At 44.6% G+C, this 72089-nt stretch overlaps 1 protein-coding gene across 4 annotated transcripts; it reads left to right on the plus strand.

Annotated features, from left to right (window-relative positions):
• Positions 1-13070: 13070 nt before the first annotated feature.
• Positions 13071-49567, plus strand: arfrp1 (ADP-ribosylation factor related protein 1). Of its 4 annotated transcripts, none has more exons than XM_070894999.1 (8): positions 13071-13169; positions 23783-23876; positions 28883-28970; positions 32590-32672; positions 41547-41628; positions 42415-42485; positions 43746-43846; positions 48931-49567. In XM_070894999.1, exons 2-8 carry the CDS (start codon positions 23784-23786, stop codon positions 49010-49012), a joined length of 600 nt encoding a protein of 199 aa, XP_070751100.1. In that variant the 5' UTR covers positions 13071-13169; position 23783; the 3' UTR covers positions 49013-49567. The 4 variants fall into 4 exon arrangements, with proteins under 4 accessions (XP_070751100.1, XP_070751097.1, XP_070751098.1 ...); XM_070894996.1 differs by having other exon boundaries at positions 47257-49021; XM_070894997.1 differs by lacking the exon at positions 13071-13169 and adding an exon at positions 13202-13334 and having other exon boundaries at positions 47257-49021.
• The last annotated feature ends 22522 nt before the right edge of the window (positions 49568-72089 follow it).

Below are 72089 nucleotides of genomic sequence, written 5' to 3' on the forward strand. Positions count from 1 at the left end.
CCCCAGTCTGAATTTGGTCCTCACCGACTCCCTCTCATCATCATCATCATAGGCAGTCCTTCAGAATCGAGGAAGCCATGCTTCCACTCTTAAAATGAGTTCTCAGGCGGCTGTACAATTCAATACGGGAATTACAGTCTCTGTCACAGGTGGGACAGACAGTGGGTGGGGAGTCTGGTTTGCCGCACGCTCCTTCCATTGTCTGCGCTTGTTTTCTGCGACGAGGCTCGAAGTGCTCAGCGCCCTCCCGGATGCTCATCCTCCACTTAGGGTGGTTTTTGGACAGGGTTTCCCAGGTATCGGTGGGGATATTGCACTTTATCAAGGAGGCTTTGAGGGTGTCCTTGAAACAATTCCTCTGCCCACCTGGGGCTCACTTGCCGTTTAGGAGTTCCGAGTCGAGTGCATGCTTTGGAAGACTTGTGTACCTCTGTGCCGTGCGAGTGGGACACCAACCAACCCACTCTGACTCAAGGGTCAGTTCTCGTTCACTTCTATGCTTCACAGTGTGAACACATTGTTCAAGGTTTTCAGTTACTTTCATCAGCAGCAAAGAAAATAACACAACTAAATCCACAGTCCCAGTCTTATCCTGCACTATCTTGGATTTGAAAGAAAGACTTGCATTTAATTAGCGCCTTTCATGACTTTAGGACGTCCCAAAGCACTTTACAGCCAATTAAATACTTTTGAAGTGTAGTCACTGTTGTAATGTAGGATTTGGCAAAACGTGACACCGTAACTTTGCTGTGTCTCCTCTCCAGGGTTTATTCTGTTCTGTTATTTTAATTTATTTTTAAACTTTTGGTGTTTTTTTTCTATGTAAATGGTTTTCGCTCTGTCCATCTTGTCTTTTAACTCCATTATTTTTCCTAGTTCTGTCGCTCTGTGTCTTGTATTTCATGCAATGACTTTTTATATAAGAAACAACGTGCATTTATATAGTGTCTTTCATGTGCACAGGAAACGATTTAGACAATTAAATTACTTTTTTAAGAACATAAGAAATAGGAGCAGGAGTAGGCCATTCAGCTCTTCAAGCCTGCATCGCTGATCTTCTACCTCAACTCCATCGTCCCGCACTATCCCCATACCCTTTGGTTCCCTTTGCATCCAAAAGTCTATTGATCTCTGTCTTGAATTTCCTCAGCATCCACAGCACTCTGGTAGAGAATTCCAAAGATTCACAACAATTTGAAGACATTTCTCCTCATCTCAGTCCTAAATGGCCGAACCCTTAGTCTGAGACTGTGACTCCTGGTTCTCGACTCCCCAGCCAGAGAAAATATCCTCCCAGAATCTACCCTGTCAAGCCCCTTAAGAATTTTATGTATCAAGAGACCACCTCCCATTCTTCTAAAGTCTAGGGAATATAGGCTAGTCTACTCAATCTCTCATAGGACAATCCCCCCACCCCAGTAATCAGTCTAGTGATTTTTTTGTTGCACTCCATCTAAGGCAAGTATATCCTTCTTTAAATGTTTGCCATTACGTATGTACTGTTACATCTTTTAATCTAGTTTCCCAATCTATCTTTTGGAGTATAGTCACTTGTTTTGAAGGCAGCAATTTGCACACAGCAAGGCACTGCAAACAGCCAAGAGACAAATGACTAGTAATCTGAAACAAAAAGAAAACATTTGGTAATGTTCAACAGGTCAGCCAACATCTGTGGAGAGAACAGACAAATTGACGTTCTGGATGTGGACCCTTCATCAAAAGGGACCAATTAATCTGTTAACAACAGTGACTTCATTTCATAAATTACTTCATTGGCTGTAAAGCTCTCTGGAACGCTATCTAAATGCATGTTCTTTCTTTAGTCAGGGATTTGGCTAGGACACCAGAAGAACTCCTGCTCTTTAAATAATGCCATACAATCTTTTAAATTCATCTGAATATAAGTTAGACAGGGTCTCGCTTTAACATCTCATTTCAAAGACGGCAATTCTGACAATGCAACATACCCTCAAATTGCTGAAGTGTTAGCCTAGATTACGTGACGTTTGAGTCAAAAACGTTCTGACTCAGGTAAGAATGCTACTACTGACAAATACTAACACTTGGTCTTCTGCCAAAAATATAAGAACCAAATAAAGAGAGATGTCGAGGAATCAGCATAGCAGAGGCTATACAACTAAAGAATAAGTAGTGATGAGGACTTTGCAAGATGGACAGGCTTGGGTGTGTCTTCATTGTATACTGATTCGATGCCTAAGTTACAGCTGAGTAGTCTGTCCAGTTTTATTCTTGTGATTCTTTTTACTGTACCAGCTTTTTATTTCAGACTTTTGAAACTGAATTTAAATTCTCAGACTGCCGTGGTGGGATTTTGACTCACATTCTCTGAATTACGAGTCCACTACATTACTATACGCATGTAGTTTTTCCATTATTATTGAAAATTTATATAGGTCAATATAATTTATTTTTCTCAGATGAAGTTTTAAACCATACCTGTCACCTCAAGCGACATGGCACATTTCAAGGGAGAGCAGGAAGTTCTGTTGTTCTGGTGAATATTTCACCCTAGGCCAACACCACTGAAAACATTATCTGGCCATTCATTCATTTGCTGTTATGGGATCTTACTGTGTGAAAATTGTGCTTGCCTTCAAAACAACACAAACTGCACTTCAAAAGTAATCCTTTGACTGTGAAGCACTTCGGAATGTCCTGAGGGCTTGATAAGGTGCCCTTTAAATACAAGTTTTTATCTGTATGTGTGTGAATTGTAAATTAGTAAAATTCCAGTTTAAAATATGCAGATAAATTCAGTAGATTTACTTAATCATTTATTTTTCTTGACTCGTTATTACATAGAATTATATAGAATGTACAGCACAGAAACAGACCATTTGGCCCAACTGGTCCATGCCGATGTTTATGCTCCACACGAGCCTCCTTCCTTTTCTTTTCATCAAATTCTTTCAGCTTAACCTTCTATTCCTTTCTCCCTCATGTGTTTATCTAGCTTTCCCTTAAATGCATCTATGCTATTTGCTTCAACTACTCCCTTGTGGTAGCGAGTTCCACATTCTAACAACTCACTGGGTAAAGAAGTTTCTTCTGAATTCCCGATTGGATTCATTAGTGACTGTCTCATATTTATGGCCTTCAGTTTTGATCTCCCCAGCAAGTAGAAATATCTTATTTACAGCTACCCTATAATGAAGTTACATTCTTCAAATGCTTCTCTCATACCATCTCATACCACCATATGTCAGCACTCTCGCCTCTGAGTCAGAAGGTTGTGGGTTCATAGTCCCACTCCAAGGACTTGAGCACAAAAATCTAGCCTGACACTCCAGGGAAGCGCTGCACTGTTGCAGCTAGTGTCTTTCGGATGAGATATTAAACCAAGGCCCCTGTCTGCTCTCGGGTGGACGTAAAAAATCCCATGACACTATTTTGAAGAAGAGCAGGGGTGTTATCCCCGGTGCCCTGGCCAATATTTATCCCTCAATCAACATAACAAAAACAGACTATCTGGTCATTACATAACATAAGAACATAAGAAGTAGGAGCAGGAGTAGTTCATATGGCCCCTCGAACCTGCTCCGCCATTTAATACGACCTTAGCTGATCCGATCATGGACTCAGGTCCACTTTCCTGCCTGCTCCCCATAACCCCTTATTCCCTTATATAGGTCAATATATTTTATTTTTCTCAGATGAAGTTTTAAACCACATCTGTCACCTCAAGCGACATGGCACATTTCAAAGGAGAGCAGGAAGTTCTGTTGTCCTGGTGAATATTCAAAGTAGAGGCCCATCAGCAGCAGTCGGGGAGCGGGAGAGCGAGGAGGAAGAGCAGTGTCGAGCGGGCAGTTCAGAGGAGAGGCCCATCAGCAGCAGTAGGGAGCAGGATAGCGAGGAGGAGGAGCAGCGTCCAGCGGGCAGTTCAGAGGATAGACCAGCCAGTGCAGCTGCAGCAGGGAGGCAAATAAGAAGTAGAAAAAAATCGAAAGGTGGCCAGAATTGGTTGACAGACAGGAAGCAGAGAGTCGGGATAAACGGGTCCTTTTCGGAATGGGAAGCAGTGACTAGTGGAGTGCCGCAGGGCTCAGTGCTGGGACCCCAGCTCTTTACAATATACATCAATGATTTAGATGAAGGAATAGAGTGCAATATCTCCAAGTTTGCAGATGACACTAAACTGGGTGGCGGTGTGAGCTGTGAGGAGGACGCTAAGAGGCTGCAGGGTGACTTGGATAGGTTAGGTGAGTGGGCAAATACATGGCAGATGCAGTATAATGTGGATAAATGTGAGGTTATCCACTTTGGTGGCAAAAACACGAAGGCAGAATATTATCTGAATGGCGGCAGATTAGGAAAAGGGGAGATGCAACGAGACCTGGGTGTCATGGTTCATCAGACATTGAAAGTTGGCATGCAGGTACAGCAGGCAATGAAGAAGGCAAATGGCATGTTGGTCTTCATAGCTAGGGGATTTGAGTATAGGAGCAGGGAGGTCTTACTGCAGTTGTACAGGGCCTTGGTGAGGCCTCACCTGGAATATTGTGTTCAGTTTTGGTCTCCTAATCTGTGGAAGGACGTTCTTGCTATTTAGGGAGTGCAGCGAAGGTTCACCAGACTGATTCCAGGGCTGGCTGGACTGACATATGAGGAGAGACTGGATCAACTGGGCCTTTATACACTGGAGTTTAGAAGGATGAGAGGGGATCTCATAGAAACATATAAGATTCTGACGGGACTGGACAGGTTAGATGCGGGAAGAATGTTCCCGATGTTGGGGAAGCCCAGAACCAGGGGACACAGTCTTAGGATAAGCGGTAGGCCATTTAGGACTGAGATGCGGAGAAACTTATTCACTCAGAGAGTTGTTAACCTGTGGAATTCCCTGCCGCAGAGGGTTGTTGATACCAGTTCATTGGATATATTCAAGAGGGAGTTAGATATGGCCCTTACGGCTAAAGAGATCAAGGGGTATGGAGAGAAAGCAGAAAAGAGGTACTGAGGGAATGATCAACCATGATCTTATTGAATGGTGGTGCAGGCTCGAATAGCCGAATGGCCTACTCCTGCACCTATTTTCTATGTTTCTATTTCACAGCCAAGGGGATAAGTGATTGGCTGGTGATTGGTAAGTTTTTCTTTTTCTTTTCTTTATCAGTAAGTAACCTTTAGCATTGTTGTTGCCAATTTAAGTTTATCTAGGGGTTAAGTCATGGTAAGAGAGCTCGGACACGTGTTATGCTCCTCCTGTACTATGTTGGTGTCCCTGACGACTACGTGTGTGGGAAGTGTATCCGGCTGCAGCTCCTGACTGACCGCATTTCGGCACTGGAGCTGCGGGTGGATTCACTCTGGAGCATGCACGATGCTGAGAATGACATGAATAGCACGTCTCGTGAGTTGGTCTTACCGCAGGTAAAGGGTACACAGCCAGATCGGGAATGGGTGACCAAAGGAAGAGCAGTGCAAAGAAGGTAGTTCAGGGGTCCCCTGCGGTCATCCCCCCGCAAAACAGATACACCGCTTTGGGTACTGTTGGAGGGGATAACTCATTAGAAGAGGGCAGCAGCAGCCAAGTTCATGGCACCGTGAGTGGCTCTGCTACACAGGAGGGCAGGAAAAAGAGTGGGAGAGCGATAGTGATAGGGGATTCAATTGTAAGGGGAATAGATAGACGTTTCTGCGGCCACAAACGAGACTCCAGGATGGTATGCTGCAACCCTGGTGCAAGGGTCAAGGATGTCCCGGAGCGGGTGCAGGGCATTCTGAAAAGGGAGGGTGAACAGCCAGTTGTCGTGGTGCATGTAGGTACCAACGATATAGATAAAAAACGGGATGAGGTCCTACCAGATGAATTTAGGGAGCTAGGAGCTAAATTAAAAAGTAAGACCTCAAAAGTAGTAATCTCAGGATTGCTACCAGTGCCACATGCTAGTCAGAGTAGGAATCGCAGGATAGCTCAGATGAATACGTGGTTTGAGGAATGGTGCAAGGGGGAGGGATTCAAATTCCTGGGACATTGGAACCGGTTCTGGGGGAGATGGGACTAGTACAAACCGGATGGTCTGCACCTGGGCAGGACCGGAACCAATATCCTAGGGGGAGTGTTTGCTCGTGCTGTTGGGGAGGAGTTAAACTAATATGGCAGGGGGATGGGAACCTGTTAAGTATTGATTTGTGTATTGTCCTGGTACCTTAAATGTAATATAAGCACAATGGTACACCACAGAGGGCGCTGTGGTGGGAAACTTGGAAGTACCTGCAAGAGGCAATATAAAAGGCTGACCACCACACCTGAGAGGCACTCTGAGGCTGTTCAATAAAGGACGAAGGTCACAGCAGTTAGATTAACACCAGACCGTGTGGAGTCAGTGATTTGTGTGCTACATACACCACATTGGCGACAAGGAAGCGGAAGAACTCCACGCAACCATGGCAACTCTGGGCTCGCTAAAGGATTTTACCGTGGGAAATGATTGAGAGGCCTTTACGGAAAGGCTCGAGTACTACTTCACAGCAAACGACCTGACGGAGAACACGGACGCAATGAGAGATAAGCGTAAGACGATATTGCTCTCCAGTTGTGGAGATGAGGTTTACTGTCTCGTCAGGGATTTTCTGGCACCCGAGAGCGCCAGGGACAAGTCATACGAGGAGCTGACTGAACTCATTCATGACCAGTTGAAAACGAAGGAGAGCATCCTCATGACCAGATACAAATTTTACCATCACTGCAGACCTGAGGGCCAGGATGTCACCAAATATGCTGCGGACCTCAGGAGACTCGTGGCGCCGTGTGATTTTGGCGCATACTTTGATGAGGCGTTACGGGACGTTTTCGTTATGGGGATTAGCCACGACGGCCTCCTTCACAAGCTGTTAGCCACGGAACCCACAGTCACTCTGACAAAGGCCATCACCATCAGCCAGGCATATATGACCTCGACTTGCAGCACCAAGCAAATAATCCACACAATCTCGAATCCGGCAGGCACGGTCCACAGGAGAGCGCCCACCACGGACAAAACTGCAGAACGTGGCTCTGCCCGGGGCAGAGAGCACAGACCTCGGGGTCCTGGAACTCAGAGTTCACTGAGGGGGACCAATCAAGCAGCACCATGCTGGCGTTGTGGAGGAAGCCATGGGGCTCACCGGTGCAGGTTTACGGAGTACACGTGCAATACCTGCCACACGAAAGGCCACCTTCAGCGTAAAAGAAATCGGACTCACCATGTGGCTGAGGAGATGGGGGATGATCCACCATCCAGCGAGGAGCAGGCAGAAGATGATGAGGTGTTGGGACTGTACACGTGCATCGGCGATTCACCCTCAGTGATAAGGGAAGTAAAAATCAATGGAGTCCCTGTGAGTATGGAAGTGGACACGGGCTCGGGTCCGTCGTTGATGAGTCGGAGAATTTTTGATAAACTGTGGATTAACCCAGCTGCACGACCCAAGCTGGTCCCGGTCACGGCGAAGCTGCGAACCTACTCCAGGGAACTAATACCTGTTCTTGGCAGAGCGATGGTGCAGGTATCCCATGGGGACGAGACGCACGCTTTACCTTTGTGGGTCATTGCAGGCGATGGGCCGACACTCCTCTGCCAGAGATGGATGGGGACGGTCCGTGGGAGCTGGGAAGACCTCACCACTCCACAGGCTGCTGCTCCCTGGGGTGCTGCCGTGCCCCGGGTCCCCAGAGAGCAGCGCCGACCGAGCTGGAGCTGCAGCCTCAATCCACCCACAGGCAAGCCCCAGGCCCGGACCTCACACAGAGATCCTGCAGCCTCAATCCACCCACAGGCAAGCAGAGCAAGCCCCAGCCCCGGACCTCAAGCCCCAGAGATCGTGCATGCTCAGCCCCCACAGGCAAGCAGCCCTGCAGAGAGGGGCCTAGTGGGGGGGAGGGGTGAGCCGGCGGGGTGCGAGGGATCCAGGATGGCCGGCGGATCGGAGGGGCCCACGCAGAGGGAGAGTCGGGCAGCGGCAGCAGCTGGAGGTCGGCGGCCGCAGGGGAGGCGGCTACGGTGGCCGTCGGAGAAGCGACGACGACGGCTGCAGGAGAGGCGGCAAGTCAGGTGGCAGTGGAGGAGAGCAGAGGCTGCGGAGGGCATCTGGAGCGGCGGAAAGCAAGATGGCAGCGGCCTCGTGTCCAGAGCAGCAGAGCATCAAAGATGGTGGCCCTCAAGGAGAAGCCTCATGGAATCCTCCTGCATCAAAGATGGCGCCTTAAAAAGGAAATGCACCTGGAAGTCTTAAATGGGCCTTACCATATGGTAGTCCCCACAAAGGACTTCTGTAAGGCAGAGCGAGTCTAAAATGAGCTATGTTAATGTGAGATGGCGGATTTGTAATAAGAAGTAATATTTTAATGCCTAATGGCCACTGTATTTGTGTAAAATAATGAATATGAAGTACAATTAATGATAAGAGCTAACAAGGAAATCAGGGATCCGTTACCAGTCAATAACTAGTTAATGTACCAGATAACATGTACCATACTAATGCACTGTCGATGCCTACCTGCCTTCTGTTGGACAAACAAGGTCGAGATCCCCGGCAACGGCTTCGGGACTTGAGGGGGGAAGTGAGATGTTATGTATTGATGTGTGTATCGTCCTGGTACCTGAAATGTAATATAAGCACAATGGTACACCACAGAGGGCATTGTGGTGGGAAACCTGGAAGTACCTGCAAGAGGCAATATAAAAGGCTGACCACCACACCTGAGAGGCACTCTGAGGCTGTTCAATAAAGGACGAAGGTAACAGCAGTTAGATTAACACCAGACCTTGTGGAGTCAGTGATTTGTGTGCTACATACACCACAGAACCTATGCAGGGAGACAGGGAAGTAGAATGGAGGCAGAAGCAAAAGATAGAAAGAAGAAAAGTAAAAATGGAGGGCAGAGAAACCTAAGGCAAAAAACAAAAAGGGCCACATTACAGCAAAATTCTAAAGGAGAAAGTGTGTTAGAAAGACAAGCCTGAAGGCACTGTGCCTCAATTCAAGGAGTATTCAGAATAAGGTGGATGAACTAACTGCGCAGATAGCAGTTAACGGGTATGATGTAATTGGCATCACGGAGACATGGCTCCAGGGTGACCAAGGCTGGGAACTCAACATCCAGGGGTATTCAACATTTAGGAAGGATAGACAGAAAGGAAGAGGAGGCTGGGTGGCGTTGCTGGTTAAAGAGAAAATTAATGCAATAGTAAGAAAGGACATTAGCTTGGATGATGTGGAATCGGTATGGGTGGAGCTACAGAATACCAAGGGGCAGAAACCGCTAGTGGGAGTTGTGTACTGACCACCAAACAGTAGTAGTAGTAAGGTTGGGGACAGCATCAAACAAGAAATTAATGATGCATGCAATAAAGGTACAGCAGTTATCATGGGTGACTTTAATCTACATATTGATTGGACTAACCAAACTGGTAGCCATGCGGGGGAGGAAGATTTCCTAGAGTGTATTTGGGATGGTTTTCTAGACCAATATGTCGAGGAACCAACCAGGGAGCTGGCCATCCTAGACTGGGTGATGTGTAATGAGAGGAAACTAATTCGCAATCTTGTTGTGTGAGACTCCTTGGGGAAGAGTGACCATAACATTCTTTATTACGATGGAGAGTGACACAGTTAATTCAGAAACTAGGGTCCTAAACTTAAGGAAAGGTAACTTCAATGGTATGAGAAGTGAATTGGCTAGAATAGACTGGCGAATGAAATTTAAAGGGTTGATGGTGGATAGGCAATGGCAAACATTTAAAGATCACATGGATGAACTTCAGCAATTGTACAACAATGTCTGGAGTAAAAAATAACACTGGGAAGGTGGCTCAACCGTGGCGAACAAGGGAAATTAAGGATAGTGTTAAATTCAAGGAAGAGGCATATAAATTGGCCAGAAAAAGCAGCAAACCTGAGGACTGGGAGAAATTTAGAATTCAGCAGAGGAGGACAAAGGGTTTAATTAAGAGGGGAAAAACAGAGTATGAGAGTAAGCTTGCCGGGAACATAAAAACTGATTGCAAAAGCTTCTATAGATATGTGAAGAGAAAAAGATTAGTGAAGACAAACGTAAGTCCCTTGCAGTCAGATTCAGGTGAATTTATAATGGGGAACAAAGAAATGGCAGACCAATTGAACAAATACTTTGGTTCTGTCTTCACGAAGAAAGACACACAGAAGTACTAGGGGGCTGAGGGTCTAGTGAGAAGGAAGAATTGAAGGATATCCTTATTAGGCGGGAACTTGTGTTAGGGAAATTGATAGGATTGAAGGCCGATAAATCGCCGGGGCCCGATAGGCTGCATCCCAGAGTACTTAAGGAAGTGGCCCTAGAAATAGTGGATGCATTGGTGATCATTTTCCAACAGTCTATCGACTCTGGATCAGTTCCTATGGTAGCTAATGTAACACCACTTTTTAAAAAGGGAGGGAGAGAGAAAGCGGGTAATTATAGACTGGTTAGCCTGACATCAGTGGCAAGGAAAATGTTGGAATCAATTATTAAGGATGAAATAGCAGCGCATTTGGAAAGCAGTGACAGGATCGGTCCAAGTCAGCATGGATTTATGAAGGGAAAATCATGCTTGATAAATCTTCTGCAATTTTTTGAAGATGTAACTAGTAGAGTGGACAAGGGAAAACCAATGAATATGGTGTATTTGGACTTTCAAAAGGCTTTTGACAAGATCACACACGAGATTAGTGTGCAAAATTAAAGCACATGGTATTGGGGGTAATGTATTGACATGGATAGAAAACTGGTTGGCAGACAGGAAGCAGAGAGTCGGAATAAACGGGTCCTTTTCAGAATGGCAGGCAGTGACCAGTGGGGTGGCGCAGGGTTCAGTGCTGGGACCCCAGCTATGTACAATATACATCAATGATTTAGATGACTGAATTGAGTGTAATATCTCCAAGTTTGCAGATGACACTAAGCTGGGTGGCGGTGTGAGCTGTGAGGAGGATGCTAAGAGGCTGCAGGGTGACTTGGATAGGTTAGGTGAGTGGGCAAATGCATGGCAGATGCAGTATAATGTGGATAAATGTGAGGTTATCCACTTTGGGGGCAAAAGCGCAAAGACAGAATATTATCTGAATGGTGACAGATTAGGAAAAGGGGAGGTGCAACGAGACCTGGGTATCATGGTTCATCAGTCATTGAAAGTTGGCATACAGGCACTTTTTCCTTTAGAATTTTGCTGTAATGTGGCCCTTTTTGTTTTTTGCCTTAGGTTTCTCTGCCCTCCATTTTTACTTTTCTTCTTTCTATCTTTTGCTTCTGCCTCCATTCTACTTCCCTGTCTCCCTGCATAGGTTCTGTGGTGTATGTAGCACACAAATCACTGACTCCACAAGGTCTGGTGTTAATCTAACTGCTGTTACCTTCGTCCTTTATTGAACAGAGAGTTGTTAATCTGTGGAATTCCCTGCCACAGAGTTGTTGATGCCAGTTCATTGGATATAGTCAAGAGGGAGTTAGATATGGCCCTTACGGCTAAGGGGATCAAGGGGTATGGAGAGAAAGCAGGAAAGGGGTACTGAGGGAATGATCAGCCATGATCTTATTGAATGGTGGTGCAGGCTCGAAGGGCCAAATGGCCTACTCCTGCACCTATTTCCTATGTTTCTATGTTTATTGGTTAAGAAACTGGTCATCTCAATCTTAAATTTATTCAATGTCCCAGCTTCCACAGCTCTTTGAGGCAGCGAATTCCACAGATCTACAACCCTCTGAGAAAATAAATTTCTCCTCATCTCAGTTTTAAATGGGCGACCCCTTATTCTAAGATTCTGCCCCCTAGTTCTTAGTCTCCCCCATCAGTGGAAACATTCTCTCTGCATCCACCTTGCCACACCCCCTCATAATCTTATACATTTCGATAAGATCACCTCTCTACCTTCTGATTTCCAATGAGTAGAGGCCCAACTACTCAACCTTTCCTCATAAGTCAACCCCCTCATCTCCGGAATCAACCTCGTGAACCTTCTCTGAACTGCCTCCAAAGCAAGTATATCCTTTCGTAAATACGGAAACCAAAACTGCATGCAGTACTCCAGGTGTGGCCTCACCAATTCCCTGTATAGCTGTAGCAAGACTTCCCTGCTTTTATACTTTATCCCCTTTGCAATAAAGGCCAGGATTCCATTGGCCTTCCTGATCACTTACTGTAACTGCATACTATACTTTTGTGTTTCATGCACAAGTACTTCCAGGTGCCGCTGAACTGCAGCATTTTGCAATCTTTCGCCATTATCACATTGCAGTTTGTGGGAGCTTGCTGTGCGCAAATTGGCTGCTGTGTTTCCTACATTACAACAGTGACTACATTTCAAAAGTACTTAATTGGCTGTAAAGCGCTTTGAGAGGTCTGGTGGTCATGAAAGACGCTATACAATTGCAAGTTTTTCTATCTGGTTGCAAGTTGGCACCATTTGTGAGTCAGAGTTAAAGGATTGCAAATCTCCTAAAACATTTAAATTCACTAATGAAGTTTGTAATTCCAGCTTCAAGTACGGTCACCCTCAAAGCCTCCTTGGGAAAGTGCGACATCACCACTGACACCTGGGAGACCCTGGCCGAAGACCGCCAGAGGTGGAGAAAGTGCATCCGGGAGGACGTCGAGCTCTTCGAGTCCCAACGCAAAGAGCGTGAAGAGGTCAAGCGCAGGCAGCGGAAGGAGCGCGCGGCAAACCAGCTGCACCAACCTCCTCCCTCGACGAATGTCAGTCCCACCTGGAACAGGGTCTGTGGCTCTCATATCGGACTGTTTAGCCATCAAAGAACTCACTTTAGGAGTAGAAGCAAGTCTTCCTCGATTCCGAGGGACTGCCTATGATGACTGACTATGACAGGAAGCATGTGCGTGGGCACACTGTAACGTCATGTTACACCCACACAGTGCAAACGTCACAATATGAATCTGAAAATGGCGGCAGGTTCGTTCTGCGCATGTGCACATTCCCCTCCGAGTGCTGGCGCGAAGGAGCGTGGGTATTATAGTTTCAACGCGGAGCCTCTGTGCGGAAGGACGCGGCATGGAAACTACACTTCCCAAGAGACACTGGGGCGGCTGCACATCCGGTATAATCACTGGATTGACTGTAACTCGGGAGTCGCTTTCATAATTTGGCGTCTGACGCAGATTCCAAGGACTTTAAATGGATAGAAAGGTGTAAAGGTAGGAGCTGCTCTTCGCAAGTGTTACTGTCAGTGAGACGGTGACTCTTCAATGGAAAGTAATCACTTTGGAGTGCAGAATGGGCAGCGAGACTGTTTATTAACCCCACTGCTGCCAGTAAACTGCCGGCACCAGAGGGGGCTGACAGCTGGGCAAGTTTTATAGGTTTGGTGCTTTTTTTCTATTTCTAAGTACCAAGAATTAAACCTTTACAAACCGTGTCCTATTTATGTGCTTGTAAACTCATACTTGTGTACAGATGCTACATTATTTAGAGCTGTGCATCATCGGTCAAGACTAAAGGGAGGCCTTTGCTCAAGTGGGGATAAAATCTGGGGAATAATTGATGTTGGTCAGAAAATGCATCATATCTTTAAATATAATTTGTGTTACGGTATGTCGAATCAGGCGTGAATACATCACTTTGCTACATTCTGCCTTGAGTCAACCTTACCTTAAAAAAAACAGGACACAACAATCAACAATGATATAGGAACATAGAAAATAAGTGCAGAAGTTGGCCATTCAGCCCTTCGAGCCTGCACCACCATTCAATATGATCATGGCTGATAATGCAACTTCAGTATCCCATTCCTGTTTTCTCTCCATACCCCTTGATCCCTTTAGCTGTGAGGGCCACATCTAACTCTCTTTTCAATATATCGAACGAACTGGCCCCAACAACTTTCTGCGGTAGAGAATTTCACATGCCCACAATTCTCTGAGTGAAGAAGTTTCTCCTCATCTCGGTCTTAAATGGCTTACCCCTTATCCTTAGACTGTGACCCCTGGTTCTGGACTTCCCCAACATCGGGAACATTCTTCCTGCATCTAACCTGTCCAACCCTGTCAGAATTTTATATGTTTCTATGCGATCCACTCTCCTTCTAAATTCCAGTGCATATAAGCCTATTCGATCCAGTCTTTTTTCATATGTCAGTCCTGCCATCCCAGGAATCAGTCTGGTGAACCTTCGCTGCACTCCCTCAATAGCAAGAATATCCTTCCTCAGATTAGGAGACCAAAACTGTACACAATATTCAAGGTGTGGCCTCACCAAGGCCCTGTACAACTGCAGTAAGACCTCCCTGCTCCTATATTCAAATCCTTTCGCTATGAAGGCCAACTTGCCTTTGCCGCCTTCACCGCCTGCTGTACCTGCATGCCAACTTTCAGTGACTGATGTACCATGACACCCAGGTCTCGTTGCACCTCCCTTTTCCTAATCTGTCACCATTCAGATAATATTCTGCCTTCCTGTTTTTGCCACCAAACTGGATAACCTCACATTTATCTACATTAAACTGCATCTGCCATGTATTTGCCCACTCACCTAACCTGTCCAAATCACCCTGCAGCCTCTTAGCCTCCTCCTCACAGCTCACACTGCCACCCAGCTTAGTGTCAGCTGCAAACTTGGAGATATTACATTCAATTCCTTCATCTAAATCATTAATGTATATTGTAAATAGCTGGGGTCATAACACTGAACCTTGCGGTACACCACTAGTCACTGCCTGCCATTCTGAAAAGGATCTTTTTATTCCTACTCTTTGCTTCCTGTCTGCCAACCAGTTCTCTATCCACGTCAATACATTGCCCCCAATACCATGTGCTTTAATTTTGCACACTAATCTCTTGTGTGTGACCTTGTCAAAAGTGTTTTGAAAGTCCAAATAAACCACATTCACTGGTTCTCCCTTGTCCACTCTACTAGTTACATCCTCAAAAAATTCTAGAAGATTTGTCAAGCATAGATTTCCCTTTCATAAATCCATGCTTTCCAAATGCACTGCCATCTTTAATAATTGATTCCAACATTTTCCCCACTACCGATGTCAGGCTAGCTGGTCTATTCCCTGTTTTCTCTCCCTCCTTATTAAGAAAAGTGGGGTTACATTAGCTACCCTCCAATCCATAGGAACTGATCCAGAGTCTATAGAATGTTGGAAAATGTCTACCAATGCATCCACTATTTCTCGGGCCACTTCCTTAAGTACTCTGGGATGCAGCCTATCAGGGGATTTATCGGCCTTCGATCCCTTCAATTTCCCTGACACAATTTCCTGACGAATAAGGATTTCCTTCAGTTCCTCCTTCTCGCTAGACCCTCGGTCCTCTAGTATTTCCGGAAGGTTATTTGTGTCTTCCTTTGTGAAGACAACCAAAGTATTTGTTCAATTGGTCTGCCATTTATTTGTTCCTCATTATAAATTCACCTAATTCTGACTGAAGTGACCCACATTTGTCTTCACTAAACTTTTTCTATTCACATATCTATCAAAGCTTTTGCAGTCAGTTTTTATGTTCCCTGCAAGCTTACTCTCATACTCTATTTTCCCCCTCCTAATTAAACCCTTTGTCCCCCTCTGCTAAATTCTAAATTTCTCCCAATCCTTGGGTTTGCTGCTTTTTCTAGCCAATTTATATGCCTCTTCCTTGGATTTAACACTATCCCTAATTTCCCTTGTTATCCATGGTTGAGCCACCTTACCCGTTTTATTTTTATGCCAGACAAGGATGTACAATTGTTGAAGTTCATCCATGTGATCTTTAAATGTTTGCCATTGCCTATCCACCATCAACCCTTTAAGTATCGTTCGTCAGTCTATCGTAGCCAATTCACGTCTCATACCTTCGAAGTTACCTTTCTTTAAGTTCAGGACTCTAGTCTCTGAATGAACTGTATCACTCTCCATCTTAATAAAGAATTCTACCATATTATGGTCACTTTTCCCCAAGGGGCCTCGCACAACAAGATTTCGAATTAATCCTCTCTCATTACACAACACCCAGTCTAGGATGGCCAGCTCTCTAGTTGGTTCCTCGACATATTGGTCTAGAAAACCATCCCTTATACACTCCAGGAAATCCTCCTCCACTGTATTGCTACCAGTTTAGTTAGCCTAATCTATATGCAGATTAAAGTCACCCATGATAACTGCTGTACCTCTTTTGCACGCATCCCTAATTTCCTGTTTGATGCCATCCCCAACCTCACTACTACTGTTTAGTGGTCTGTACACAACTCCCACTAGCGTTTTCTGCCCTTTGGTGTTCCACAGCTCTACCCATACAGATTCCACATCATCCAAGCTAATGTCCTTCTTTACTATTGCGTTAATCTCCTCTTGAACCAGCAACACTATCCCACCTCCTTTTCCTTTCTGTCTCTCCTTCCTAAATATTGAATACCCCTGGATGTTGAGTTCCCAGTCTTAGAAACATAGAAACATAGAAAATAGGTGCAGGAGCAGGCCATTCAGCCCTTCTCGGGATTGCTACCAGTGCCACGTGCTAGTCAGAGTAGGAATCGCAGGATAGCGCAGATGAATACGTGGCTTGAGCAGTGGTGCAGCAGGGAAGGATTCAAATTCCTGAGGCATTGGAACAGGTTCTGGGGGAGGTGGGACCAGTACAAACCAGACGGTCTGCACCTGGGCAGGACCGGAACCAATGTCCTAGGGGGAGTGTTTGCTAGTGCTGTTGGGGAGGAGTTAAACTAATATGGCAGGGGGATAGAAACATAGAAACATAGAAAATAGGTGCAGGAGTAGGCCATTCGGCCCTTCTAGCCTGCACCGCCATTCAATGAGTTCATGGCTGAACATGCAACTTCAGTACCCCATTCCTGCTTTCTCGCCATACCCCTTGATCCCCCAAGTAGTAAGGACTTCATCTAACTCCTTTTTGAATATATTTAGTGAATTGGCCTCAACAACTTTCTGTGGTAGAGAATTCCACAGGGTTACCACTCTCTGGGTGAAGAAGTTTCTCCTCATCTCGGTCCTAAATGGCTTACCCCTTATCCTCAGACTGTGACCCCTGGTTCTGGACTTCCCCAACATTGGGAACATTCTTTCTGCATCTAACCTGTCTAAACCCGTCAGAATTTTAAACGTTTCTATGAGGTCCCCTCTCATTCTTCTGAACTCCAGTGAATACAAGCCCAGTTGATCCAATCTTTCTTGATAGGTCAGTCCCGCCATCCCGGGAATCAGTCTGGTGAACCTTCGCTGCACTCCCTCAATAGCAAGAATGTCCTTCCTCAAGTTAGGAGACCAAAACTGTACACAATACTCCAGGTGTGGCCTCACCAAGGCCCTGTACAACTGTAGCAACACCTCCCTGCCCCTGTATTCAAATCCCCTCGCTATGAAGGCCAACATGCCATTTGCTTTCTTAACCGCCTGCTGTACCTGCATGCCAACCTTCAATGACTGATGTACCATGACACCCAGGTCTCGTTGCACCTTCCCTTTTCCTAATCTGTCACCATTGGTCACCCTGGAGCCATGTCTCCGTAATCCCAGTTACATCGTATCCATTGACAGCTATCTGTGCAGTTAATTCATCCACCTTATTACGAATGCTCCTCGCATTGAGACGCAGAGCCTTCAGGCTTGTTTTTATAACACTCCTTGTCCTTTGAGAATTATGTTGTAATGTTGTACCAACACGTCATCAACCAACACATTCTTATTTGTCCTTGGAGGCCTGTTCCCACAGCGACAATATGCTCAGTAAACAAATAATTGGCAGTACTACACTAGTATCCTGTGATTGCCCTGATTAGCATTTTTCATTCCATTTCAATCCAATGCATTCACCCAAACTTATCATAGTGAAAGAGGCTATGATACAGAAACCTATAAGTTATAGGGGAATCTAGAGCAGTATGGGTGGAGTGGGGTTAGAGGAGTGGTGGAGGCAGGTTGTGTGTTTGGGTTGTGGGGTGGGGGGGGGCGGGAGGGAGGGAAGGATTGATCCCTGATAGAAGTGACACCACAAATTTTTAAAAATCAGCTATACTTTTTACTTGTTTCAATTTTATTAATTTATATATTTCATATTTTTACACTTTTTTGTGTATACATAAGAATTAACAGATGGGAGGGGTTAGCGAGGCAGGAGAATAGCTGGTGGTATTGGTGATCATATTGGGAGCAGGCACCACTGTCATGTATTCAACCAGCATTGTAACCCATGTATAAACTGACCTAAGTTGTACACCGTGAGAACACTGACCACTAGGTGGGAGACACTCCTAACCTGGACCTTCAGGTATAAAAGGGGAAGCTCCACCCACCTTCATCACTTGAGTGCTAAGGACTGACCTCTCAAGCATGGGCCTCGTGTGCATTTATACTGTATAGTAAGGACGTATCAATGGTGACGAGAAACTGGGATTTAAACCACGCGAGCATGACCACTAGCAGAACAGACGAGAGGTACTGTGTTAAGGAATGGTTGGAACAGAGATTCAACATTGTTAAAGCAGCACACAGTTCTCCAGGCAGACAAGGGCAGTCGGGCATGCCCCAACATGTAGTCGAACCCAGAGGGGGAGTTCGACAAAGACAATGTCAAGTTGAACGGCGATTCACGCCATTGCAAGGGATAATGGGGCCATCAACACCTGGTAATGGCGCACTCAAGGACAGTCACAGGGGCAGTCAGGGACGATCGACTGGCAAGGGACCTTTTGTTTCCAACAGCAGCTCATGTTGGAGGCGTGGAGGCACACACTCAGCCGGAGTTTGCAGAGATGAGCAAAATACCTGCAGAAATTGCAGAAATGAACGCTGGGGGAAATCGCTGGAAGCTGAAGTTCAGCGAGTTCATGTGGAGCACATATACAGTTCATAGACCAGGACGCCACCGATAATGATGAAAGTGCTCCTCAATGGCATCCCAGTATCAATGGAGCTAGACACGGGGGCCAGCCAGTCCCTGATGGGTATCAAACAGTTTGAAAAGACGTCCAAGGCCAGGAGGCCAAAATTATCGCCGATTGACGCACAGCTATGGACTTACACAAAGCAGATCATTCCGGTGATGGGCAGCGCCACGGTAGTCGTGACCCACAAAGATTCGAAGAACAGGTTGCCACTCTGGATTGTCCCAGGAGACGGTCCCGCACTACTGGGGAGGAGTTGGCTTGCTGTCATGAACTAGAAATGGGGCGATATCGATGCAATTTCCTCTGTGGAGCGAGTATCATGCTCTCACAGATCCTGGACAAATTTGACTCATTATTTCAACCCGGCATCAGCACTTTCATGGGGGCCAAGATAGTGATTCACATAAACCCGGACGCCAGGCCAGTACACCACTAGGCCAGAGCGGTGCCGTACATGATGCGGGAAAAGATAGAAGGCGAATTGGACCGCCTGCTGAGGGAAGGCATCATCTCGCCAGTCGAATTCAGTGACTGGGCGAGCCCGATCGTGCCGGTGCTCAAGGCGGATGAGTCGGTCAGGATATGTGGTGGTTACAAGGCCACCATCAATCGGGTGTCACTCCAAGACCCGTACCTGCTACCGAGAGCGGAGGACCTCTTTGCGATGCGATCCGGTGGCAAACCTTTTTCAAAATTGGACATGACCTCAGCTTACATGACCCAGGAGCTGGCGAGTGAGTCGAAGAAGCTGACCACCATCACGACACAGAAGGGGTTGTTTGAGTACAACAGATGTCAGTTCGGGATTCGTTTGGCCGCCGCGATCTTCCAACGAAATATGGAAAGCCTCCTCAAGTCGATTCCAGGGACGGTAGTTTTTCAGGACGACATCCTCATCACGGGTTACGATACTGAAGAACACCTCCACAACCTGGAGGAGGTGCTACGCAGACTGGACCGGGTAGGGCTGCGACTGAAAAAGGCGAAGTGCGTCTTCCTAGCTCCAGAGGTAGAATTCCTGGGGATGAGGGTAGCAGCAGATGGGATCAGCCCTACTGCGTCCAAGATGGAAGCGATCCACGACGGAGCTGCGTTCGTTCCTGGGGCTCCTGAACTATTTTCGTAACTTTCTTCCCAAATTGAGCACGCTGCTAGAGCCGCTACACGTGCTCCTACGCAAAGGTCGCGAATGGGTCTGGGGGGACAGACAGGAAAGGGCTTTTAATAGAGCACGCAATGTGTTATGTTTCAATACTCTGTTAACACTATACGACCCATGTAAGAAACTTGTGTTAACGTGCGATGCGTCATCCTATGGTGTCGGTTGCGTGTTGCAGCATGTCAATGTCAAGGGTCAGTTACAGCCGGTAGCTTATGCCTCTAGGAGTCTGTCCCAGGCAGAAAGGGGTTACGGGATGGTAGAAAAGGAGGCGCTCGCATGTGTATATGCGGTAAAGAAAATGCACCAATACCTGTTTGGCAGGAAATTTGAGCTGGAGACAGATCACAAACCCCTAACGTCCCTTTTGGCCGACAACAAGGCCATAAATGCAAACGCATCGGCCCGCATACAGAGGTGGGCACTCACGTTAGCCGCCTATGACTATACAGACCGGGCATTGAAAACTGCGCCGATGCACTCAGCAGGCTCCCACTAGCCACCACTGAGGGGGCTACCGAGCATGCTGCTGAGATGGTCATGGCTATTGAAGCTTTCGGAAGCTCGTCAGATTAAAGTCTGGACAAATAGAGACCCGCTATTGTCTCTAGTCAAGAAATGTGTCCTGAATGGGGACTGGGCAGCCACGTACAGGGCATGCCCTGAGGAATTTAAACCATTTCACAGGCGCAGAGATGAACTCTCGATTCAGGCCGATTGCCTACTATGGGGAAACCGAGTAGTCATGCCCCAGATGGGCAGAGAGGTGTTCATCAGAGAACTCCATAATGAGCACCCGGGCATTGTCATGATGAAGGCAATTGCCAGGTCACACATTTGGTGGCCAGGGATAGACACCGATCTGGAACTTTGTGTTCGCAGGTGCAACATGTGTCCCCAGCTGGGCAATGCGCCCAGGGAAGCCCCCCTTAGCCCCTGGCCATGGCCCGCCAAGCCATGGTCACGCATCCATGTGGACTATGCAGGTCCTTTCATGGGAAAAATGTTTTTGGTTGTAGTAGATGCCTACTCCAAATGGATCGAGTGTGACATTTTAAATTCAAACACATTCTCTGCCATGGTAGAAAGTCTACGGGCAATGTTCGCCGCCCACGGTCTACCGGACGTCTTGGTCAGCGACAATGGCCCGTGCTTCACAAGCACTGAATTCCATGACTTCATGGCAGGCAATGGAATTAACCATGTTAGAACGGCACCGTTCAAGCCGGCCTCAAACGGCCAGGCAGAACGAGCAGTGCAGATAATCAAACGGGATGCTCAGAATCCAAGGGGGTTCCCTACAAAGGCGCTTATCACGCCTCCTGTTGGCCTATAGATCCCGACCACACTCGCTCGCAGGGGTTCCACCCGCAGGGAGCTGCTAATGAAAAGGACGCTTAAAACCCGGCTATCCCTTATACACCCCACCATGAAAGAAATTGTCGAGAGCAGGCGCCAGCCACAATATGACTACCATGACAGGAATGCGAGGGCGCGATGTATTGATGTAAATGATCCTGTTTTTGTCCTCAACTACGCTGCAGGGCCCAAATGGCTCGCAGGCACTGTGATTGCCAAAGAGGGAAATAGGATTCTGGTAGTTAAACTTACCAATGGACAAATCTGCCACAAACACATGGATCAAACAAAAAGGAGGTTCAGCAACCCCATAGAAGAAGCAGAGGAAGAACACGATGTAGAGTTCACTCCACCACAGGTGACTGCACACCGGAACCAAAGGGAGGAGAGCCCAATCACTGTGGGCAGTCTGGATAGGCCTGAGGCACCGCAAACAGCAGGCACTCAGGCCAGTGCCCAACAACCGGAGCCCCAACTCGTTCGCTCTACAAGAGAGCGTAAACCACCAGAGAGACTCAACCTGTAATCCCAATAAGACTTTGGGGGGAGGTGATGTCATGTATTCAACCAGCATTGTAACCCATGTATAATCTGACCTAAGTTGTACACTGTGAGAACAATGACCACTAGGTGGGAGACACTCCTAACCTGGACCTTCAGGTATAAAAGGGGAAGCTCCACCCACCTTCATCACTTGAGTGCTAAGGAATAAAGGACAAGTCACAGACTGACCTCGCAAGCATGGGCCTCGTGTGCATTTATACTGTATAGTAAGGACGTATCAACCACGATCATGGTTGAGGCGAGGAGCAGCTGTGGGGTGGGGTGGGTGGGTGGGTGGAGAGAGAAGATGACCCGGGCAATTGTGAGTCACGGTCTCAGCTGACTAGTGAGCGAGCAGCTACTGGAACGGGAGGCATGCATTGGTTAGTGGGGTGGGGATGAGAGTGAGTGGGGGAGGCAGCGGGGCTAGAACTAGACCAACAAAACCAGTGGTGGGAGGGGGCACAAACCTTTGAGCAAGGTTTGCTGCACGAGGTGCGGCATGAGTGAGCGGCACAGGTTGTTGCAGTGGAAGTTTTTTAAAAATATAGGATTGTGGGGTGTAAGAGTAGCGCTGTTAGAGTATTTCACACAAAATTACAAAAAAAACAAAATTTAGATTAGTCATCGGAAGTTTTGCTTAAATGGATTTACTGGCTGTGATTCTGATCTTCCAGGTAACGGAGTGCAACTAAAATTTCTTACATTTTCAGGCTCCACATTGACACAAGTGACAATATAATTAGGGTGTTCCATCCCAAACTGATTCCCAAGTACATTAAATCCAAGTTATGTGAAACCCCCACCAATGAGCTAGTTTTATGTTTGTATTGCTGCAGTCTGGTGGAAAGCGACCATGGGACTTCGTGTGAGCTTAATTCTTTTTTGTATAAAAGTCTCTTTAATGTTACAAATAAGCAGAGTCCACCCACTCTCCTAAAATAAAAATTAGCCAGCTGAGAAGTAGAGATTTGTACTTGTATCCAGGTATGTCTGGGCAGGGGTACTTTGCAGCTGACCTCTGTAGTGAACAATATGACTCTGGTCTGGCGAATATGCATTAGGGACAGCCTATGATGGTGATGTTCTCTACAGATAGCAGTCATAGCCTGGTATGCCTGACCTGCTGAGCATTTTCTGCCTTTATTTCAGATTCTAGCATCCACAGTATTTTCTTTTTGTAAAGTAATAACTTGCTGGCCAGCTGCAAATTTCCGTAAAGAAATAGAAAAAACAGTCTTTAATAATTATCAAGAAGATGAGCCATGAATGGGTGCAGTGTGCCGCAGGAGCAGGAGCGGCAAGCGACTGTGGAGGGATGTGATCGGGGCCCAGGGGCAGCACAGGTCAGCCCACACTGCGATATGTGTGCGCACTAGGTCCGTGCAGCAGAGCTGGTCTCCAGTCGTCTTGGGTAATCCTTGCCACTTGACCAAGACCTAGCTCTGTCAAGCTCGTGTGGTGGCTGGTGTGCAACGGCCACCACATGTTAAAAAATCCATGCACAGGCATCTTCCACCCTTGAGGATGTAGTTCGAGTCCTTCATTGAAACACTTGTGAACTCATCCTTTTTTGTCGAGGAAGCAAGCCATCCTCGTTTCGAGGGACTGCCTATGATTGAGCCGCAAGGTAAGTGCAGCCTTGGTTGCAGTAGGACCGCCTATGATGATGATTCTTGGATTTATCACAATTGCCTTATTCTTGTTAAAGCTTTTCAGCAGTATAAGCAATTCCAGTAGAGATGCTTTCCACAGAAAACCACCAGAGTCCGAGCTTGTCTGCAACATTGCTGTAATATTGGGGGTAAAACTTTAACATATTTATTTGTGATGGAAATATTTGAAAGACAGAGTTGTTTTATTTTGCAGGATGTATACATTACTATCCGGCCTGTGGAAGTACATGTTCCAGAAGGATGAATATTGCGTTCTGATCCTGGGATTGGACAATGCAGGCAAAACTGTAAGGTGATATTTATGGCAATTAGTTTGCCATCAGTATAATGAACTTTGTTACTAGTTAACACAGCTGTAATGGGTGTCTCACTTTTCTCTTTCTCTATCTCTCTCATGCATGCATGCGCACACACTTTCTCCCTTGCACGCTCTTCTGTACCCACTACTCCCTATCATAACACCTCCTCTGAAAATTGGTTAAAAATGGCACATTTTGTCTATGGTGGGATATGGTTTTCATCCTTTTTCTTTCCTTTCATAACACTGAGTTCTTGACTCCAAGTTATGTTTTCTTTGTAGAATGAAAAATTTAACTAGCATTTGCAAGCTGGTGAAAAGAGCTCCCAAGTCTGTGTATAACCATGTATACACAGAGCTCTAATGCAAAAGCAAAATACTGCGGATGCTGTAATCTGAAATAAAAACAGAAAGTGCTGGAAATACTCAGCAGGTCAGGCAGCATCTGTGGAGATAGAAACATAGAAATTTACAGCGCAGAAGGAGGTCATTTCGGCCCATCGTGTCCACATCGACCGACAGAGCCGCACCTCCCTTGGTCAGCAGCCCTAAAGGTTACATATAAACCTATGAGCAAAGACGGAAAGGCAAAAAGCACCCAGCCCAACCAGTCCGCCTCACACAACTGCGACACCCCTTATATTGAAACATTCTACACTCCACCCGAACTGGAGCCATGTGATCTCCTTGGAGAGGCAAAAACCAGATAAAAACCCAGGCCAATTTAGGGAGAAAAAATCTGGGAAAATTCCTCTCCGACCCATCCAGGCGATTGAAACTAGTCCAGGAGATCACCCTGGCCATATTCTATTCCCTGCAGCACTTACCATTATATCTGCGTCGTCCAACAAAAGGTCATCCAGTCTAATCCCAATTACCAGCTCTAGGTCCGTAACCCTGCAGGTTACTGCACTTTAAGTGCCCATCCAACCATCTCTTAAAAGTGGTGAGGGTTTCTGCCAGGCAGTGAGTTCCAGATCCCCAGAATCCTCTGCGTAAAGAAGCACACCCCCACCTCAAATCCCCTCTAAACCTTCCACCAACCACCTTAAAACTATGCCCCCTCGTAATAGATCCCTCCACCAATGGAAATAGACTCTTACTATCCACTATTTCCAGGCCCCTCAATATTTTGTACACCTCAATGAGGTCTCCTCTCAACCTCCTCTGTTCCAATGAGAACAAACCCAGTCTATCCAATCTGTCCTCCCAACTAAGATTCTCCATTCCAGGCAGCATCCTAGTAAATTTCCTCTGCACCCTCTCTAGTGAAATCACGTTCTTCCTATAATACGGCGACCAGAACTGCATGCAGTACTCCAGCTGTGACCTAACCAAAGTATTATATAATTTAAGCATAACCTCCCTGCTCTTATATTCAATGCCTCGCCAATAAAGGCAAGCACTCCGTATGCCGCCTTAACCACCTTATCCACCTGGCCTACTTTCAGGGATCTGTGGACAAGCACTCCAAGGTCCCTTTGTTCATCTACACTATTAAGTGGCCTACCGCTTAATGTGTATACGTTTTCCTTATTAGCCCTCCCAAAGTGCATCACCTCACACTTCTCTGAATTAAATTCCAATTGCCACTTCTCTGCCCATCTGACCAGTAGATTGATATCCTCCTGCAGCCCATGACTTTCCTCTTCATTATCAACCACAAAGCCAATGTTAGTGTCGTCTGCAAACTTCTTAATCATGCTCCCTATATTCAAATCTAAATCATTGATATATACCACAAAAAGCAAGGGACCCAGTACTGAGTCCTGCGGAACCCCACTGGAAACATCCTTCCAGTCACAAAAACATCCATCAATCATTACCCTTTGCTTCCTACCTCTAAGCCAATTTTGGATCCAACTTGCCATTTTGCCCTGTATCCCATGGGCTTTAACCTTCATGATCAGTCTACCATGAGGGACCTTATCAAAAGCCTTGCTAAAGTCTATATATACTACATCGTACGCACTACCCTCATCGACCCTCTTGGTTACCTCCTCAAAAATTTCAATCAAGTTAGTCAAACACAATCCTTAACAAATCCACGCTGACTGTCCCTAATTAATCCTTGCCTTTCCAAATACAAATTTATCCTGTCTTTCAGGAGTTTTTCCAATAATTTTCCCACCACTGAGGTTAGGCTGACAGGCCTGTAATTACTCGGCCTATCCCTTTCTCCCTTCTTAAACAAGGGTTCTACATTAGCAGTCCTCCAATCCTCTGGTACCATGCCCAGATCCTAAGAGGACTGGAAATTGATGGTCAAGGCCTCTGCTATTTCCTTTTTTATTTCGCTCAATAGCCTGAGATGCATTTCATCCAGGCCTGGGGAGTTATCTACTTTCAAAGCTGCTAAACCCCTTAATACTTCCTCTCTCACTATATTTATTTCATCCAGAATATCACACTGCTCCTCAACAGCAGTATCTGCATTGCTCCTTTTCTTTGTGAAAACAGATGCAAAGTATTCGTTAAGAACCCTACCAACATCTTCCGCCTCCACACAAAGGTTACCCTCATGGTCTCTAATAGGCCCTACCCTTTCTTTAGTTACCCTCTTACTCTTAACATATTTATAGAACATCTTAGGATTTTCCTTAATTTTACCGGCCAAGAATTTCTCGTGCTCTCTCTTAGCATTCCTAATATCCTTTTTAATTTTGCCTCTTAACTTTCTATATTCCTCAAGATTCTAAAGTATTTAGCCGTTGGTATATGACATAAGCGTCCCTTTTTTTTGAAGCCTTTATTATACTCAAAGCTAGAAACAATATACAATTTGCTCTGCCCCTATTTATTCACATAGCAGCTGGTGATGGTTCTACCATTCCCATTTACACCCTATCCAGACTCATCTTTTGTTTCTTAACTTGTCCCTCAACCACCTCCTTTTGCCTTGCACCATCATCCCTTTTGTCTTTTAATCTCTCCTGCCTTCCATCCTATCACAGCCCTTCCCTTTTGTTCTTTCCTCCCATCCCCTGCACTTGCTTAAATTCTGTTACATCACTAACTTTTTCCAGTTCTGACGAAAGGTCATTGACCTGAAACGTTAACTCTGTTTCTCTCGCCACAGATGCTGCCTGACCTGCTGAGTGTTTCCAGCATTTTCTGTTTTTATACATCGAGCTCTGTTGATTTTTTTTGTTTGAGTAATGTGGGCGTTGGCAGTATAACTGAAATCCGATGAGTCCGTATTACACTTTGTAGGTACTGGTCCTACAGTCGAACTGGTCCTTGAGAGTAGCCTTGGTGGATGCTTGCGTGCATGTAGCTTGCTTTTCCTCTTGGGGAAAGAAGAGAAGAATTTCAAAAAGACAGAGCCATAGTCTCATAAATATAAATTCTCTTTGTTGAGAAGTCCAACTTGTTTGGTTTCATTCTTCACCATTGGGCAAGGGGTTTGCAGCCCGGAAAGGAGACCTTCAAGCTTCAACACAAAGATCTTCGGAAAAGGCATCCAAAAGCCATTTGTAATGCAATGTTTCAAGTTTTGCATCTTGTCCTAGTAGTGCCGGATAATGTCACAGTGGGTAGCTTATGCCCTTTAGTTATGCAAAATGTAATGAGAAATTATATACTTCAGTTCTGTAACTAAAATAGTAAAATGGCCCAAATTCTCAATTGTTAGAGTTTGGGAACTTTATCAGATATCATCTATTCCTAATTTTTTTTTTGCACTTAAAAATTGATTAATTTGAAATATTCGATAATACAATTTAAATGCAGCAAAGTGGGAATGCAGTGCCAAAAAAATAAACAAATTGGGAATGAATTCAAATGAACTGACTTCGAATGGCGAGGAGTAAATTGTACCAAAGCAAAATACTGCAGATGCTGGAAATCTGAAACAAAAACAGAAAATGCTGGAAACACTCAGCGGGTCAGGCAGCATCTGTGGAGAGAGAAACATAGTTAACGTTTCAGGTCGATGACCTTTCGTCAGAACTGGAAAAAGTTAGTGATGTAACAGAATTTAAGCAAGTGCAGGGGATGGGAGGAAAGAACAAAAGGGAAGGGCTGCGATAGGATGGAAGACAGGAGAGATTAAAAGACAAAAGGGATGATGGTGCAAGGCAGAAGGAGATGGTAGTGGGACAAGTTACGAAAGATGAGTCTGGATAGGGTGTAAATGGGAATGGTAGAATCATCAACTGCTGCCATGTGAAAAAATAGGGGCAGAGTATAATAAAGGCTAGAGAATGATCTTACGGATTCATAGAAACATAGAAAATAGATGCAGGAGTAGGCCATTCGGCCCTTCGAGCCTGCACCACCATTCAATAAGATCATGGCTGATCATTCACCTCAGTACCCCTTTCCTACTTCTCTCTATACCCTTTGATCCCTTTAGCCCTAAGGGCCATAATCTAACTCCCTCTTGAATATATCCAATGAACTGGCATCAACAACTCTCTGTGGTAGAGAATTCCACAGGTTAACAACTCTCTGAGTGAAGAAGTTTCTCCTCATCTCAGTCCTAAATGGCTTACCCCTTATCCTTAGACTATGTTTCCTGGTTCTGGACTTCTCCCAACATTGGGAACATTCTTCCTGCATCTAACCTGTCCAGTCCCGTCAGAATTTTATACGTTTCTATAAGATCCCCTCTCATCCTTCTAAACTCCAGTGAATACAGGCCCAGTCGATCCAGTCTCTCCTCATATGTCAGTCCTTATATTCAGTATGTGTTCTTAATGTGCACATTTAGGAATGACATACCATCTGTTCTCTGATTTGTGTGTTTCTCTATATGTGTGTGATATATGTACTAACAACATTAGAACCAAAATAAAGTAAAATATAGTCAAATGTATAAAAATATTCTGTAAATTCACTGCTGTGTATAAATTTGTCAAATTCATCAGCTATTCATATGGCATGGTTACGAGAAAACGTGATGTAGAAAGAAACTGGAAGTGTTTTTGTGTTGTCAACCTAGAGTTTCATTGTGATGTAATCTTGTTTTTCCTTTTTGTCCAACATGTACAGACCTTTCTGGAGCAGACAAAAACCAAGTTCAGCAGAAACTACAAAGGAATGAATTTATCGAAGATCACTACTACAGTTGGCTTAAACAGTAAGTTTGTAGGCTAATTGTGTTTGTGTGTGTGTGTGTGTGTAGTTGATTTTCCAGAGAGTATCGACGTGTGTTGGTGCAGTGTAGCTATGTATTAGTGCTTTGAAGCGTATAGTATTGAACTTTGGCTGTACCATACAGGATGATAAAGGCCAAAATTCTGTGCCTGAAATAGAGCTTCCCCCTCCCCAAAAAGAATCATGTTTTGTAGGAATAAAACAGTAATAATGTTCCATAAGTTAATGACAAACCCAAATTGTAAAACAGTTAAGTCTTTAACAATTAGCAATGATCAGTTAAGGTACAAATATCTAAACATAAGGTATCTCTGGGGTCAATCTGGAGCACACTTGAAGAATAAATACTGAAAGCTACAGGAAACGGAAGGAAAAACCTGAAAGAGAGAGTGGAGTCCTATCATAAAGTAAAAGCGAGACAACTGCTGTCAAAACCCATATACGACCTGGGGGAGGGAAGGGAAGGGAAGGGCAGGGCAGGGCAGGGCAGGGTAGGACAGAACCGCACAGCAAATTAAAGAGACACAAGGGGCCCAAGTTTCCACACGCGCCTAGAACGGCGTAGTCCCGACCTGGACGCCCGTTTTTCGCGCCACAAAGTGCACCTAAAAAAATCCTTCGTATTCTCCACCTCCCTGCAGGTCCTCTGGCCCTCGGCGCGGCGCAACACAAGCTGTAGGGGGCGGAGCCAGGTCCCTGCGCTGAAAACAGTGCCGGGACCTCTGCACATGCGCGCTACAGTGGGCACGCAAGTGCAGTAGCTCCAGGCGCTGAACTGTGTGGGAGGGGCCCGAAGCACGCAGCCCCTAGCCCTGGCCGAATGGCCTCACTGGGGCTGCGTGAATAAGGCTCCTCCCACGGCCAGCTCCTGCTTCCCCCCCCCCCCCCCGACCCGACTCGACTCCCGCTTTCCGCCCCCCCCAGCCTCCGGCCCAGACCCGACACCCGCTCCCTGCCTCCGGACCAGACCCGACACCCGCTCCCCCCGACTGGACCCGACCCGCGCTCCTGTTCCCTCTCCCCGACTGGACCCGACCCGACCCGCGCTCCTGTTCCCGCTCCGCCCCCCCCCCCCACGACTGGACCCGAGCTCCTGTTCCCGCTCCCCGCCCCCCCCCCGACTGGACCCGACCCGACCCGCGCTCCTGTTCCCGCTCCGCCCCCCCCCCCCCACGACTGGACCCGCGCTCCTGTTCCCGCTCCGCCCCCCCCCCCCCCGACTGGACCCGACCCGACCCAACCCGCGCTCCTGTTCCCGCTCCCGACTCCCCCCACTGGACCCGATCCGACTCCCGCTCCCGGACTGGATCCGACCTGACCTCCCTCCCTCCCTCCCCGAACCGAACCTCCCCAACCCGACCCAACCAAACGCCACCTACCTGTAAATCTGGTGCTGGGGGCGGGCCCTGCCCGAAGTCTCGGGCCGGCCCGTTCAGCCTTCGGTCCCGAAAGGCCTGCCTGAAGCACTTTCAAACAGGTAGGAAGATAGTTTATTTAATCTTTTCTTTGCTTATAAATGTTTATTCAGGTTGGATTTATTTGTATAATATTTGTATAACTATAAATAAGGATTTATTATAGAATTTAATGACTTCCCTTCCCCCCCCCCACCTCGTTCTGGACGCCTAATTTGTAACCTGCGCCTGATTTTTTAATGTGTAGAACAGGTTTTTTCAGTTCTACAAAAATCTTCACTTGCTCCATTCTACTTTAGTTTGGAGTACCTTTTCACTGTGGAAACTTTCAAATCAGGCGTCAGTGGCCGGACACGCCCCCTTTTGAAGAAAAAATTCTGTTCCAAAGTAGAACTGTTCTACCTGACTAGAACTGCAGAAAAAAAAATGTGGAGAATTGCGATTTCTAAGATAGTCCGTTCTCCACCAGTTGCTCCTAAAAATCAGGCGCAAATCATGTGGAAACTTGGGCCCAAGGAATGGGACGTTTGCGCAAGGCAAACAGGGAGGTGCCTCCATCCTTGACAAGGGAATAACCAAAGGGGACTCGTATCTACATCAAACCAGGGTATTCCTCCTCCCATCCCCCTCACCACCTTATTATCCACATAATAAAGGAAAGGGAACATAAGAAATAGGAACAGGAGTAGGCCATACGGCCCCTCGAGCCTGCTCTGCCATTCAATAAGATCATGGCTGATCTGATCATGGACTCAGCTCCACTTCTCTGCCTGCTCCCCATAACCCCTCATCCGCCCCCCACCCCCCCCCCCCATCGCTCAAGAAACTGTCTATTTCGGTCTTAAATTTATTCAATGTCCCAGCTTCCTCAGCTCTCTGAGGCAGAGAATTCCACAGATTCACAACCTTCTGAGAGAAGAAATTCCTCCTCATCTCAGTTCTAAATGGGCGACCCCTTATTCTAAGATCATGCCCTCTAGTTCTAGTCTCCCCCACCAGTGGAAACATCCTCTCTGCATCCACCTTGTCAAGCCCCGTCATAATCTTATACGTTTCGATAAATCATCTCTCAATCTTCTGAATTCCAATGAAGAGAGGCCCAACCTACTCGACCTTTCCTCATAAGTCAACCCCCTCATCCCCGGAATCAACCTGGTGAACCTTCTCTGAACTGCCTCCAAAGCAAGCATATCCTTTCCTTGTCCCAAACCCGAGGTGGAGACTGTATGTGATTCTCTTCATTTAGGCTATCTTCTGTAATCTCTCAACCCGATAGAATGTGAAGATATACCGATCTGACTCTGAAAGGTTGGGATGCATTCCATGGCATGACGAATGGTTGAGTCATGTACAAGATTGTCCCCTCACGCATGTGATTACATAGAAATTCTTCGCATTGCTGACATTTGCCTCTAATCCGTAGTTGAAATATTTTCAGCATTATTAATGCACGATTAGTCCACTAGTTTCATAAAAGCAAAACATAATAAAGCTGTATCAGTTTCTGCATAAGAAGCAGAGCCAATAGCTTACTGGAAATCCTAGGAAGTTTCTGATGTAAAATGAGATAAAATAAATCATCAACTTTGAGAGAAAACTATTGGCAAAGTTTGTTACTTGTTTCTTTAAAGTTGCTCACTTACCGTTAAAATTACATTTTGAAGATTTCTAATTGCTACAAAAACTTAAGTGACACCACTGACAATGAGCTTTAAATGCTTCTAGTATCTGTCACATCTTATATTTAGCTGACTTTACTCTGAACAAAAGATGCAGATAATTTACTCCGTTTTTTTTCTGTGATTTTCATGAGGTAAAGCTGTTGCTGTATTTAAACTAACACTGCTTGAAGTCTTTTCCCCAATAATTAAAACCTGATTATTACTAATTTGTAAAAGTCTTTTGTGTGCATTTATGTATTTTGAAATTTGTAAGCTGACCGATATTGTTCAAAAACTGACAAAAAATGTTCCGGTGTGTTATTTTGATCGTGTGATGATGCTTGATCATTGTCAATGCATTGTATCATTTATAAAGTGCTGATGTCCTTCCTACTAATAATTATTTCAGTTTACAGATCTATTTTCAGCAAGTGCAATAGTCAGCAACAATAGTATTCATTTTTGTGCTCACTGGTTCATACCCGCTTACTAAACAGTCAGATTTGAATTTTATTTATTTTTGAAGTTGGCACCATTGATGTTGGATCAGCACGTCTAATGTTCTGGGATCTTGGAGGCCAGGAAGAACTCCAGTCATTATGGGACAAGGTATTGTTGATTAAAACTTTGCCAATAAATGTTCTGCTTCAATTAGAAAACCGCTAAACTGATGAGAAAGCAGAAAGTATTCAAATCACGACTTCAATTTATTTATAAGGGGATTAGTCACTTGCATTGGCCATCCAGTGCTTCACATGAGTGACCATTCATTGTAGGAGCGTAGATGTTGAGTGATGGCAGATTCCAACTTTGCAGGTTGTCATAATCAAACTTGATCCTGTTCTCATCCAACATCCACATACAGACATATTCTAGCAGGGGTCACTGGAATCCTCAGGAGCAAGAATCTTGTCTGAATTCTTTTCATTCACTAGCCTGGAGCCAATTATAATGTCCTTACAGCTACCCTCGCTGAGATCTGCTAATTCAGAACTTAATGTTCTGTACAGTTTAGTGCGACATCATATGATGCCTTTATCCACAAAGCCATTGAGGAGTTAAGCATTGGAAGAATCTAAGACTGATTTTTCCCATCAATAATGTGTCAGTTTAAAAAGAATTGTTGCATATTTCCTTCCACACTAGAACCACCATTTTGAATTTGAATGGTTGCCACTCCTGTAATCTGTTTTAATAAGGCCATTATAAAAAAGCAAACCAAGCACTGGGATTTATTTCTGGGGGGATAGAATTGAAAAAGAGAGAATTTATGTTAAACTTGCATCGATCCTTGGTTAGACTACACTTGGAATACAGTCCACAGTTCTGGTCTCAATAATACAACAACATCTTGTATTTATATAGTGCCTTTAAAGTAGTAAAACATCCTATAGTGCTTCACAGGAACATTATAAAACAAAATTTAACACCGAGTCACATAAGGAGAAATTAAGGCAGACGACCAAAAGCTTGGTCAAAGAGGTAGGTTTTAAGGAGTGTCTTAAAGGAGGAAAGAGAGGTGGCAAGGTTTAGGGAGGGAATTCCAGAGTTTAGGGCCTAGGAAGCTGAAGGCATCACGCTGATCGTTGAGCATCCCTGATTTTAATCACTCAAGAGGCAGAATTAGAGGGACGTAAATATCTTGAGGAGTTGTGGGGCTTGAGGAGATTAGAGGAAGGGGAGGCGAGGCCGTGGAGGGATTTGAAAACAAGAATGAGAATTTTAAAATCGAGGCATTGCTTAACCGGGAGCCAATGGAGTTGAGCGAGCACAGGGGTGATGGGTGAATGGGACTTGATGCGAGTCTGGACTCGGGCAGCAGAGTTAAGGCTGACCTCAAGTTTGCGTAGGGTAGAACGTGGGAGGCCAGCCAGGAGTGCATTGGAATAGTCATATCTAGAGGTAACAAAGGCTCAGATGAGAGATGTGGAGAAAGTGCAAAAAAGATTCACAAGGATGAACAGAGAGGATATACTTAGCAGGAAAGGCTAAACAGCCTTGGGCTCTTTTCTCTAGAAAAGAGAAGGCTGAGGGGATGACCTAAAAGAGGTTTTTAAGATTATAAAAACGTTTGATAGGGTAGACATGGAGATGTTTTTACTTGTGGGGGTTTTCAGAACTAGAAGCCATAACTATAAGATAGTCACTAATAAATTCAAGAGAACATTCTTTACTCAGCATGGTTAGAATATGGAACTTGCTACCACATGTTTGAGGTGAATAGCATAGATGCAGTTAAGGGGAAGCTAGATAAGCATGAGGAAGAAAGGAATGGAAGAATATGCTGATAGGGTTAGATGAAGAAGCCACAGAAGGTGGCTTGTGTGGAACATAAATGTTGGCATAGACCAGTTGGGCCGAATTGCCAGTTTCTGTGCTGTAGACTTGATGACACAAGTAATTCACTATAAAACAAAGCACACCATTTTGTCCTTGAATAAGACTTTGGTTGGGCCTCAATTAGAATACTTGTTCATTTCTGGTCTCCTCATATGTGTGACATTGATGCTTTGGAAAGGGTGCAGAGCAGGACCACACGAGCAATTCCCAGTTTAAAGCATTTTTGTTACCCGGGTAGACTGAATAAGCTGGGACTCTATACTTTGGTAGTGTAGACTTTGGAGTGATTTGCTCAAGGTTTATAAGATGTTGAAGGGACTAGCTTGTGTTTGTATGGACCAATTATATCAACTGAATACATTGGGGAGGACTAGGGGTCACTCCTACAAGTTATGTAAAGACAGAACTAGATTAGATGTTGGAAGGTTCTTCTTTTGCCAAAGAATAGTTAATTATTCAGCCAGTCATTCCAAAGGGGCTAGCTGGGTTAGAGGTGTGCTGCAATTGTAAGCCAATAAAGTCAAATATATGTATTTGTTTGGTGTGAGGAGAGCAGCTTGGCAGCACAGTGAATTATAACTGCCCTATAAACAGCCTGACCGCAAATCAAGCCTCGCCAATGGGGAGAGGGGGGGAAGGAGGAGGAATGAATTAGTCTTTGTGCTGACTAATGTAAAGGTCTTTAAATGAAAACAGTATTGTCTGATATTCTCTGTTAGTATACATGTCTACGTGACAAAAATAAGAATAATCAGAATGCTCATTACAGCTGCTGTATTAGTGGAGGAGTACAGTGGCCAAATGTTTATGCTACTGGACTAGTAATGCAGAAGGCATAATGTTCTAATTGTGTTCAATAAATCAGAAAAATGACCATGAAAATTGCTCAATTGTAAAAACCCAACAGGTTTACTACTATCCTTCAGGGAAGGGTCCTGCCACCCTTACCCGGTCTGTCTACACGTAACTTCAGTCTCGGGGGAGAAATTGCACAGTGCCCTATTTGGGGGCGGTAACAGCCACGGGGCATAATCATCCCGACGTAGTGGGGTAGTACTAGTTACCGCCGTCGCTAAACTCCTGTGGAATTTCGCGGGAGTCGTTAGCCGCACCTGGGCGAAAAGTCATTTGTGCCCTGTTAGCGCTCCCGGGGGGGGGGGCATTAATGGGGCGCAATCGGCCCAAATTTCTCCCCCTCAGACTCTTAATGCCCTCCGAAGAGACCTAACAAACCACTCAGTTGTAAAACAATCGCTACAAAAAACTAAATGAGAGCAATATTGGACAGACGTATTGGCAACAACCTGGGTATTGGATCAGGACAGAACTCTGGCAATCCCAGCCTATCTGCCCTGCAAAATTCTTCTTGCTTGCACAAGTTGGGGAGTTGTCCCACTGACTAGTCAAGCAAGAGTCTGACATAGTCCTAATTGGTCGTATCTTTCAGCCAACATCCTTGTGAAGACAAAGCTCTCACACAACCAATGGATCAAAGCCAAGTTCTGTAGCCCTAATACATCCAATCGAAAATGGTGGTGGACAATTGGGCAACTAATGAAATGAGGAGGCTCCTTGAGCATTTCCATCCTCAACTGTGGTGGAGCCCAGCATTTGACTACAAGAGATTAGGCTGAAGTGTTTGCCTTCAGCGAAAAGTGCCAAGTGATAATTCCACTTGGCCCTCTCCCAAAGTCCTAACCGTTATGAAAGCTAGTATGTCCAGCTATTTTGTTCACCATTAAGAAGGTAGCGAAGTCCATTGGACATAGCAATGGCTATAGGCTCTGACAACATCCTGGCTGTAGTGCTGGGGACCTGCACATCAGAAGTAGCTGCCCCCAAGCCAAGCTTTTCCAGTGTAGGTATGAGACTGGCATGTACCCGAAATATGGAAAATTCTCCAATATGCCATTGCTGTTGATGGTGCATAGCACCTCATGGATGTCCAATTTTGGACTGCTAGATCTGTCCTTGGTCTAGCTCACACAGTGTAGTAGCACATGGCACAATGGAAGGTCACTCCTGCCAGTGCTTTGTGGATAGATGTGTCTGCAGTAGATGGGTTGATAAGGATGAGAGCAAGTAGGTTACTCCCCTGTATTAGTTCCTTCTCACCTAACACCCATTCTGGCAGCTATGTCCATATTGAATCTGTTGGTGGCGCCAGCACTGAGCTACTCATGGTGGACATTTAAGTCCCCCACGCGGAGTAAACTTTATACCTTTGCTTCCTTCAGTATTTCCTCCAAGTGGTAGGAACATGAGTAGGCCATTCAGCCCCTCGAGCCTGTTCCGCCATTCAATGAGATCATGGCTTATCTGCGACCTAATTCCATGCACCCGCCTCTGGCACATAGCTTTCAATCTGATTTTAAAAACCTTCACTTGTTGGACCTCACTTCTTCTGCTAGAGCCCATGACCCTCCTCGCAGTGCTCCTGAAATCTAAGACTGCTTTCCCGGCTTTCCCAGTGCTCCCTAATCCCATACCTCACCTTGAGACCAAAGTCCCTCTCCCAGCGATCCCATTATCTGCCCCAGAGTTTCTAGAAAGTCTGTCTTCAGCATTCCTGTGAGTACTGTTAGACTTTGCAACCCCCCCCCCCCTCCCCGCTTCCCAGTACGACCAGATTCTAGGGTTACTCCAGTGCTGATAAAGCAGTGTCCCTAGGCATACCACTACACATAATACCCCTATTTTTATAAAATCTCTGACTCACCACGATCAACGTCGTGGTAGATCTAGTTTTAAAAATGTAATTACCACAAATTGGCCCATTCCAAGTTGCCACCCTAAAGATTGTAGTCACGCTCAGAAAGGCTTGGATATGCAGCCTGCTGTTGGAACTCCTTGGCCCCATTTTGTCCCAAAACAGCTACATTTGTACATTTCCTTTCAATGGAAGCACTTCTGAATCAGGACTGATGCAGTCAGCGGGTTGGACCATATGGGGCTCCATCAGACACTGCACACTGCAGTGAGAGGGTTGAGAAACATCGGGCTGAGGCAGCAGATCGCCAATCCACCAACTAATGTCCATAAAAACCATTTTTATTTGAAGAAAAACAGCTTTGGGAGTGGGGATGACAAATGGTGTTCAGGAGGGCACATTGTGGTCATGATCAAGCACAAAAATGTCAGGTCGGGGCAAGAGACAGAAAGGCATGAATCATTACTCCCAAAAAGAAAATGTGGAAAACTTTATCATTTATCTTCTCTATCTAGCTATTGTATTAAAATAGGTGAGCGGGCTCAAGATTCCAAAGGTATTGTACTGGTAGGCGGCATAGTAAATGTAACATTGCAAGAGCAATTGGAAGCAGTGGGTGTCACCTAATTGCGTGATAGGCCAAATGTTACCATTGCAGCATATTGAGAGTTAACACAAATCAACCTGGTTGGTTTTGCATGCAGTTGCAGGCTTTGAATACAAGGAGTCACTGTGACTCTTTGTACTACAGTATGGGAAATCAATGAGTGATGTGTTGCATACATTCAGAACATATTCATGCATTTTGTAGTGTTCTCATTGGCCTTTTCAATGTTAAAGGTATCACACAAGGTGACACACAGTCAGTGTTGTTTTATAGTGAGAATGGAGTTGTCCATGAGAGTCCTGACATTCCAGGTCCCGAACTTCATTTTAGAGGGTGGAAAATGACTGTGTGAACTCTTTTAACGTAGGGTGGCCGTTGCACACCAGCTGCCACATGGACTTGATAGAGCAAGGTCTTGGTCCAATGGCAAGGGGACCCCAGACGATTGGAGACCAGTCTCTGTTGCATGGGCCTAGCACGCACGCACGCATGCACCACACCACACACACACACCACACATCATCTTCTCTGCATCGACCCTATCAAACCCTTTCATAATCATAAAGACCTCTATCAGGTCACCCCTCAGCCATATCTTCTAGAGAAAAGGGCCCCAGCCTGTTCAATCTTTCCTGGTGGGTATAACTTCTCAGTTCTGTACCCCTAGATCCCTTTGCTCTTACACCCTTATCTTCCAAGGAGTATGTGGCCTCCTTATTCTTTGTGTAGTTTGAGTAACCAAGGTCATGTACTTTATCATGATTAACGTTAATACACCTCCTATTGCATGTTCATCCTGGCTCATCCTCTCTATCAGTTCATTGACTTGCAGTATTATCTGGAGTCAAATGAGAAGAATTACACCCTGCTATGATAGGTTTACTGCTCTAGATCCCATAAATAAACTAGGCTGTCAGATCAATCATGCAGGCCTGCCTGTCTTGGTTGGATTACCAAATCTGGCCTAAAGGATTTATTCTGTTCCAGTCCACCATTGGCAACTGTCATCTTGCAACAAGCTCAACAACAAGTAGATGCATTTATAAAGCTCCCCTCACTACACACAAGTGTCTTGGAGCTTTACAGAAAGGAGAAAATAAATTGGAACTGAGCAGGATGGAAGGAATAGATAGAACAGGTTAGGGTGCAGGACTGCGGGTGATTTTAAAGGAAAAGTTTTTAGGTTTAGGGAGGACTCAGTAAGATTGAGGGAGTTCCAAAGAACAAGGCTAACGAGGCTGAAAAAGCAGACCTGGAGTAAAGAGAATGGAGAACAAAGAATAGACCAATGTCCGAGGAACAAAAGATGTGAATAGGGTAATAAGGCTGAAGGATATCATTGAGCTAAGGTATGGCAAGGCCATTGAGGTATTGAAGATAAGGTAACGATCTCGAGGTTAATTTTTAGAGGTATGGGGAATTAGTGGAGCCTGGCAAGGACAAAGATGATGGAAGTGTGGGGTTTTGCTGGGGTTAGGGAGGGTGGAAGCAAGGAGTCCAGTTCGGAGAGCATTTTATTTATTTTGTTCTCTGGATGTGAGTGACATTGGCAAGGCCACATTTATTGCCTATCCGTAGTTGCCTGAGAAAGTGGTGTGGGGCCTTCTCCTATGCAGACCTTGTTGGTAATGTTGTTTCCATGGTGATAGGTGGGGAATTCCAGGATATTGAGAAGTCGAGGCTCAAAATGATACAAGTTATGGATTAAGGTCTTAGTAGTTGTGGAAGAGGTGGGAATATTAGGTGAAGAGGTGGGAAGATTAGGTGGGGAGGTGGGGAGGTGAGCAGTGTTGTGAAGGTGGGAGAAGCAGTCTTAATGATCAAACAGATATGAGAAAGGAAGCCTGGCCTGTGATCAAGCAATGCACTCTGGTTCCACGTCACTAAACGGGAGCAGTAATCTGGGAGATTGATGGGAGTTGAGGGCAGAGGTAGTTAGGAGCTGATAGCTTATTTATGTCACCATCGGAGCAGGCCGGGGAGCGGAAGGAGCAGTGTGGCGGCATACCACTCCAGGAAGCAGCATGTGCTGGAGCAGGAGAGCAACGGCAGTGAAGAGGGACGTCACCAAGATCCTGATCAGTGATTGGAGTGTGGGCAGGTAAAGCAGGAGCGACGAAAGATTGTAGAGCGACGTGATTGGGGTCCAGGAGAGGTGCGAGTTCGGGGCCCAGGGGCAGCCCACACTGCGATATGTGTGCGCACTAGGTCCGTGCAGCAGAGCTAGTCTCTAGTCATCTTGGTTAATCCTTGCCACTGGATCAAGACCTAGCTCTGTCAAGCCCATGTGGTGGCTGGTGTGCAACGGTCACTACACGTTAAAAAAAATCCATGCACAGGCATCTTCCATCCTTCAAGATTTAATTCGGGACCTGGAATTTTAGGTCCTTCAATGAAACACCTGTGAACTTTTTGACGTGGAAGCAAGTCATCCTCAGTTCGAGGGACTGCCTATGATGATGATGATGATTTATGTCACACCTGACTGTCAATTTTCTCTTGTCACAATTAAATTTACCTATTCATTTTACTCACCACTGATTGAATCCTCCAAGATTTGTGATCCTGTTCCTTACCTGAGAACTCCAGGCTTCTCCAAGATAAGCAGTGCTATTCTCCACAATTCCACCTGCCTCATTGGAGGTGGCAAAATAGTCACGTGACGCAGCCTATATTCTTCCCCCAACCTGCCAAACTCGAACTTGAGATCCAGGCACTGTCAGGTCATCCGCCTCCACCTCCAAGTGACTTTGACCTAGCCTCCAGTCCAGAGACCCTCCTTCCTGGACTGCTGAAATTTATGTTCTTGTCCCTCGCTGGAAACCAGCTTCAGATTCTGCAGTGGTCTTGAAGCAATTAGTCCTTGGGAACGGTAGCATAGAGACTTGAGGCACAAGCCATTTCTGGTCACGAGGTGGTGGGGGCATTTGTTGAAAGGATTTCCCCAGCTGTGGGGAAATAATTATTTTAAATAAGTACTCAGCAGTATATATTTTAAATAATACTGGATCCTGGTGACTGCTGGGGGAACCCTTTTAAGAAATTCCTCCACCATCAGGCCATGTCATTTGTCCTCGGACAGTTTGGAGTCCGGTCACAGTAGTCAGTAGTGGCGGGGGGCGGGGGGGGGAAGCTGCGGAAGTCTTTACTATTTAAAATATTTGCCTGTATTTGAACGAATACAGGAATCCTTAAGTCACTGCTTTAGAAAAACTCTTAAGAAATTCCACCGCTCGCTCCAACAGTACGTTGTGCTGCTATGGTGAGGACCCATGCCCCACTGTTGAACCACCCTGTGGGGTTTTGTCAGTAGCCCCCACAACCCCACCTCTGGTTCCCTCAGACCCTTCTATTCCCCTTTCTGTGCTCCCTACCCCAGCAATATCAACTGCTACAGTCGACCAACTCTATTGCTGCTACAAGTACTTCCATCAACTTATCTCCGACTACTTGTAATATGAATATCTTCCCTGCTATCGTTTTCTATTTCCTGGATTATTTAAAACAAATCTGATTAAAATTAACTACATAGTTAAAGTAACTTAGTAATCAAATGCATTGATTTACATTTTCCACACAGTCATAGCATTCTGAAAATATCACTAACACTTTGTAATGCTCTGTAATCTAAAACAGAATTTGATTTATACAAACATTGTAAAGCAGTGGTCTTGGTAATATATCATACATTGCATAGCATAAAATAACACATCCTTTAAGCAATGCCACAGGAGATTCATTGCAGTGGCTACAAAACCAGTTCTGTTCGATCTGTATGCTGTCATTAAACTCTACAGTTTTTGAACTTCTCTCTCTTTCATTTTAGTATTATGCAGAATCCCATGGTGTAATATATGTAATTGATTCAACTGACGAAGAGAGATTGTCTGAATCAAAAATAGCCTTTGGTATGTATAACTCAAAAAAATAAGTATTGCTAAATATTACTGATTTGCAAGCAAGTGAAAATTACAATTTTAAAGCCTCTTCTGTATTTCCATTCACATAATGTACATGTTTGAAGACATTCAGCAGATCTTGAGAATTAGTGTAATGTGCAGTGTTGTTTGAAAATATTCAAGATTTTGGCTCCCATCTGTCTTGCTGTATTCTGTTCTTGAGTCAGTATAGTTTTCTGCGTGCTAATCAAAGTTCGAAAGGTCTGTTGGGGAGTGATTTTTTTATTTCTTTTTTGAATTGTATGAGTCAACATTAAGCATGTAGGTTAGCTGAAGCATGGACTAGATGTAGGATAATGCATTTCTTATACTCTCCCTTAATCTAAGCATATATGTGACATAGCTCTTCTTGCAAGGCTGCTAATTATAAATATTTGGCAGTTTTGAGTCTGGGCAAACTGGTTTCACAGAACCTTTGCAGTAGGGGAATTTTTCCTCAACCTGTCATTACAGGCTGAATTTAAGCAAAAGGATTTCATGCAAACCCACTGCACCACCCTGTCCCCACCGGGCGGGGGGCAGCCTGGTGGCTTAAACAAAATGCTGTATTTGTGTAGTGATCCCTTCCTAGTGGTAGTTTGTAACTCATTTTCCAATTGCTCCAGTAATGATTTGAAGCACTATGAAATGTCCCAAGTACATGCTGTGGCTTGATATAAATACCAGTTATTTCTTAAGATACTATAAATATGCCTGAGGTGTTTGTTTACACTTGTAATCCTTTTTCCTCCTCAGAAAAAATGATCACTAGTGAAGTACTTGAAGGGGTTCCATTGTTGGTATTGGCTAACAAACAGGACATTGAGGTAATTTTCTCGTAATTTTCATCCCTATTTTCGTTATTTAGTTTTCTTATGCTATGCAATTTTCCTAGGCGAGAAACATGCAACATAACTAGCAGACCTGAAGAGGCCCCTCTTGACCTATCTTTGCAGAGAGGTTTGAAGAAAGCAAAGAGAAAGCAGGAATGGGATACTGAAGTTGCATGATCAGCCATGATCATATTGAATGGTGGTGCAGACTCGAAGGGCCGAATGGCCTATTCCTGCATCTATTTTCTATGTTTCTATATTTGGGGAGTCGTTTATGGGAACCAAGAATTCCATTATTCCTTTATGCTAATAACTATTCTTCATGAAGGGAAGTTATGGGTAACTTGATTCTTAACCTTCATTTTTTTCCCAATTTTCTTGTCTCATCAAGGTACTTACTTTTGCTGAAGTACTGTTCCAAGGGCATTGACAGCTCTGTCTTCTCGCCCAAGAAGCCATTCTTCAAGTGCGAGGCTAGACAGTGAGTGTCAGCAGACCATCCAATCATTGAGGGCATCAGAGCCTGATTTTATCTTGTGTTTGCACACTACTGTCCAACAGAGATCACTGGATAACTATCAGGAACAGGAACACTTTATTTCCCCTCCTCCCTAGTCTATGGCTACCAACACCGATTGTGGTGCGCAAATGCTGCCTTGGCTAACATCAGCTGACTGAGCACAGACCAGGACTCTGGGCTGTATAGCTTAGTACTACCCACTGGGCACCATTTCATTCTTTATTTGGAAGGGAATGAAGTGTTTAGGTAGACAAGCCAATAAATACCTTCAGACATCACTGTCTACTTGAATAAATTGCATAGAATGTGTGCATTTGAATTAAGTGGCATGGCTCCTCCCTCTGACACTGGTTTTCAGACAAACCAAATACATGTTCAAATAGATGTATCAAAATTGAGCTGCAACATTCTTGAGTGAGCTGGTTTTTAATACCATGCACTGTGACCAATTTAAAAACTTGTCTAAAGCTCAGTCTTTGTTAAAATATCAATGTTCCTAATTGACATTTAGGAACAACAGAGATTCCTCTGTTGCATACAATCAAATATTTTCCAAACAGTAGTATTTATGCATTACAAAAAAACTGCTGTTTATATCATTACATATTGACATTGGTATGGCATAGATTTTTCTTTTTGCATGATTTGTGACTACCCTCCATTTTCTCTCTCTGTGGCTGTTTGAGCCCATTTCTCCTAACATTAATGCTTCATTCTTTTCCTGTGACTGGTAGACCTGCCTTTCAGTTGGAGACATTAAAACAGCTTTTAGTGATTGTGCTCCAAAAATAGGGAAGAGAGACTGCTTGGTGCAACCATGCTCAGCACTTACCGGGTAAGTAATGACGTCTTCATTTATAGCAGAGTTGGGGTGGGGGGGGGGGGGGGGTGGAGGTGGAGGGAGAGAGAGGGGGGGAGGGAGAGAGAGAGGGGGGGGGGTGGTGGAGGTGGAGGGAGAGAGAGAGAGAGAGAGGGAGGGAGGGAGAGAGAGGGGGAGGGAGGGAGGAAGAGAATATAAAAGATATTACTGTTTGATTTGGGTACAGAGAACATATAGCAAATTAATTACTGAGCTGAAGAAGGAAGGAACAGAAGCCTACTCACTATCTAGACATGAGAAGAATATTTTTAAATGGTGAGAGACTGGGAAGTGTTGGTATTCAGAGGGACCTAGGTGACCTTGTACACGGATCACTAAGTTAACATGCAGGTACAGTAAGCAATTGGGAATGCAAATGGTATGTTGGTCTTTATCACAAAAGGATTGGAGTATAAGAGTAAAGAATTATATAGAGGCTGGGTAAGACCACACCTGGCGTACTGTATGCAATCTTAGTCTCCTTACCTCAGGAAGGATGTACTTGCTTTAGAAGGCGCGTAACGAAGGTTCAACAGACTGAATCCAGGGATGGGGGGATTATCCTTAGAGGAGAAATTGAGAAGGCCAGGCCTATATTCCCTAGAATTTAGAAGAATGAGAGGTGGCCTCATTAAAACATATAAACTTCTTGCAGGGCTAGACAGGGTCGATGCAATGAGAATGTTTCCCCACTGTATTGGGGAGTCTAGAATTCGGGATCACAGTCTCGGAATAAGGGGTCGGCCATTTAGGACTGAGATGAGGAAAAATGTATTCACTCAAAGGGTTGTAAATCTTTGGAATTCTCTACCCCAGAGGGCTGTGGATGCTCAGTCATTGAGCATATTCAGGATAGAAATCGATAGGTTTTTGGATACTAAGGGAACCAAGTGATATGGGGATAGTGCAGGCAAGTGGAGTTGAGGTCGATGATCAGCCATGAATCTTATTGAATAGCAGAGCAGGCGCGAAGGGCCAAATGGCCTACTGCTCCTATTTTTTATGTTCTTATGATACATTTGAGAGGAAAGCTGGTCATTGTTAGTCATTGAACACTGGGGAGATGTCCGTCGATTGAAAACAGGTTAATGTGCCACACGGTTTTAAAGAGTGTCAAACAGACACTGGTAAGTAACAAGCCCATAGGACTTTAATCTCGAGAAGCATAGTGGAATTGATTGGGAGTAAATTTAAGAATGATCTGTAAAATAACATAGTAAACAGCAGTCAACATGCATACTTGGGGGAAAGATCCTGCCTGACTACCCTGCTTGATTTCCCAATTGGACTGTGAAAAGCCCTATGTTAAATTGCATCTGGACTTCCAAAAAATGTCAACATGTTAGTTAAGCTTCAGGGTAAATCTAGGGTGTGGATAAGAAATTGAAGGGTTGTTGTTAGAAACTAGAAGTGCATGTTAGAATTATGTTGGGACACGGGAGAAGTACTGAGGGATTGGGTTTTGTGATTGCTACTATTTATCATTGACAGTGACTTGAATACAGAAATTCTATGCAAATTGTAGACTGGATGGGGCAGTGATTTCAGAGGAGCCGACTGAAAAATTACAAAATGAATGCTAAATATGCAAGTGCAAAACAATTGCAAATTAAATTTAATGCAAAAGGATGTGGGTTCAAGTCCAACTCCAGAGACCTGAGCACACAAAATCTAGGCTGATACTCCAGTGCAATGCAAAACTGTCGGAGGTGCTGTCTTTCGCACGAGACGTTCTACCAAGGTCCTGTTTGCGCGCTCAGTTGGACATAAAAGATCCCATGGCACAATTTTGAAGAGCAGGGGAGTTAACCCCAGTGTCATGGCCAATACTTATCCCTCAATTAACATAACAAAAACAGATTATCTGGTCATTATCACATTGCTGTTTGTGGAAGCTTGTGGGACATTTGTATTTGGCCTAATGTATTGAGACAGGTGGAGTTGAGCTAATTGTGCCTGTTTGTAGGCTTTTCAGGAGGCTCTTAAAATTATGTTTTTGGGGGGCATAACTAACATTTGAAAAGCTTTTAATTTTTTTAATTTACTAAAACTGTACACCAATATAATTAGTAAATGGTTCTGTATTCTCTTTAAAAGTCATTTTCATTTATTTAAAATTGGGTTACTCATGGGTGGTGGACTAGACGCTCAGATTAGAATGCTTATTATTTTTGTGATAAACCCATTTTTAGCTGTATTAATAAAACTGCCAGGTTACACCTCTCAAATATACCGAGGAATATTTTAGAATCCAAATTGTTTTTGAAAGAATTATGTTCTAAAATACTGCCCGATTGCGCTGGTTCGTGCCAGATTTTGCGTTCAGTGATATGCAAATCAGTTTGAATGGAAACTTAAGGGGGGAAAACAATTCTCAAAACAAGTGCAATTTTGAGGACAATTTGAGCTCAGATCGCCAATTGTGTTCAACCAGTGCAGAGCAGCAATTAACAAAATGAATAGATTGTTGACAAAAATCAAAATACTTGCACTGTTCAGCCTTGATGCCTGTGTGGTGACTTAATATAGATAGTAAATAGATCAGAAAAGGTTCACCCAGAAAATTACTTTAAACTAAATTGCAACATTAAGACGAGAGAATATTGGTTCAAATGAGCAAAAAGCAAATTTAGGACTGATATCAGGAAGTTCCGGATATAATAGCGTAAGCAAAAAACCTGGAATCGCTTAAGAAGTAATTGGATGACTGAACGGAGATAGGCCGAATGGCCTTCCTTATCTGTGCTTATTTTGTGATCTTATAATTGGGAGAAAGAACATGTAGCATATTGCCAGATGGTAAATTGGAGAAAAAAGGAAACATGTGATCCATTACTGGCTGGGGTGAGACAGAAGGTATTGTGTATGTGGTTCATTCCTTTGTATTTGGCCTAATATATTGAAGCTGAGATGGGGGCATATGGTCATAGTACATGTGGTGTGTTGTTATTAACATTGGACATTGTGGGTTCATTCATGAATGTTACATTTTGGCCCAAGCAAGACAAAAAACATCACCAATGCATGCTAATTTTGTAGCATCCTGGGAAGAACTGATCAGATATTGAATTGATGCAGCACTTAATGATAAAACAAATGTCTACTACATTTACCAGTGTGCATATTGTCTCCTCCCCCATTCCCCCGTACCCCAAAATTGTCAAGTATCTGAAACACTTGCCAACACACAAAGTTGGAGAAATATACTTCAGTTACCTGACCAAAAAATTAGAAAAACATGAATAAAATAATTAACAACGAACTATAAAATTTATCTCAATTTTCTGTAGTTATGATTCTTGAGAAGTCTTCCTTGATTGAATATGTCCCTCTTTTGATAGTTTACAGATTTTGTGAGACTAAAACAAATTTTTGTCTTCCTCCAGACAAGGTGTAAATGATGGGATTGAGTGGATGGTCAAATGTGTGATTAGGAACATTCACAGGCCACCAAGGCAAAAGGATATCACATAAAGCACTCCTTTCAGACCTCGGACTGGGCGCTAAATCTCCTGTTTTATCAGAGATGTCGAATAGTTGTTCAGCTGGTTCAGTGGGTCTCAGACTTGCTCGAGGAACACCCCACATGAAAATAGTCACAGGTTCTCACGCCCACTAATTGTGGTAGATGCAAGGTACAATTTATTTTGCATAAACCACTATAATGCTGCAGTAATACTTCCCACTGCACCCATGTCTCCTTTTCATTTAATGCATTTCTGTATCCTCAGTGCACATATTGGGCCCGAATTTTGTCAAGGTCGCCACCCGCCCAAGTGCCGCCGAGGCACCCAACGGTACTTTCGGCGGGATAGTCATGAATAAGGTCCCTCGAAGGACGGCGGGCGGCAAATGAAGGACTTACGCCGTCAATCTGGGCGACAGCCGCGGGAGCTCCCATTCTCGGCGGCAGAGGTGCTTGCCGCCCAAGTGCTGCCGAGGATGGAGTCGGGCCCACGGAGGGTCGAAGATCTAAACATAAAAATTAACAACAAAAAATAAAAAAACTATCTGAAGACCTGCAGGGGACCCCATCAAGGTAAGTCGCTGTGGAAAAACCAATTAAAAATGTTCTATTTCTTCAACGATCCTCATACTTACCGTTGGGGACAGACCAGCCCCCTCACAGCGATCCATCCCCATTCTGCCGCCGAGTCCCGCCCAAATCAATTTGGGAGCTCGGTGGGCGGGAAGTTAGTTGCGCCACTCGGCTGTCCGTTGATATCAGCGGGTGGTTCCCAGCGGCTCTCCCCTCTCGCCTGCTCCAGCCCACCTCCAAAGTGGCACTGAGCGGGATCTGCAAGAGCAATGTCGGCGGCAGCGGGCGATGAGTTGATGAATTTCGGCCCCATTGTATTCTGCTCATTGATAACGTCATTGGAACAGCTAACCCTATTCACTTCATATTCCTGTCACAGTTTTAGAAAGAAGACTTTCCTCCTGCCCTCCAGCTCATTTCTAAATGCAAAATAGAAGCTTGCTGATGTCTGAGTTTATTTAGTGAGCAGCTGAACAGTGCAGACCAAGAAAGACCCAAGTTCGATGCAGTATTTGATCAGTTAGCTAGTCATAGCTGAGGCAGTGATAGGAGAGCTATAACTATCCACAGCACCCCTGAGTTATGGAGGAAAAATCAGCCAGGATTCTGACACTAATTGCTAAACAGTAGTCCCTTCTTGAAGTGTGCATGCATCAATGTAGGGTAAGGACAAGATTGAGCTTGATGTCCTCCACAGTAAGGTAGCCTGCAAGCATCCTACCAAGGAGCATTCATGAATAAAAGCCACTTAGCAAGGTACCAAAACACATTTGACACCTGTTGAACAATACCCGAGTGAGACAATTGGTAGGAGAGGGTGAAAATTGGAAGAAAGAAAGGAAGTGGATTTTCTTTTAATGGCTTGACACACAAGTCAGACCAGTGCTTGTTTTACTTGGATTATAATGTAATCTCTTACAAGTTGAAGTGGTTTTGGATCCTACATATTTACTGAACAACTTCAACCTAGAAGCAGTGTTGACATGAGATATCCTAACTGATGACGAGAATTATTTTCCAGGAACGGTTTTAGATTGTCCACTGAATGGCTGGAATGGCTTCTAACAGTTCTGGGAAGCAATGGGATTTCCTGTGTGATGTAAGGCTGCAACAGGGTGGTGGCGATACATAATTTCATGCAACAAAAGAATTGCATTTTTATTTCAACAAGTCTGAAAATGTTACTTTTCTCAGCACCACATCCTGACAGTTTCAGAACCACTGAACTAGCTGGAGGCAGCCAGTAATGCAGTGTGCACTTTTATCTGGTGTGTTTCTTCATTTTGCTGACTTTGTAACTGATAAATGTTGGAGATGTATCTTTTATATCTGTGACTATTCAAGTAAGTTTAGTTGCAATTGTTAAATGTTTGCAATAAGTCCCTGCAATAGGCACTTTTTTTCAGCATTGGCTCAGTAAAACAATGCAGGCTAAATATATGAACAACAGTAATATTTTCCTGAGATTTTTAAAATGTAGATTTTTTTTTGCTAGTATTCATTGATTTTGGAAGTACTTATCCAAAGGTATGGGATGGCAGTTGGAAACTAATTTTGGTAGTCAATTATTCTATTTCCTTATTTTGTATGAAAATGTATTAACATCTTTTGGGTTTGAAGAAGCTGTGATCTATGTTGTAATGCATTCCATTTGATATATTAAAAAAAATTAAAATATTTCTTGTTTTAATGAAATTTGTGCTTCAATAATTGGGAGAAGATGGATCATTCTCTGTCGTTTTCAATTTAGTGAAACCACAATTATTTATAGTTATACAGACTCTTGAATATGGGGTTTCTTTTTATATAACCCAAAATGCAACTGAGCATTTTTAATTTTATTTTTCACACTCCAGGAGGTTAAGTAATCTAGATGTCCTGCATCTGGTAGAATTCACTATTTGTAGCTCTGATTAATTAGCATTGATTTAGACCATGATAGAAAGAGGGCTTTAGTTGGGCTTTCGGCATACCCTCCCCACCCCCATGAATATCTTTTTATTAATGGAAAATCAAGAGTCATTTGCACATACTGATAACTTGATAAATAATCTGAATAAGCAAATCAAAAGCTAAAATTTCACTGCCTTAAATGCAGGGTACCTTTCAATTACCCAGCAGTTGCCATTGTCCAGTGGATGGACACTGTTACGACAGATAATCAAAAGTTCCACTGGATTCACATACTTACTGACATTTATTGCCAACAAGTAATTTTCCTGTAAACAATTAATGCGGAACATAGGATGTGTGATTAGGAAAATTGAATGTTTTAAACGTGCAGAATGAGACAAAAACTGAAAATGCTAATCCTGTTCGGCCAAATCCTATTGGTATACACTGGAATCCTATTGGTATACACCAGTATACATTGGTATAGCTGGAATGAAATGAGGAAAACAGTATATTAAACAGTGCTGCAAGAGGGGTTGTGGTATTGGCTCTGATACAGCAGTACACTGCATACCTATAACTATGTAGCCCTGATCCTGTGCTTGCTTCCCCTTATATTTTTTATAAACTGCATGTTCTAGAAACATAGAAAATAGGTGCAGGACTAGGCCATTCGGCCCTTCGAGCCTGCACTGCCATTCAATGAGTTCATGGCTGAACATGCAACTTCAGTACCCCATTCCTGCTTTCTCGCCATACCCTTTGATCCCCCTAGTAGTAAGGACTACATCTAACTCCTTTTTGAATTGGCCTCAACAACTTTCTGGGGTAGAGAATTCCACTCTCTGGGTGAAGAAGTTTCTCCTCATCTCGGTCCTAAATGGCTTACCCCTTATCCTTAGACTGTGACCCCTGGTTCTGGACTTCCCCAACATTGGGAACATTCTTCCTGCATCTAACCTGTCTCAACCCGTCAGAATTTTAAATCTTTCTATGAGATCCCCTCTCATTCTTCTGAACTCCAGTGAATACAAGCCCAGTTGATCCAGTCTTTCTTGATATGTCAGTCCTGCCATCCCAGAAATCAGTCTGGTGAACCTTCGCTGTACTCCCTCAATAGCAAGAATGTCCTTCCTCAAGTTAGGAGACCAAAACAGTACACAATACTCCAGGTGTGGCCTCACCAAGCCTGTACAACTGTAGTAACCCCTCCCTGCCTCTGTACTCAAATTCCCTCGTTATGAAGGCCAACATGCCATTTGCTTTCCTAACCGCCTGCTGTACCTGCATGCCAATCTTCAATGACGTATGTACCATGACACCCAGGTCTCGTTGCACCTCCCCTTTTCCTAATCTGTCACCATTCAGATAATAGTCTGTCTCTCTCTTTTTACCACCAAAGTGGATAACCTCACATGACTCATCAGGGGAGGGCAGCAGCAGCCAAGTTCATGGCACCGTGGCTGGCTCTGTTGCACAGGAGGGTAGGAAAAAGAGTGGGAGAGCGATAGTGATAGGGGATTCAATTGTAAGGGGAATAGATAGGCGTTTCTGCGGCCGCAACCGAGACTCCAGGATGGTATGTTGCCTCCCTGGTGCAAGGGTCAAGTATGTCTCGGAGAGGGTGCAGGACATTCTAAAAAGGGAGGGAGAACAGCCAGTTGTCGTGGTGCACATTGGTACCAACGACATAGGTAAAAAAAAAAAGGGATGAGATCCTACGAAACGAATTTAAGGAGCTAGGAGCTAAATTAAAAAGTAGGACCTCAAAAGTAGTAATCTCGGGATTGCTACCAGTGCCACGTGCTAGTCAGAGTAGGAATTGCAGGATAGCGCAGATGAATACGTGGCTTGAGCAGTGGTGCAGCAGGGAGGGATTCAAATTCCTGGGGCATTGGAACCGGTTCTGGGGAAGGTGGGACCAGTACAAACCGGACGGTCTGCACCTGGGCAGGACCGGAACCAATGTCCTAGGGGGAGTGTTTGCTAGTGCTTTTGGGGAGGAGTTAAACTAATATGGCAGGGGGATGGGAACCAATGCAGGGAGACAGAGGGAAACAAAAAGGAGACAAAAGCAAAAGACAGAAAGGAGATGAGGAAAAGTGGAGGGCAGAGAAACCCAAGGCAAAGAACAAAAAGGGCCACTGTACAGCAAAATTCTAAAAGGACAAAGGGTGCTTAAAAAAAACAAGCCTGAAAGCTTTGTGCCTTAATGCAAGGAGTATCCGCAATAAGATGGATGAATTAACTGTGCAAATAGATGTTAACAAATATGATGTGATTGGGATTACAGAGACGTGGCTCCAGGATGATCAGGGCTGGGAACTCAACATCCAGGGGTATTCAACATTCAGGAAGGATAGAATAAAAGGAAAAGGAGGTGGGGTAGCATTGCTGGTTAAGGAGGAGATTAATGCAATAGTTAGGAAGGACATTAGCTTGGATGATGTGGAATCTATATGGGTAGAGCTGCAGAACACCAAAGGGCAAAAAACGTTAGTGGGAGTTGTGTACAGACCTCCAAACAGTAGTAGTGATGTTGGGGAGGGCATCAAACAGGAAATTAGGGGTGCATGCAATAAAGGTGCAGCAGTTATAATGGGTGACTTTAATATGCACATAGATTGGGCTAACCAAACTGGAAGCAATACGGTGGAGGAGGATTTCCTGGAGTGCATAAGGGATGGTTTTCTAGACCAATATGTCGAGGAACCAACTAGGGGGGAGGCCATCTTAGACTGGGTGTTGTGTAATGAGAGAGGATTCATTAGCAATCTCGTTGTGCGAGGCCCCTTGGGGAAGAGTGACCATGGTATGGTGGAATTCTGCATTAGGATGGAGAATGAAACAGTTAATTCAGAGACCATGGTCCAGAACTTAAAGAAGGGTAACTTTGAAGGTATGAGGCGTGAATTGGCTAGGATAGATTGGCGAATGATACTTAAGGGGTTGACTGTGGATGGGCAATGGCAGACATTTAGAGATGGCATGGATGAACTACAACAATTGTACATTCCTGTCTGGCGTAAAAATAAAAAAGGGAAGGTGGCTCAACCGTGGCTATCAAGGGAAATCAGGGATAGTATTAAAGCCAAGGAAGTGGCATACAAATTGGCCAGAAATAGCAGCGAACCCGGGGACTGGGAGAAATTTAGAACTCAGCAGAGGAGGACAAAGGGTTTGATTAGGGCAGGGAAAATGGAGTACGAGAAGAAGCTTGCAGGGAACATTAAGACGAATTGCAAAAGTTTCTATAGATATGTAAAGAGAAAAAGGTTAGTAAAGACAAACGTAGGTCCCCTGCAGTCAGAATCAGGGGAAGTCATAACGGGGAACAAAGAAATGGCGGACCAATTGAACAAGTACTTTGGTTCGGTATTCACTAAGGAGGACACAAACAACCTTCCGGATATAAAAGGGGTCAGAGGGTCTAGTAAGGAGGAGGAACTGAGGGAAATCCTTATTAGTCGGGAAATTGTGTTGGGGAAATTAATGGGATTGAAGGCCGATAAATCCCCAGGGCCTGATGGACTGCATCCCAGAGTACATAAGGAGGTGGCCTTTGAAATAGCGGATGCATTGACAGTCATTTTCCAACATTCCATTGACTCTGGATCAGTTCCTATCGAGTGGAGGGTAGCCAATGTAACCCCACTTTTTAAAAAAGGAGGGAGAGAGAAAACACGGAATCGGTAGTGGGTAAAATGATGGAATCAATTATTAAGGATGTCATAGCAGCGCATTTGGAAAGAGGTGACATGATAAATCCAAGTCAGCATGGATTTGTGAAAGGGAAATCATGCTTGACAAATCTTCTGGAATTTTTTGAGGATGTTTCCAGTAGAGTGGACAAGGGAGAACCAGTTGATTTGGTGTATTTGGACTTTCAGAAGGCTTTCGACAAGGTCCCACACAAGAGATTAATGTGCAAAGTTAAAGCACATGGGATTGGGGGTAGTGTGCTGACATGGATTGAGAACTGGTTGTCAGACAGGAAGCAAAGAGTAGGAGTAAATGGGGACTTTTTAGAATGGCAGGCAGTGACTAGTGGGGTACCGCAAGGTTCTGTGCTGGGGCCCCAGCTGTTTACACTGTACATTAATGATTTAGACGAGGGGATTAAATGTAGTATCTCCAAATTTGCGGATGACACTAAGTTGGGTGGCAGTGTGAGCTGCGAGGAGGATGCTATGAGGCTGCAGAGCGACTTGGATAGGTTAGGTGAGTGGGCAAATGCATGGCAGATGAAGTATAATGTGGCTAAATGTGAGGTTATCCACTTTGGTGGTAAAAACAGAGAGACAGACTATTATCTGAATGGTGACAGATTAGGAAAAGGGGAGGTGCAACGAGATCTGGGTGTGATGGTACATCAGTCATTGAAGATTGGCATGCAGGTACAGCAGGCGGTTAAGAAAGCAAATGGCATGTTGGCCTTCATAGCGAGGGGATTTGAGTACAGGGGCAGGGAGGTGTTGCTACAGTTGTACAGGGCCTTGGTGAGGCCACACCTGGAGTATTGTGTACAGTTTTGGTCTCCTAACCTGAGGAAGGACATTCTTGCTATTGAGGGAGTGCAGCGAAGGTTCATCAGACTGATTCCCAGGATGGCGGGACTGACCTATCAAGAAAGACTGGATCAACTGGGCTTGTATTCACTGGAGTTCAGAAGAATGAGAGGGGACCTCATAGAAACGTTTAAAATTCTGATGGGTTTAGACAGGTTAGATGCAGGAAGAATGTTCCCAATGTTGGGGAAGTCCAGAACCAGGGGTCACAGTCTAAGGATAAGGGGTAAGCCATTCAGGACCAAGATGAGGAGAAACTTCTTCACCCAGAGAGTGGTGAACCTGTGGAATTCTCTACCCCAGAAAGTTGTTGAGGCCAATTCACTAAATATATTCAAAAAGGAGTTAGATGAAGTCCTTACTACTAGGGGGATCAAGGGGTATGGCGAGAAAGCAGGAATGGGGTACTGAAGTTGCATGTTCAGCCATGAACTCATTGAATGCGGTGCAGGCTAGAAGGACCGAATGGCCTACTCCTGCACCTATTTTCTATGTTTCTATGTTTCTATGTTTATCCACATTATACTTCATCTGCCATGCATTTGCCCACTCACCTAACTTATCCAAGTCACTCTGCAGCCTCATAGCATCCTCCCCGCAGCTCACACTGCTACCCAACTTAGTGTCATCCGCAAATTTGGAGATACTACATTTAATCCCCTCGTCTAAATCATTAATGTGCAATGTAAACAGCTGGGGCCCCAGCACAGAACCTTGCGGTACCCCACGAGTCACTGCCTGCCATTCTGAAAAGTACCCATTTACTCCTACTCTTTGCTTCCTGTCTGCCAACCAGTTCTCAATCCACGTCAGCACACTACCCCCAATCCCATGTGCTTTAACTTTGCACATTAATCTCTTGTGTGGGACCTTGTCGAAAGCTTTCTGAAAGTCCAAATACACCACATCAACTGGTTCTCCCTTGTCCACTCTACTGGAAACATCCTCAAAAAATTCCAGAAGATTTGTCAAGCATGATTTCCCTTTCACAAATCCATGCTGACTTGGACCTATCATGTCACCTCTTTCCAAATGCGCTGCTATGACATCCTTAATAATTGATTCCATTATTTTACCCACTACCGATGTCAGGCTGACCTGTAACTAGTATCAGAATGTCAGGATCATTTTCCTTTTACACTACTATGCTGTCGTGTCCCTCTTGATATCCTTGAGCCTACCAAGAACTGAAAGGGAAGGAAGAATAGCTTTATAGGTAGACATTGGATGTTATAACTCATTGGATGCAGCCAAGACTGAGTAATAAAATTCAGCAGAATTAGGAAGAAGATGGCAACAACACTATTGAACCTTCATCGTATTACTCCACTGCCTCTGTGTCAGACTGCTTGTCTGACATCCAGTCTTGGATAAGCGGCATTGGGAAAATGGAGCCATTGTCTTCAGCCCCTGCCATAAACTCCATACCTTTGCCATCAGTTCCATCCTCCATACTTGCCAGATTGTTTGTGATCTTGCTGTCCTATTTGACCCAAAGATAACTTTCTGCTCCTATATCCTCTCCATCACAAAGACCATTATATCGCTTGCCCAGCCCCAGCTCAGCCTGTCTGCTGCTGAAACTCTCATCCATGTCTTTGTCACATCCGGACTTAACTATTTCAGTGTTAACATGGTCGATCTCCCATCCTGCACCCCATGTAAATTTCAGCTGTTCCAAAAATTGCTGCCTATATACTATTTTGCACCAAGTCCTATTCACCCATCACCCATGTCTTTGCAGGCCTACATTGGTTTCTGGTCCCCTCGAGCCTCAAATTTAAAATTCACATCTGTGCCCCACCCTTTCTGTCTCTAAAACCTCCTCCAGCCCTGAAAACCCTCTTCTTCCCCCCGCCCCCCCCAACCTCCCCACACACACCAAATTCTCCATTCCTTTGACTGGCTACTTGTGCCTCCCATTCCCTTTGCCTCACCATTCACTGTTTTGTGCGGAGACTCGATGAGACCCACCAGTGACTGAAAAGCGTTAGTAAGATGGGCACCACAAACGAGTGGCATCAATATAAAAGGAAAAGTTAGAGAAGTTGCCCGTGAGGGACTTAAGAGAACTTTAGGTAGAATGTTTGAATAGGGAAGGACGTGCACCCTTCCAGGAAGTAGCAAGGTTTATCCAGGAACAGGTAGACAGGAAAAAGTTAAAAGTTAGTAAGGCAAAAAAAACTTTTGGCTTATTGAGCAGAGACGATGAATTTTTCAAAGAGAAAGAAAATGAGATCCAGAGTCTTAAGCAACAATTACAGGAGGTTAAGTTTCAGACAGACCAACAGTTACAGGAGGTTAATGTAGCTCAGTAGAACGATACAACCTTTGTTCAAGGCACTGATATAAATATTCTATAGCAAAACTGATCTTTTAATGAAACAATACAGAGTTAAAGGTACTGATACCCATCAGAGGGACTTCCTACCAAAATGTAATACATCATATTTATCAGTGTTGAACTTCATTTGCCAATTCTGTACCCATTCTGCAAGTTTATTAATGTCCTCCTGTAATTTGTTGTAGTTCTCCTCAGTATTGACGAGACCCTTCCAATTTGGTATCATCCACAAATTTAGAAATTGTGTTTTTGATTCCAAAGTCTTAAGTCATTGATATAAATTGTGAACAACAGTGGTCCCAGCACTGATCCTTGTGGGGTACCTTATCGAAGGCCTTTTGAAAATCTCGAAAATTACATCTACTGCATTTCCATTGTCTACTCTGTTACCTCTTCAAAAAATTAAATGAGGTTGGTCAAGCAAGACTTTCACTTTTAAATTCCATGCTGACTATTCATTGTTATATTTTTGGTTTCTAGATGTTCTATTTTCTCCTTTAGTAGGGATTCCATTATTTTTCCTACCACCGATGTTAATACTGAGGAAGACTTTAACAAATGTTAAGCTGACTGGTCTATAATTTCCTGGACATGTTCTATCCCCCTTCTTAAATACAGGTATTACGCTGGCTATTCACCAGTCCTCTGGCACTACATCATTTTCTAACAAATTATTAAATAATAAATTCCACCTCCCTTTCCTCTGTTTAAGACTCTGCTTAAGCCCTACTTCTTTGAACAAGCTTTTGGTCACCCATCCTTTGGCTAGGCATCCATTTTTTTCACTATATCTCTGAAGAACCTCAGGTTTTTTTTTAACACGTTATTTGTCTTTCATTGAAAGGGAGCAACATGCTAAGGCAGGCATATTAACGGTGGATGAACTGAAGCTCTATTTTCCCACCCCTGTGTTCCCTTGGCAGCAAAACACTTGTATCTATTACTAATGGTGATATGCAAATATGTCGGCCCAGTTGGATTAATGATCTTTTCCAGGAATTTGCTTGCTTGTGACCCGCAGCAAGAATTGAAAGTCCAATTCCCTGTAAGAGATAAGTGGATATTGTATAATTACATGTAAAACTATAAGTTCTTCTGGTTAATTATTGCCTGGGAGCTCATTTTGAATTTTCCTGTTGCGTAATCAAAACTGATAATCACAAATTGCTATTGTTATTTATCCCCTCTACCAGTATCTGTACAAGGGGTATCTGTTGTGGATTTTATCATTTTAATTCACGTTAAATCATTTCAATGAAAAGATGTGTTGTTTTATTACTTTAGATACGTTTAAGTGGCAATGCAACCACAGAAAACCAGGATGTCAGTCTGCATGCAAATTTCTATTGATTCAAAATTAAAAGTGGAAAGTGTTATGTATGAATAAAGAGTCTGACCAGATACTGTGAGCTCAAAGTAAAGTGTGACCTTAGTCTTTAATTCAGGTCTCCAGAGTGCCTCTCCAGCCTGTGAGGCCTCCTTAAGTACAGGTACTCCCAAGGGATTGTGGGATCCCTTGGGACTCCAGGGGATGAGCCCTCTGGTGGTTACACAAGGTATTCACAGGTTTACATACATAACAACACTTCCCCCCTCCCCTCCTCAAAGTCAATAATGTAACTATTTACATGGTGAGTCGATCTGAGGCCTTTCTTTCCCTGGTTGATCGTCTCGGTGCAAATGCTGGTTTTGGTGAGTCGTTTGTTGGGCCCCTGCTGTGCAGCTGGCCTTGCTGGCCTGCCTGGTGTGGTGATGGGTTCTGCTTCGTGGTCAACCGCTATGTCGGTTGCCACTGGTGTGTGTGTTGGGGGGTCAAAAAAGGTAGGGTCTAATGTGGGTTGCTCTGGATAGTCCATGAATCTGAGTTTGGTTTGGTCCAAGTATTTCCTGTAAATTAGTCTATTTGAAAGTTTGACTCGAAACATTCTACTCCTCTCTTTAGCCACAACAGTGCCGGGAAGCCACTTGGGACCTTGTCCATAGTTCAACACAAATACAGGATCATTAATTTCAATTTTGCGTGACACATTTGCGCTATCATGATATGTACTTTGTTGAAGCCACCTGCTCTCTACCTGTTCGTGTAGATCAGGGTGGACTAACGAGAGCCTTGTCTTAAGTGCCCTTTTCATGAGCAGTTCAGAAGATGGAATCCCAGTGAGCGAGAGTGGTCTCGTGCGGTATCTAAGCAGGACTCCGGATAAGCGAGTCTGCAGTGAGCCTTCAGTTACCCTCTTCAAGCTCTGCTTGATTGTTTGCACTGCTCTCTCTGCCTGACCGTTGGATGCTGGTTTGAAAGGGGCAGATGTAACATGTATGATCCCATTGCGAGTCATGAACTCTTTGAACTTGGCACTGGTGAAACACGGCCCCTTGTCGCTCAGCAGGACATCAGGCAGGCCGTGCGTGGCAAACATGGCCCGCAGGCTTTCAGTGGTGGCAGCGGACGTGCTTGCCAACATTATCTCACATTCAATCCATTTGGAGTAAGCATCTACAACCACTCGGAACATTTTACCCAAGAACGGGTCTGCATATTCGACATGGATCCTAGACCACGGTTTGGAGGACCAAGACCATAAACTTAGTGGTGCCTCCCTGGATGCATTGCTTAACTGTGAACATCTGTTACATTTGTGCACGCAGGACTCTTAAGTCCACATTGATACCGGGCCACCACACGTGGGATCTGGCTATCGCTTGCATCATTACAATGCCTGGGTGGGTACTGTGGAGATCACTAATGAAAGTGTCCCTGCCTTTTTTGGGTACCACTACCCGATTATCCCACAGAAGGCAGTCTGCCTGTATAGACATTTCATCTTTGCGCCGCTGGTACGGCTTTATCTCTTCCTGCATTTCTAATGGGACACTGGACCAGCTCCCGTGAATTACACAATTTTTTACGAAGGACAGTAAGGCGTCCTGGCTTGTCCAGGTTCTAATCTGTCGGGCGGTAACGGGTGATTGCTCACTCTCGAATGCTTCCATTACCATGACTAAATCTGCGGGCTGTGCCATTTCCACCCCCGTGGTGGGCAATGCCAGCCTACTGAGATCATTGGCACTGTTTTCTGTGCCTGGCCTATGGCGGATGGCGTAGTTATATGAGGACAACGTGAGCGCCCATCTCTGGATGCGGACCGATGCATTCGTATTTATCCCCTTGCTTTCAGAAAAGACGGATATAAGTGGCTTATGGTCGGTTTCCAATTCAAATTTGAGCCCAAACAGATATTGATGCATTTTCTTTACCCCATAAACATGCTGTAGGCCCTCTCAGCTTTAGACAGACTTCTGGATGCATAAGCAACTGGTTGCAATTTCTCAGATTCAGTAGCTTGTTGCAATACGCACCCGACACCGTATGACGACGCATCACATGCTAGTACCAAACGCTTACATGGATCATACAACACAAGCAATTTGTTTGAGCATTACAGTTTTCTAGCTTTTACAAAGGCACTTACTTTGCTTTTACCCATTCGTCTCCTTTATGTAGTAAGAAGTGCAGTGGTTCCTAACAGTGTGCTGAGACCCGGTAAGAAGTTACCAAAATAGTTCAGGAGTCCTGGAAACGACCGCAGCTCCGTCACGTTCTGTGGTCTGGTGCATTCTCGATTGCCTCCGTCTTCGAGTCGGTGGGCCTAATGCCGTCCGCCGCGATTCTTCTCCCCAGGAACTCCATTTCAGGCGCCAGGAAAATGCACTTCAAGCACTTTAAGCTCAGCCCCACGCAATTGAGCCGACTAAGAACCTCCTCCAGGTTCTGCAGATGCTCGACTATGTCCTGACCTGTAACCAAGATGTCATCCTGGAAGACCATGGTGTGTGGGACTGACTTCAGTAAGCTTTCCATGTTTCTCTGGAATATCGCCGCGGCTGATTGAATCCCAAACGGGCATCTGTTGTAAATGAAGAGACCTTTGTGCGTGTTGATGCAGGTGAGGCCCTTCGATGATTCCTCCAGCTCCTGCATTATGTAGGCCAAGGTCAAGTCCAACTTTGTGAACATCTTTCCTCCCGCCAGCATCGCAAAAAAGTCGTCTGCCTTTGGTAGTGGTTATTGATCCTGCAGGGAGGAACGATTGATAGTTACTTTGTAATCGCCACAGATTCTGACGGTGCTGTCTTCCTTGAGGTTGGCACAATAGGACTGGCCCAGTCGTTGAATTCGATCGGCGAAATGATGCTCTCTCATTGCAGCCGGTCCAGCTCGATCTCCACCCTCTCTCATGTACGGTACTGCTCTCGCCTTGTGATGGATGGGTCGCACTTCTGAAATTAGGTGGATCTGCACTTTTGCTCCTTAGAACTTCCCAAACGGAAGTGTCATCAACGGACGAAAGCGCTCGGACGTCATCCCAGTTCCGGCGTATCTTTCCCAGCCAGCTCCTGCCGGACCATCGCCCGGTACCACCCAGAGTGGTAACTTGCACACCGCTCCATCGTAGGAGACTTTTACAGTAGCACTGCCGATTACGAGAATCAGTTCCTTTGTATAAGTTCTCAGTTTAGTGCGGATGGGAGTCAGGACTGGCCTTGAGGCCGTGCTGAACCACAATTTATCAAAAGTCTTTTTGCTCATAATGGACTGGCTCGCACCCATGTCCAGCTCCATTGACCCCGGGAGTCCATTTAATTCAACCTTCGGCATAATCGGGGGAAACTTTGTGGTAAACGTGTGCACCCCATATACCTCTGCCTCCTCGGACTGAGGCTCTGGTTCGTCGTGATCCGCCGTGGATCTATCCTCCTCTGCAACATGGTGGTTTGCAGGATTAGCAGGGTTTGCAGCTTGCTTGCACATACGTTGGAGATGTCCCATTGTTCTACAACCCTTGCAAATGCATCCTTTGAAGTGGCATGAATGGAAACGATGATCACCCCCTGCAGCGCCAACAAGGTGTTAATGGCCTAGCATTCACCACCCTTGATGGTGGACTCTGAGACATCTGCGGACGTGCAGCTGCAGGCATGTGAGGCCTGCCCTGTACGTTGCGATTCGAAAACAACATTACTTTGTTCACAGTACTTGTAGCAGCACTTGTGCGCTGAGAGATTTGCTTGATATTGTCACTGGTGGCAATGAAAGCCTGGGCTATCACTATGGCTTTACTCAAGGTTGGGGTCTCTACAGTCAAAAGTTTGCGAAGTATCACTTCATGGCCAATGCCAAGTACAAAGAAGTCCCTAAGCATGTGCTCCAAATGACCTTCAACTTCGCAATGTCCTGCAAGGCGTCTTAGCTGGGCGACATAGCTCGCCACTTCCTGGCCTTCAGACCTTTTGCAGGTGTAGAACCAGTACCTCGCCATCAGAACGCTTTCCTTCGGATTCAGGTGTTCCCGGACCAGTGTGCACAAATTATCGTACGATTTCTCTGTGGGTTTCGCTGGAGCAAGCAGATTTTTCATGAGGCCATACGTTGGTGCCCCGCAAACGGTGAGGAGAATCGCCTTTCGTTTGGCAGAGTTCGCTTCTCCTTCCAACTCGTTGGCCACGAAGTATTGGTCGAGTCGCTCTACGAAGATTTCCCAATCGTCTCCCTCCGAAAATTTCTCCAGGATGCCCACTGTTCTCTGCATCATTCGGTTCGTCATCTGTATCTCGTCGCTAGTTGTTATGTATGAATAAAGAGTCTGACCAGATTCTGTGATCTCAAAGTAAAGTGCAACCTTAGTCTTTTATTTCAGGTCTCCAGAGTGCCTCTCCAGCCTATGAGGCCACCTTAAGTACAGGTGCTCCCAAGGGATTGTGGGATCCCTTGGGACTCCAGGGGATGAGCCCTCTGGTGGTTACACAAGGTATTTACAGGTTTACATATATAACAGAAAGCAGTAATGTTCTCAGGGTCGTTGCTGTACAACTGTACAGTAATAGCTGGTAACTTAATCAAAACTCTTTGAGCAGAAGTGATTGGTGCTGCTTATAGGTGTGAATTATAGCCTGCTCTGCAAGATAACATTCTAATGATGATAGTAATTATATAATACCCACTCTTCTCTGTGATCTCCTCAATGTGAAGGTAGAATCTGACATTTTCGAAAGATTTATTTATCTGTTTTAATTCATTTTTGTGGTCATCGAGTAGTCTGCTGGAGAACAGAACATTTTCCCACTATTGGCTACTAATATTGTCAGCAAGTGACCACAGGTAAGATGCATCAGAGCAACTGTCCCAACAATGTATAAGATCATGGTGAACCAAACCATTGTAAATGTTTCCCATTTTTACAGTTGCTACTTTCATGACCTAAGCAAGAGTGCCTGTAGTCCTGAAATTTTTGGCAGCCTTGTGCTATGGACCCTTATGTATAGAGAACTGAGTTAAGAGTGCTGAAACTCATTTTACATAGGGCTCTTTGAAGGATCTATTTTGATTCCATCAGATTGAATTTGAACCCAGATCTCAGAATTTAAAAGGGCAGTGTTCTCATACTCTGCCCTTATTATTCTTGTCTGGATTTCCTCAAATATATTCTTTTAATGTTTCTGTATCAGAAGTAAGTTTGATCTCAGACCATGTCCTGACAGCACCCAATTTATTTTGTTTGTTCCTGTGCTGCCAAAAGCAATTCAAGAATCACTGATTCTCACCTTAAAAATAAGGGCCCTGAATTTGCAGTCGATATGATGGCTTAAGAGTACAGCGTCATATCGCCTTTGAAATTGACTATAAGTTTGGGATTTCCGCATGCGCTAAATCCCAAACATGTGATCTGTCAAGTTCTGAATAAACAGATGCATCGCTGTGACTTTCACCTCCTCATACTAATGAACATTCTGACGAAAGGTCGGGCTAATTGCCCATCTACTGTGAGGTAATTACACTGAAAATTTTTAAGTCTGGTGCAAACAGGCGCAGGAAGCCTGTTGCACAGCGTGAGGGAACTGAATGAGAAAATTGTTACAAAAAGATATGTAACAAGAGAATGCTATAATGGGAGAATTGTTTTTAAGAGGTTATCATAAGTGTAAGCACACCGAATAAAGCATTAGATGAGTGGTTTGGAACCCTATTTTTAATGTGGTTAATCTCTGTGTGTGCATTACATACGTGCACACACATTCACCTTGTTTTCTATTCCCCTCGCACTCATTATTTTACTACAGGATCCCCAGGGTTATCCTATTGTTTTTTTATGCCCCTTCTCCATGTTTCGCATATGTAAATATGGTAATAATTATTTGGGACAGAAATAGATTTTCCGACCAAATATAAAGGTAGATGTGCTGCTACCTGTTCCAAGTATTGCTGTGGTCACACAAAAAGGCCAATTTGTATTTAATCTCCCATTCTCTTCCACATAAGATATATTGAGGGAGCTATTTTTGTCCATTAGATGATTTGTATTGATAAGCACATACCAATTGACTGAGGAAAAATGCAATTTCTGTGCCTTAACATTGTTATGTATCTCATCATCATCATAGGCAGTCCCTCAAAATCGAGGAAGACTTGCTTCCACTCTAAAAGTGAGTTCTCGGGTGACTATACAGTCAAGTACGGGAATTACAGTCTCTGTCACAGGTGGGACAGAGTGGTTGAAGGAAAGGGTGGATGGGAGTCTGCTTTTCCGCACACTCCTTCCACTGTCTGCATTTGGTTTCTGTATGCTCTCGGCGACGAGACTCGAGGTGCTCAGTGCCCTCCCGGATGCTCTTCCTCTACTTAGGACAGTCTTGGGCCAGGGATTCCCAGGTATCGGTAGGGATGTTGCACTTTATCAAGGAGGCTTTGAGGGTGTCCTTGAAACATTTCCTTTACCCACCTGGGGCTCGCTTGCCATGTACGAGATCCAAGTAGAGCGCTTGCTTTGGAAGTCTCGTGTCGGGCATGTGGACGATGTGACCAGCCCAACGGAGCTGGTCGAGTGTGGTCAGTGCTTTGATGCTGGGGATGTTGGCCTAATCGAGAACACTGACTTCTATGCTCCTAGTGGATTTACAGGATCTTGCGGAGGCAGCACTGGTGGTACTTCTCCAGCGCTTTGAGGTGTCTAGTGTATATGGTCCACATCTCTGAGCCATATAGGAGGGTGGGTATCACTACTGCCCTGTAGACCATAAGCTTGGTGCCAGATTTGAGGTCCTGGTCTTCAAACACTCTCTTCCTCAGGCGACCGAAATTGCGCTGGCGCACTTGAGGCGGTGTTGAACCTCATCGTGATATCTGCCCTTGCTGGTAGTAGGCTCCCGAGGTATGGAAAATGGTCCATGTTGTCCAAGGCCGCGCCGTGGATTTTAATGACCGGGGGCAATGCTGTGAGGTGGGGTCAGGTTGGTGGAGGATCTTTGTCTTACGGATGTTTAGTGTAAGGCCCATGCTTTCGTATGCCTTGGTGAAGATGTTGACGATGGCTTGGAGTTCAGCCTCTGAATGTTCACAGACGCAAGCGTCATCCACGTACTGTAGTTCAATGAGAGGATGGGACGACCTTGGATCTAGCCTGAAGGCGACGAAGGTTGAACAGGTTCCCATTGGTTCTATAGTTTAGTTCCACTCCAGCGGGGAGCTTGTTGAGAGTAAGATGGAGCATTTCAGCGAGGAAGATCGAGAAGAGCGTTGGCGCGATGATGCAGCCCTGCTTGACCCTAGTCCGGACGTGGATTGGGTCTGTGGTGGATCCGTTGGTCAGGATCACGGCTTGCATGTCATCGTGGAGCAGGCGGAGGATGGTGACAAACTTTTGGGAGCAACGGAGGAGGACCCTCCATACTTTCATTGTTGACAGTGTCAAAGGCCATTTTTAAGTTGAAAAAGGCCATGTACAAAGGTTGGTGCTGTTCCCTACATTTCTTTTGCAGTTGTTGCGCCATGAAGTCATGTCCGTTGTACCCCTTAGGGGACAGAATCCGTATTGTGACTCTGGGAGGAGCTCTTCAGCCACAGAGAGAAGACGGTTGAGGAGGATTATAGCGATGACTTTCCCAGTGCCCGGCAGAAGGGAGATTCCTCTGTAGTTTCCGCAGTCGGACTTGTCCCCTTTTTTGAAGATGGTCACGATTAAGGTATCTCTGAGATCTCCTGGCATACTCTACTTCTTCCAGATAAGAGAGATGAGGTCATGCATTCATGCCAATAGTGCTTCTCCACCATACTTTAGTGCCTCAGCGAGAATTCCATCTGCTCCTGATGCCTTGTTGATCTTGAACTAACGGATGGCCTTTTCTATCTCGTGCAAGGCTGGGGTTTTGCTGAGATGGTGGCGGGTAGCATGCTGAGAGATGGAGTCGAGGACACTCGTGTCAAAGGCAGAGTCTCAATTAAGGAGATCTTCGAAGTGCTCCTTCCAGCGGGCCCTGACTGCCTCAGTGTCCTTAATGAGTGTCTCCCCGGTCTTGTCCAGCAGTGGGGCCTTGGGTGCTTGGGTCGTAGGTGGACTTAACTGCGATGAAGAATCCTCACACGTCATGGCTGTTGGTCAGCTGATGGGTCTCCTGTGCTTTTTCCACCCACCATCTATTGTTGGACCTCGGCCTTCAGCCGTCTGTAGAGCAGCTTTGCTGCTCCCGAATTGGGTTGCAGCTTTAAGTTCAGAAATGTACTGTGCTTGCAGTTTATTAGTTCCTGGATCTCCTGGTCATTCTCGTCAAACCAGTCTTGGTGTTTCCTGGTTGAGTGATCGAGCATCTCTTCGCAGGCATTGGTTATGGTGGCCTTGAGGGCAGACCAGGCGCTGTGGACACTCTGCGTCTCTGGATTATCGAGGGTCGCCAGGTTGGCAGTGAGGCGCTGGCTGTATAGCACTCTCTTAGCTGGGTCTTTGAGTGCCCCACCATTGATTTTTCTGCAGCATTGCTTCTGTTGCCGTCGCTGCTTTGGGGCTATATTAATGGCACAAACCTGATCAAAGAAATATGAATATTTGCTTTCTTGAAATGTTTTTACATGTATTCCAAATGAAAGATATAATTTAGAAGGACATTAACCAACAAACTAGTGGATCACTGCTTCCAGACAACTCTGGTGGACCAATGTCTATGGAAACAGAAGTTGGGTGGGAGTGTAAAATGGACACCAATCCACTACCACCGTTTAATGCCCGGCGGTAGAAGTGAAAATTCACCCTGCAATCTCGCAGGGTACATCTTGAGGGAATGGGGGTCGAAGTAGCAGATGCTTTAGAAATTGTTAAGGTTATGCATCTATGGTACGGTAGCATAGTGGTTATGTTACTGGACTAGTAATTCAGAGACGTGAGTTCAAATTCCAGCTGGGGAATTTAAATTCAGTTAATTCAATAAATCTGGAATAAAAAGCAGTAATGATGAACATGAAACTACTGGACTATTGTAAAAACCCATCTGGCTCATTCATGTCCTTTAGTGAACGAAATACACTACCCTTACTCGGTCTGGCCTATCGATATCTGACTCCAGACCCTCTTCATTGTGATTGACTCTTAACTGCCCTCTGCAATGTCTGAGGAAGCCACTCAGTTGTATGAGGCAGCTCACCACTACCTTCTCAAGGGCAATTAGGGATGGGCAATTTTAAAAAAGGATGAACCTTTTCTCCTTATCTGTTATACAAATGAATTCACATTTTGCTGTGATTTTAAGCCTGTCACGTGACAAGTTCTCAGCCCCAGCAACACAATTGAGTCTAGTCAGTGGTGTTACATTGGTCCAATACATATTGTATTCCATAGTTACCCCATTGAATGTATATTAACAAAATAAGGGGAGTTTTGAAGTGTTCAATCCTTTAATGGCAAGAGGAATGGGTGCAAGATAAATGACTTTGTATCATGTTACTAAGCAAACAAAAATAAGAAAAATGTGGACCATGTAGATAAACAACCACTTAGTGAGTGATGACACTTGACACACTGACTAATCAAATCCAACACCGATATTCAGCACCTTTTAGAACACTGATGGGTAGGTACCTTTCTTACTCTGCTGTCTCTATGAAGATCTTTACAGCAATAGAGCAGCTTTAACTTAGGAAAACGTCCCAAGGCCCATCACAAATGTAGTTAGACAAAAATGGACATTGACCTATAGAAGGGGATATTAGAAGTGCCGACTAAAAGCTTGGTCAAGGTTGGTTTTAAGGAAAGTCTTAAAGGGGAAAGGCAGAGAGGTTTAGGGAGGAAATTCCAGAGCATAGGGCCGAGGCACAGTTGCCAATGATGGTGAAAGGAGGGGAAGATGCACAAAAGGCTAAAGTCAGAGAATGGAGAGTTTGGGGGGCGGGATGGGGGGTGGGGGGGAGAGGGATGGGATTGTAAGGATGGAAGAGGTTACAGAGATATGGAAGGATGGGGATATGAAGGGATTTAAACATGAGGATGAAAATTCTAAATTTGAGGCATTAGAGGACCAGGAAACAATGTAGGTCAACAAGGACAGAAGTGATGGGTAAACGAGAGCTAGCACGAGATAGGGCATGGACAGCAGAGTTTTAGATGATCTAAAGTTTTTGAAGGATTGAAGATGGGCGGCCAGCCAGGATAGCATTGAAATAGTCGAGCTTGGAGGTGACCAAGGCATGGAGAGGATTTCAGCAATAGATGGGGCGGAGGCAGCCAACATTACAAAGGTGGAACTAGGTGGAAGATGGCCGGAAACTCGGCTCAGGGTCAAATAGGATGCCGAGATTTTGAAGAGTCTGGTTCAGCCTGCAACAGTTGCTGCAGAAAGGATGGAAAAAGTGACAAAGGTACGAAGTATGTGGTAGGAACTGAAGACAAAGGTACGAAGTATGTGGTGGGAGCTGAAGACAAAGGTACGAAGTATGTGGTGGGAGCTGAAGACAAAGGTACGAAGTATGTGGTAGGAGCTGAAGACAAAGGTACGAAGTATGTGGTAGGAGCTGAAGACAAAGGTACGAAGTATGTGGTAGAAGCTGAAGACAAAGGTACGAAGTATGTGGTGGGAGCTGAAGACAATGGCTTTAGGTCTTCCTATTGTATAATTGAAGAAAATTGCAACTCATCAAGGACTGGATGGTGAATAAGTAGTTTGAGAACATAGGTGGTAGAGCTAGGAATAGTCAGCTCTGGCTATGATTGGGTAGGTAAGAGTGGAACCAAGCAAGGGCAGTCCCACTGAACTGGATAATGGACTAGAGGTGTTGAGAAGGCTGTCAAAGAGGAGTCAAGGATGAGGAGGAACGTTTCAGACTTTGACTCAGGCCATTTCAGTGCTGTGGTGGGGCAGAAACCTAATTGGAGAGATTTAGACATGCAGTTGCAGGATAGGTGTGTCCAGATTTCAAGGACTTTGGAGAAGAAAGCGAGGTTAGAGATGGGGTGGTAGTTTACAAAGAGGAGGGGGTCTGATAATGGCGGTTTTGAAAGGGAAGGAGACTGTACGTGAGGAGAGGGTGCCATTTACAATGTCAGATAGTATGGGGACCAGTAAAGGAAGTTGGGTGGTGGTCAATTTAGCAAGAATGGGGGTCAAGGGAGCATGAGGTAAGTCAAATTAAAACAGAAACCCAACAGCATAAAAATATGACCAGAAATAGAAACAGAATGGCAAAGACACTGCCCTGGATAATTAACCTCTCCTTTGAATCCTAAAATGTTTTATTACATTAGCTGAGCAAAAGAAGTGGGAAAATAAACCACGGGATGCCCAGTCAGAGCTTTAGGTAAATACTTAGGGGGTAATTTTCAACTTACCGCTGGAGCGTAAAACTGGCATTGCGGGTCGGCATCCAGTATGGAAACCGTCCAAAATCAATGGAAAGGAAAATCGATTGGGTTTGATACTGGTTGCTCAACTCCAACTTTGGTTTTACACTCCAGCAGTAAGTTGAAAATTATCCCCTTAGTGTTATCAGAGGGGGAAGCTAAAAATGGAGGGGCAGGTGTAAGGACGGAAAGGCATAGACAATGGAGTTAATTAAAGTCTGGCTGATAAAGTAAGATGGGGCTATAATGAGTGATTTGCTAGGCCACTTTAAAGGTTATTAAATAATTTATATAGCGCTTTTCATGCCCTCAAAGCGCTTTACAAGAAATTAAGTACTTTTAAAATGTAGTCACTGTTGTAATATAGGAAACACAGCAGCCAATTTGTGCACAGCAAGCTCCCACAAACAGCAATGAAATAAATGACCAGATCATCTATTTTAGGAGTTAGTTGAGGGATATGTGTTCACCAGTACGGCAGAAGAACTCACTTGTTCTTCTTTGAATAGTGTATTAGGATCTTTTACATACCTGAGAAGGCCTTGATTTAACATCTCATCCAAAAGACGATGCCTCTGACAGTGCAGCACCTCAGTATGGCATTGGAGTGTCAGCCTAGACTATGTGCTCAAGTCTCTGCAGTGAGGCTTGAATTTCAACCTTCTGTCTCAGAGGCAAGTGTACTATCACTGAGCCAAGGCTGACACCTGACATTAAGTGTCAATCATGTGTGTAGACCAGAGGGCCGAGTAGGTTCCCTGGATGTTAGTGAACCAGTTTAGGTTTTATAACAATCCAGCAACTTTCAGAGTTACGCTTATGATGTAAACTTTTTTGTAAATCAGCAGAAACATTCTTCTGTCTCTTGGAACTAATCAGCTTACTTTCTTTGCAATAGTCTTCACTATGGGAACGTTCTTTAACCAATCTATTCCACCAAGCTTCACCTCGTTTTTTTTTATTGCCCAACCCCAATTGCCCTTGAGAAGGTTGTGGTGAGCATTTATTACCCAACCCCAATTGCCCTTGAGCCACCATTTTAGAGATCAGTTAAGAGTGAACCACATTGCTGTGGGGCTGGAGTCACCAGGTAGGGATTTAATTCCCTAAATCAGTGAACCAGATGGGTTTTTGCAACAATCCTGTAGTTATCTAATACTAGATTTTTTTTATTCTAGATTTATTTAATTGAATTTAAATTCCCCAGCTGCCCTGGTGGGATTTGAATTTATGTCTCCAGATCATTAGTCCAAACCTCTGGATTACTAATCCAGTAACATAATCACTTATGCGACCGTACCCTGTGGTCAAATTACTTAGCACAATATCACTTCTGGTCAAAGCAGGTTCTGTATATGCAGCATTTGCAACCCATTTTTCAACAGCTTCATTGTGCCTACAAAAAAATGCCAAAAATGTTAAGTTAAGTTCCTCTGATTATGCACACATTACTTGGGAAAGGTAGCACAGTGGTTATGTTATTGGACTATTAATATAGAGGCTGGGACTACTGATCCAAGGGACTTGATTTCAAATCCCACCATGGATTCTGTTATGTTTAGAATAACTCCACAAGACTGAGTACTGTAAGCTTAAACTGATGTGACCTTAACCTCTTTAATAAAACTCCGGAGTGCCAAAGCAGCATGGCAGACAACCTTTTATACTCCTTTGCATGAGGTGTGCAGGTGACCCTTGGGTCTACAACAGGTGCGCTCTCTGGTGACAAGTCTTACACTGTTATAATGTTTACATACATAACAGATTCAACTCCTCCGCCTGCTGGAAGTCAGATGGGCGGACAGTTCAAATAGAACGGCGACTTCCCAACTCTTTTCCCACCTCGACCGGGAATGTTGGAATAGTCGTTAAGTTACTGCATTGGTAATCCGGAGGCCTGGACTACTGATCTGGAGTCATGAGTTCAAATCCCATAGCATCTGGGGAATTTAACTTCAGTTAATTAAATAAATCTGGAATAAAAAGCTGGTATCAGTAATGATGATCATGAAACTATCTGATTCTTGTAAAAATCCATCTGATTCACTAATTCAGGGAAGGAAATCTGTCATCCTTACCTAGTCTGGCCTAGATGTGACTCCAAATCCACAACAATGTGGTTGACTCTTAACTGCCTTCTGAAATGGCCCAGCGAGACACTCAGTTGTATCAAACCGCAAGGAAAAACTGTAGCGGTTCCAGAAGATGAACCACCACCACCACCTCTCAAGGACAGTTAGGGATGGGCAATAGATGCTGGCCTTGTCAGTGATGCCCACATCCCACAAATTAATTTTTTTTAAGTCTTGAGGAATGTCCATCCATGGTGTGTAACAAGTTAGTTATTCTCAGTCCTGATGATGCATAAATGTTGGAACCAAGTTTCATGTTCCTAATCACTGTTCAGTGACTCCTACCAAAAATGCTCATGTAGGTGTTAATGAGGACTCATACCTTTTCTCAATTATTTTACCACTCCTTAGGGTGTAAATGTTTTATAAATCATCAAAGACATTCTTTGTTTTCTTAATTAATCAGTTCCCTTTCTTTGCAAATGTTTTCACAGGGCAAGTTCCTGAACCACTCTATTCCATCTTTAAACATTCAGAGGGCTAGAAATTCCATTTTTAGTCAGAGTAGTATTTTTTCACCAAAAATACCGCTATGACTCCGCTACCGCTATGAGGCCTAAAATTCAGACTTAACTGCGCCCAGCGGTAAA

The sequence above is a fragment of the Pristiophorus japonicus genome, chromosome 12 (assembly GCF_044704955.1).
Source record: "Pristiophorus japonicus isolate sPriJap1 chromosome 12, sPriJap1.hap1, whole genome shotgun sequence".
NCBI lineage: Eukaryota > Metazoa > Chordata > Chondrichthyes > Pristiophoridae > Pristiophorus > Pristiophorus japonicus.

What these genes read in the sequence shown, in the direction of transcription:
- arfrp1 (XM_070894996.1), top strand. Translation starts at nt 23,784, where the DNA reads ATGTATACATTACTATCCGGCCTGTGGAAGTACATGTTCCAGAAGGAT. An exon ending in TCCAGTCATTATGGGACAAG is followed by an intron (nt 32,673 to 41,546) that starts GTATTGTTGATT and finishes CTTTCATTTTAG; the next exon opens with TATTATGCAGAATCCCATGG. An exon ending in CTAACAAACAGGACATTGAG is followed by an intron (nt 42,486 to 43,745) that starts GTAATTTTCTCG and finishes TGTGACTGGTAG; the next exon opens with ACCTGCCTTTCAGTTGGAGA.